Below are 72,089 nucleotides of genomic sequence, written 5' to 3' on the forward strand. Positions count from 1 at the left end.
AAGATACAACAAAAAGTAGGAAAGAAATGGGATAAACATAAAAAAAAATTCAAGATGGAAGAGGTCAATTGAATCATATTGATAATTACTTTAACTGTAAGTTGATTAAAATATCAATTAAAAGACATACATTTTTAGACTAAATTAAAGAAAAAAAGGACCCAACTATATTTTTTAAAAATATAAGCAAACATATAATTTGAAATTAAAAGTGTTAAAAAAGTATACTATGGTGTGCTTAGAAAAATATTACACTAAGTAGACTTTGAAAAATAGTACTAAATTTGTTTTTCATAATGTTAAAAGGATCAAGTTCATCAAGAACTATAACAATGCTAAATGTGTATGCACCTTTGAAACTTTTATATACATGAGGGAAAATGCGGCAGAAATAAAGAGGGAAATAAGTGAAAAGCATAGTTTGAGATTTTAACAAACTTTTCTCACTATCCGATAAAACAGGCAAACCAAAAAACAAACAAGCAAACAGTAAAAATATAGATGATTGGAAAAGCATTATCACCCAATGTGATCTAGTTGATGCTTATTGAATATTATCTAACAAATATACATGGAGCATTTATTAAAATAGAATATAGACTGGATACTAAAACGTGTGTAATAAATACTGGAAACTTGAAATCATTCATTTTGTGTCACCTGACCACACTGCTTCTTAATTATAAATTAATAGTGATAAGATATAAGATAGCACTATTAAGTATTTCTTAAAAATTCTTAAGCATTTGGAAATTTATCAGCAAACCTCTATATAAAGCATGGATCTAAAAATAAATCACAAGCAAAATTACGAAATATTTTGGGTTAAATAATAATAAAAACACAACGTGCTTACAGAAACATTTATAACTCTAAATGTTTACAGCACAAATTAAAGAAGATGTAAAATCAATAATTTAAACTTCCTCACTAAGAAAATGAAAAGACAAAAGAGAATTAAACCCAAAGTAAGTAAAGGAAAAAAATAATCAAAATGAGATAAGAAGTCAACTTTAGAATGAAAACATAATTTCTTACACAGACACACAAAGCACTAACCAGGAAATTAACAAATATGAAAAATTTCAAAATTAATCATTTTGGCTCCTCAACAGGCACAATTATAGACTGGAAATATATGATACACCACATACTTAACAAAAATTTGTATCCAGAACTTTTACAGAACTCCTACAAATGAACTGTAAAAAGATAAAGAAGCCAGTGGAAAATGGGCAAAGAATTTTAACAGACACTTTACCAAAGAAGATATGAAAATGACTAATAAATGCATGAGAAAGTGCTCAGTATACTTAATCATCAGGCAAACATAAACTTAAAACACAGTGAGGTGTCATTTATACTCACTAGAATAGATAAAGTAAAATGCTTGAATTTATATATATGTTTTAATATATATAATATATATATAAAGTATATATATATATGTTTAATTTATTTACAGAGAGAAATGACCATGTCTGAATCATTGAGAGATATACCAAATAGCTTATTAGGAATATTACTGTGAGCTGTACCTTGTGCAATTTGGGCTGATAAAGTAAATTAAGCTTTCCAATGCCAAGTACTTAGGAAGTACTTGAACACACAAGAGCCCCAAACCATCCTGCCTAAGATCCAGTAAGGGAGACAGTAATAGGTGACATATTTATGCAATATCAAGAATTTTGGTCTAACTATATGCAACACACACATATAGCTAGCCAGCTAGCTAGCTAGCTAGCTAGCTAGCTAGACACATGCAACTATTATATATAATGGCGTTTGTGTATATTTATATCTGCATACATGTATATGCTATGTATGTGTGTATGTTTGCATGTATGTAGGGCAAGATCAGTCATTAATTGTTGGCTATGGTGGGTGAGACAGGACAAATATTTGTTGAATAATTTAATTTAATTTAATTTAATTTAATTCTCCCAATAGGCTTTTGAAGTTAGTAATACTGTCTAATTTTACAGATCAGAAAACAGAGTTGTACATGGTTAACTAGTTGTATAAAATATGTAAAGTGTCATTTTTCCTTTATTTTAATTACTACTTTTATTATTCACTTTTATAGAAATTAAAATGGCTATCAAATGATGGATCTGGGGTTTTAATTCAGGTCTAAATCTAAAGTGTGTTACTTGACCACTGTACTTTTCTGTCCTTTGTTAGATGGTTTAAAAATGGATCAGAGTCAGAATTGAAGCCCAGAAGAAAAGCTCATATTTAGGGGTTGGTCTCAGGACCCCACTGGGACTCAAGTTAGAAGCCAATAAATCTGAGTCATAAATTCAAAAAAGGAATTGAACATGATATTTGAGTTGTTTTTGTTTTAAAGTACATTTTGGTACACATTTTTTTTTTTTTAAATCTCCAAGTGTCTCAGTGAAACAGAAGCTGGAGGAAGATCCTGAAAATTTACAGCAAGTAAAGGATGGCAAATGGAAGTTAAAATATACAGCACTCATTATCACTAATTTAAAAATGTATAAAATGTCATTGATATTTTCCTTATTTCATGTGCTGCTTTTATGATTCTCTTCTACAAGACATAAAAATATTTTAAAGGCTTTCAGTTATAGGTTCATTTGAAACTTCTGTCCCTTAAATCTCTTGTTTCCTGTGAGTTATTAATTTCTCCATTAGGACAGATCCCCCCATGGTCACTGGGATTCCTTGTGTGGTGGCCATCTGGAGTGGCCGTACTGATCCCCACTCCTGGAAGCCCCCTGCTGCAGGGGCTGCCGTCAGCGGGAGCCAGTGACACCACTGCCCTGCTGCTCACACCGTAGGCCTCCTTGGCCTCTGCCCCTCCAGTCCATCAGTCCTGAATCACACGGGATGGAAAAGAGGAGAGAAGGCAGACAGAAGGCTGGCCTCCTTTGGGAGAACTACAGAACCAAAACATCCTACAATGTTTTACAAAAAAAAAACAAACAAAAAAAAAACAACAAAAAACAAATGGAAGAAACATTGAGAAATTTTTAGTTCATCTTTATCCTCTATAATATGCAGCCAGATTTGTCCTCTCCCATTAGGAAAGCTGCTGATCGTGGGCTCTAAATTTAGGGGTGGAACTCAGGCTACCAGGACGGCACTAAACAGTAGATGAGTCTCTCTACTGAGGTGTGGCCCAGGGAACAAAAATTCCATTTACTCGTATTCACGTATGTGGAGGTGCCATTTTAGCAACATTACTATGGGCCCAAAATAATTCCCAGGAGTCAAGACTGAGCAGCCTCTAAATGGTCCATTATCTCATTGGCCTCCTGCACCACTATTACTATGATTATACGTCTGCAGATGGTGATTTTGGCTTGAGCCGACATGATCAATAAATATAGATGATTCACATACACCGGATTTTAATCTGACTTACACCAGAAAGGTGAGAAAATCACTCCCGAAAAGCCAGCGTTTGGAAGGTCCCTGGTAAAAATATTTCAACCCAAAGATTTGAGCGTGGCTCAGGTTTGTCAGAAGGGAGCCACTGATAAAACATTTCTTTGTTATTCAGTAAGCCTTAAAAGTTTGGCTTACACCTTGGTTGTATGTGGTAAAAGCAGATATGTAAAAATTCCACTACAAAACAATCTTACCATATGAGAGACCCTCCCAATGGCTTAGGATAAATTATAGAGTCACATTCTAAATAACTCTGGGATCCTGAGTCTGGTGAAGAAAGCAGGAGAATGTGGGGTAATTAGAAACTCTGACTCCAAAATGAAAGAGGTGATTCTTACGTAAGCAACATTTTGATGTTTGCTGTGTGTGGTAGGAAGGATGCAGATGTAGTGAAAAACTAAATGCTAGAAATAACATTGGGTGGAGCTCCAGTTAGTTAGAGGTAGTGGGGACAATAGAATTACTGAGTTTGCAATTCCATTGTACCTTTGGATCTGTATAAGCTGGAGAGACACCTGTTACATTAATTATAAGGGCTGGAATTTTCTTCTACCAGAACTAAAAATATAATGATCAGACGGGAACTGTTTTTATTTAGGAAAGGGATGTGTGTGCCTCTGAGCGCGTGTGTGTGTATTTTATATGCTAGGAAGAAAGACATGGGGTGGGGCAGAGTTTTAATTTTGGGGTGATGTAGAGGTCAAAGATATTTGTGTAATATATACAGTAGAATAGATGGCCTACATCTGTTTATAAACTGGTAGAGATATTTTCTAGCTGCTTCTGACCAGTGGCTACTGATTTGTTGGTGATATAAAATTAAGAAATAGCCTTATTGTTTAAAAACCTAATAAAAGAGAAATATCATTCATTGTAAAGATGAGAGGCAGAGATGAAATAACTACTCTGTAATGCAGATTTATTAATAGTCATTCACTGATTTTCAGTAAAATACTCTTCGCGTAACCTTGACTTTATTAAGGAGTCCTTAAGGTGCATTTGGAAGACAGATAATGAGTTTGGGGAATAGTCTTATCTACATCAAGCTAATCTTTAACAGCTTGGAAAGGAACTAGCATAAAGTTTTCCAATTTGAGTGACAGAAGCATGTTAAGATGAAACCATTTAAAACGTCCTTTTAATATTAAGACTTTACGGTACTTGACAATGTTTTTAGAAGCATGCTTTGTGGAGCAGTGGGAGCATAAAATAAATAAGAAATATAAAACACGATGAAGCTTTAAGACTATTCTTGAGGGTCAAACGAATTGCTAGTTAAGGGAATAAAGAATTCGACTGTCCGAGGCCTCTGAGTGGCACTTTGTATCTGGGTTAATAAAAGCAAGTCAGACGTCCCCGGTGAGGGGGGAAAGTGTTTCATTCAGGTTGGCTGTCTCCTTTAAAGGGAGGGACAATCTGAAGGGAGGGATTTTGAGTGGCATGTCATTGTCGACACTGCACATGCCACATTGTCAGGACTTCTATGGAGAGAAATCGGCAGGAACCTTTCTGACCCTTGGCTAGTGCAGGACTCTGTGTGTGTGTGTGTGTGTGTGTGTGTGTGTGTGTGTGGGTGGGTTGTGCACAAGAGGGCTGAGAGCCAAAAGCAAGAGGGATGAAAAGAAAACTAATTGAGAAGTATCTTTCTAATGAGACAGCTCATATTTACCCATGCGCAGATTTCCAAATCCAGATCTCTCTCCTTTAGTGAAAATGTGAGTTCCTTTCTTTAGCGTAAGACTAGCCATGTCAGGAGAGGCTTATTTCTCTCCAGCTTCAGTGCACCAGTTACATCACACGCCAAGCTGAAACAGGCTACAGTTTTCAAAGCTTTAAATCTGTTCATTAGCTAAGCTTTTCATTCCTGTGGGTTCTGATCACCGTATTTGAAATCTTTTTGTTTGTTTGTTTGTTTGTTGATCGGTTTTCTTTTGTTTTTCCTCCACTTACCTCCTCATCCTGGGATCCTTCCTTTCTTCTGGCTTCAGTCCTTATAAATTTAGAATGTCACCCAGAATATCTGCAGCCCGAAGGCCATGACCCAGCTTCAAACCAGGAAATCTCAGCAGTTTTTTGAGAATTCCCTTTCCCTGGCTATAAGGCAGTCCCAAGACTTGCTCAAGAGATTTCAATACTTTCTTGCTATTTATTTCATTTGCTTCTAACTCCAGCATAAAATCATTTCTTCATCTCAATAAGACTCAAATGGATAATTTATAGGCATTGCTGCAGGCTAAAAAGTGTCACTGCAGATTTCTCTGCAGTTGGTAAGGTGTGAATGTAACAGGGAGAAAAACAAGAAGCAGTTCTTTCTACTCTCAGAAAATTTAGTCCTGGGGTAAGAAAGCTGGGATTTAGTGATTTAGTTGAGCTTTCTTTTTCTTTTTTTCCTTTAAGAGGCAAGTGATAATTCATCTGCAAACACACCTTTCTTTGCTCTGTTGTCAATAGAAAAGTTGTTTTGCTAATGGTTATCTGTCTACAAGTCCTTGACCTGCTTGTAAACACATTTCTGCAGGAAAACCCTGGGCCATGGCCTCGGGACTTTGCGTCAACAACAAGAGATAAAGTGACCACAACTTAACCTGATGTGGCCTGGAGTGCCCTCTGCTGCCCCTCGACGAAGAGCTTCCCTAATCTCTCTGCTGAAGGAACAGACTGCTCGGAGGCTGGCCTTTCACAGGGCTTGACCTGAACTACTACGTGGTTCCTGTCTCTATTCTATTTTTAATAATTTTATATATCCCTGTCAGGAGTCATTTTAAGCCATCTCTCCATTAACCGGGGCAGAGGTGAGTTCTCTTAGCTGAGAAAATTTGGTCAATCTGCATCTTTATGATTCTGAAAAAATTGGTATAAAAACAAAAAAAGAGGGTCTTATTGAAGGATGAGGGTCATATTTGTGCCACATCTGCTCATCTCCTCTCCAAGACATTTGACTGAATTGAAGACAACTTTTAAAAACACCAAACATTAGTCCTGAGTGAAGTCAGTCAGACAAAGACAAAAATCGTATGATATTGCTTATAGATGGAATCTAAAAATAATGGTACAAATGAACTTATTTACAAAACAGAAATAGAGTCACAGATGTAGAAAACAGACTTATGGTTACCAGTGGGGAAAGGGGAGGGGGATAAATTGGGAGACTGGGACTGAGACATATACACACTACTGTATATAAAATAGATAACTAGTAAGGACCTACTGTATAGCACAGGGAACTCTTCTCAGTACTCTGTAATGACCTATATGGGTAAAGAATCTAAAAAAGAGTGGGGAAAAAAAATGCCCAACATTAAAATTACTATGTATGTGTGTGGAATGAGTTATGTTTGGCTCTGGGCACAATAATTTACTATCTCCATATCTATTCCTCTGTGTACCTGCCTTCTGCAGTGAATCTCATGAAAACTGTGTCCCTTTCCAGAGCCTCCCCAATGTTCTCCTTTCATGCTCTTTTCCTGTCAGTTTTACTTTTTCTTCTTTCAAACCACATCCACCTCAACTTTCCTAGAGTTAACTCTACACAGGAAAGCATGGCTTATGTGTTTCTGAAATGTTTGGTTTCTGGTGGAATTCTATGTTGGTCCCATATACCAGCAGAGTCTGTTTGTTTAGTGCCTCTCCTGAACCACCATTTTTTTCCCCTTCAAATTTCGAGTTTTCTTAGGATGGGACCTGCCTTCCACACTAACCTTTGCGACTGTGACTTTCATATCTCTTGCCATCCTTGCCTAGGTATTCTTTCTTATCTCAGATTTTCCCTCAGATTTGGTTTGTTCGAAATTAAGTGAAACCGTTAACAAGAACCTATTGATGAGTGCTTTTAGAAGTAATAAAAGAAAAATAATACCCAGGTTCTTTTCTTAAATAGCATTTTAGTTTTGATAGATCTAAAATGACAATCTAATGAATGGAGTGCTTGCTAAAGTATTTGCACAACAAAGTAGATTAAAAGTGTGCATTGAGTGCAGTTTTCATGTTGTTTTAAAAATTATGTGGGTAAACTCATTTATTCATCGCAGTAATTTATAAATTATCTGCTATGATTTTATGCTTCACGTTTCAAGCACAATTCTCAAAATTATAGCATGAACAAAATCTTTTGGTGGATTTTCAGTGACTAAGTTCATTTTTCTCTCAATTGTGAAGCATTCAGAATACCAAAATGATATTAAATAAGACTTTCCCTTTATATGGGGTACAGCTTTTGCTTTTTTGTATGTCCTTACACTGATTCTGTCCTTCCCTGAGGGATGAGTAAGAAGGAAGATCAGATAAGGGATGTTTTGTATTTGTTAACATGAGTCATTAGAATAATGATTCTTTAGACATCAGTTTTTCACATTTGTGATCAAGACCTCTGATACTATAATCGACATTGCTTTTTTGCGAGTAGGATACGGTTGGTAAAGACTTTTTTATGACACACAGCCAAAAATTGCTCAGAAAACTGTACCAGACAAAGCTAAGCGGATCAATGATTTGTCACAAAATTAACCTCCATATAATCCCCACCCAGGTCAAGAAACAGAACACGATCCACATCTCAGAAGCTGTTCCCTCTCAATGACACCTCTTATAGCTCTTACCAAAAGAAATCATTATTCGGACACTTAAATACTCACCTTCTCCTCTCTTTATACCACCTGCGCCTGCAGCCTAAACACCAGTTTAACGTTCTTTTTTTCACTTTATATAAATGGAATCAAACAACATTTATTATTCTGTGTCTGGTTTCCTTTGATCAGCATTGTCTTTGTGCAACTTGTCCTGTTGGATATGTAGCTCTCGTTTGTGCATTTCTCTTGCAGAATTGTATTCTGTTGTGTTAATATACCACCACGCACTTACCATTGATACATATTTAAGTGGTTTCTGGATGTTCCCTATGCATCCATTGAAATGTCCATCAAAACTTTCTCTTCCATTTGATGAATATTGTGAATCTAGTGATAACTTTAAATATTAAACCTTCTTTGAACCAACATAAATTAGTTATCATGGATTATTAATGTTTCTATTTTGCTGTCTTTTATTTTTCTAAAATGTTAGCGTTTAGGTACTGTAATTTTACTTTTTTGTGATCAGATTTTGAGGACAGCATAACCTCATTACCAAAATGAGGTTATGCTGTCCTCAAGAAAAGATTTGGGGAGTAAGTTTCTCTTTTACTCCTGTATGATGGGATTGGCATTTCTTCCCTGAAATTTTGGTGGAATTCAACAGTGAACTCATTTGGACATTGGCCTGCTTTTCTTGCTTCCTTTCCTCCTCCCTCCCTCCCTTCCTTCATTTTTCTTTCCCTTCCCCTTCCTTTCATTTCATTTTTTTTTGGTGTGCAATGACATGTAATTATAGATTCACTTTTTTCTATTTCTTCTGGTGTCAGTTTTGCTATTTTAAGGAATGTATTCACTTTATTTAAATTTTGAAAATTACTAAACATGTTTATAATATTTCTTGTGTTCTGTTTAATATGTATGGCCTCTACAGTGATATTTTTCTTTCTAACATTAATTATTTTTGCACTTTCTCATTTTAATTGGTCTTATAGGGCTTTTTTTTTTAGTGTATCAAGATGACAGACTCTGACTTTGCTGGTCATTATATATTAGTTCTACATTATTTAATAATATTGTAAATTATTTCCATCCTTTTCTTTCTTTTGCCTTAATTTGCCATTTTTTTCCTAAAATTAATAGATGAATGGTTAAATGATTGACTTCTAGCTTTTTTTTTTTTCTAATATATGTGCCCAAGCTTATAAATATCCCATTTGGCAAAACCTTTACTTACATGTTCAGATATGCAGGCTTTTTTTTCAGTTGAAAATATTTAAGAATTTCTATTGTTAGTTCTTCTTTGACCTATGGGTTAGTTACAAGAAATTATTTTTAAATTTTCATACATAAGAATATTTTCTAGCTTTTTGTTACTTTTCTTTTTAAAATAATTGTATTACAATCAGAGCATATTCTCTGTATAATTTTGATCCTTTGTAATTTGTAATGATTATCTTTATGGCTCATTATTCAGTGAATTATTTTTAAATATTCCATGTGTGCTTTAAAAATATATATATAATCTGCAGCTATTGGGTATAGTGTTCTATGTATTTCTACAAGGTCAGTTTTGTGAGTATTGTTATTGAAAATTTTCACATCCTTACTAACTTTTCAGTTTGCTTGTTTTGTGTTTTTTTGATTTTTGTTGATGAGTGAGAGTTATATTTCAAAATATCTCACTAGGATTGTGGATTTGTCTTTTTCTCCTTTAATTGTGTCCACATTTTTCTATATATTTTGAGGTTATGGTCTTAGGTGCATTCTAATTTGAATTCTTAGTGAATTAAAATGTTACTTTTATGACACGAACTTTTCTTGCCTTCAAGTCTACAATGTCTTCTATTAATATAGCTAAACAAAATTGTTTTTCTCTTTTTGATCAATATTTACATGTTATATCCTTCTCCATCCATTATTTTCAATATTTCCAAATGTATTGTAATATTATATTGTATTTTAGATATCACATTACAGAATATAGTTGAATAATTTTAATACAGTCAGAATTATTTTCTTTTATTTAGAGCACTTACTACATTTATATATTACATACTAGCTGATATATTTGAGTGTAAAATATCATTTTATTAAATGCTTTATTTTTTTCTGATGATCTGTTTCTTTTTTCTGTATATACATGCAGTGTTTTGAAAAATATTTTTAAAATTTTATCATTTTCTCTTCTATTCACTTGAAAGTCATATATTCTTTCACTATCTTGTTAGTGGCTAGCCTAGAGATCAGAAAATGCATTTCTCAGGTTATCAAGGACGTATTGATAGGTACTCTTATTTTCAAACAATGAGAGACATTTAGGGCACTGTAAATCCAATCCATTTCCCTCTCCTTATTCGTATGCCATTGCTAAAATTTAATTCTAAATATATAAACACAAGACTATTTTTTACAGTTGATATTAATTTTCATCTATTTATGCTTTTCATTTCTTCCTGGATCTCTGATCTTCCATCTGGTGTTAGCTTCCTTCTCTCTGAAATCTCTTTTAGCACTTCATTTATACAGGAATGCTGGTGATAAATCTCTTAATGTTTGTCTTAAAATTGCTATAATTCTCTTTTAATTTGATAGGACAATTTTTACTGGATAATAAATTCTCAGGTGATTGTTATTTCAATGTAATATTTAATAATTTTTTAACAACAACAAAAAATATCCCATTACCCTCTGCCTTCTACTCTTTCTATTGAGAAGTTAGGAAATCTGTGTTTTCTTTCTTTGGAATTAATGCTTTTAAAGATTTTTCTCTTTAATCTCTTGTTTTCACCAGTTGTAATATGATATCTCTAGGTGCGAGTTTATTTGTATTTATTCTGATTATAATTAGAGAGTTTCTTGGATTTTTTTGAAATCTTTCATCATCGCGGCAGTTTTTAGCCATTATCTCCTCAAAACATTCGCTCTGTTCCATTCTCTCCCTCTTTCGCTCTTCCTCCCTCCTCTGCTCCCTTCTTCCTCATTTCTTCTCGAAATCTAATTTTACATGGATTAGCCTTTGTTGCTCTGTTCTATTTCAATTTTTCTATTTCTCTGGCACTATTCTGAAAGTTTTTGTCTAAAGTATTTTTCAATTCACTAATTACCTCTTCCATTTTGTCTTTTTTTGCCATTAATCTCATCCAATAATAGTCTAATTTTATTTATTGTCCAACTCTAGACATCCAATTTGATTCTTTTTTTCTCATTTCCTTTCTCTTTCTTATCCTGCTCCTTCTCTTCCTCCTTCCTCTCCTCCTCTTCCTTTTTCTTTCTTCTGTCCTTCTCTTTCTTCCCTTCTTCCTCTTCCTCTCACTCTTTTTCTTCTATATTTCCATCTTTGTGTTATAGGTCTCTTCCAAAATTCTCAAATATTTAAAATTTTTATTTTGTGGAACAAAGTAAGCACAGCTGCTGGTTTCAAATCTGTTTCTGATGATTCCATATTCTAAAATCCTTATTAACCTATTTCTCCTGGGTTTGTTCATACAGTCTTGAATTCTTCATGGGCCTTACCATGTTTTTGCTTGATATTTTATTTGAAAATTATTTGTAGAAATACTTTGAGGCATGCATGATTTTATCTTCCTCCAAAATCGTGTACATTTTTCTTTGACACATACTGGGGCTTTCTTGTACTCTGGTATAATCTTAATGATATTTCTAAAATTAAGATGATTTGAAGTTGATATGAAGAATCTTCAAGTAGATAGATTTTTATATTTTACCTAGCTTTTCTAGTTATCCTCAGAAGCAAATTTTAACCAAATAAATGAGTGCACTGAAACCAGAAGCCTGCATAATAATATTTCTCCCACGTTAACACCTAATGATTATGAGATAACTTTATTACCCTTAGTCCTTCCCTTTGAAAAGAGGAAACTTACCGTCTTTACTCCAGTTAAAAATTTATACTTACTGCTCTTTCCCAGCTGGAACCATGGAGGGTGCAGAAGAGAAGAAAAAGGAGGTTCCTGCTGTGCCAGAAACCCTTAAGAAAAAGCGAAAGAATTTTGCAGAGCTTAAGATCAAGCACCTCAGAAAGAAGTTTGCCCAAAAGATGCTTCGAAAGGCAAGGAGGAAGTTTATCTATGAAAAAGCTAAGCACTATCACAGAGAATACAGTCAGATCTACAGAACTGAAATCCGAATGGCTAGGATGGCAAAAAAAGCTGGCAACTTCTATGTACCTGCGGAACCCAAATTGGCTTTTGTCATCAGGATCAGAGGTATCAATGGTGTGAGCCCAAAGTTTCGAAAGGTGTTGCAGCTTTTTTGTCTCCGTCAGATCTTCAATGGCACCTTTGTGAAGCTCAACAAGGCTTCAATTAACATGTTGAGAATCGTGGAACCATACATTGCATGGGGGTACCCAAACCTGAAGTCAGTAAATGAATTAATCTACAAGCATGGTTATGGCAAAGTTAACAAGAAGCGAATTGCCCTGACAGATAACACGTTGATTGCTCGATCTCTTGGCAAATATGGCATCATCTGCATGGAGGATCTTATTCATGAGATCTATATTGTTGGAAAACGTTTCAAAGAAGCAAACAACTTCCTGTGGACCTTCAAATTGTCTTCTCCACGAGGGGGAATGAAGAAAAAGACCACTCATTTTGTAGAAGGTGGAGTTGCTGCCAACAGGCAAGACCAGATCAACAGGCTTATTAGAATAATGAATTAAGGTGTCTGTCATGATTATTTTTGTAATCTGGTCAGTTAATAAACAGCGACTGCTTTCACACTGAAAAAAAAAAGAATTTATACTTACTTACACCCTCTGTATTGTGATGGACTTTAATTAACTGCTTTAACAATTTTTATATCTCTCTATTCAGTCAAATGTGAATTATTTCAAATTCTGTGGGTGTCAGTTAAAAGAGTTTTCCATTTCCCCATGGATCTGAGCTACCCATTAGGGAAGTTAGTGCATTTCTCTAAAGGCAGCAAATATATAATTGGAAATTGGTGTACTTATGATTCTCTCTTTCCTGAAATTTATTTAGAAAATTTAGTCATAGTTAATTAATTGTCAGGAAAATGTTTATGCCTAAGAGAGAAAATAGCGTTTTTGTTTTGTTTTGTTTTAATCCCCTTTTAGAAATGGTTTTAATTCTTTTTAGCTGTGTTGGGTCTTCGTTGTGGTGCATGGGCTTTTCATTGTGGTGGCTTCTCTTGTTGCAGAGCACAAGCTCTAGGCATGCAGGCTTCAGTAGTTGCAGCACACGGGCTCAGTAGTTGTGGCTCGTGGGCTCTAAAGTGCAGACTCAGTAGTTGTGGTGCATGGGCTTAGTTGCTCCGTGGCATGTGGGATCTTCCCAGACCAGAGATCGAACCCATGACCCTTATATTGGCAGGCAGATTCTTAACCAGTGTACCACCAGGAAAGTCCTTAAAATATTTTAAGAATAGCTTTCAATATTCTTCATGATTTGCCTCCTACATTTCTTATAGTGTGAGCTGATGGTGAGCAAATCTCAAGAAAAACCTGTTTAACCCCAAAACAAGTTTAGAATATTGTGTACAGAAATAGAATATTGCATACTGAAATATTGTGTAAAGAATAAATGTATGCTGAAACTTTAAACACCCTCTTATTTTTATATTTTGGGAACTGTTTGCTTATAGGGAAGAGAAGCCATTCAAAATCATATATACAGAGGAAAAAGGTTATTAAAAGGGGTCGTAAAATCAAAAGTTAGATATGAAACCATATTGGAACAAGGATGGATAGTCAAGAACCAAGATAAACTTAGGGTTTCCGTGGGATCCATGACATTTCATCATTATTTCATTTTTCTCTTTCTCTTTTATAGAATAACAACTCCCTTAGTTTAGGTAGACAAATGGGAAATCTGTACCACCACCACATCTCTGTATTACATCACTTCCCAGTTCAATCAGTTAACAGTCGCTTACTAGCATTTCACTGTATTATTTTCATATTTCTAAGAGAAAAAATGCTGTTGAATTAGATTCAGCCAGCTGGTCATCCATGCTTCAATGATGTATGGCCAGAGCACCATCATGGTGATCTACACGTGCACCTGGACCTTGGGATAAAGAAAAGCTCAGAGAATAAATTGTGAGATCTAAAATTGTACATTAGTTTTCCATGTCACTGTTGCTAATTCTACAGAAATCCTTTAAAAAATAATAATAGTATTTTTAAAGAAATCAACTTTGTCCTGAATTAGTTCCTAAGACTATGCTTTTATCTTTTTATTCCATTAGTCTTCTTTCTTTTTGTCTGCCTGGGGCAGCCATTGGTCTGTATTTGACTACTTTTTTCTCTACAAATAATGCATCCTCTCCTGGACCCTCTATTCAAAGTGACCAACATCTCCATTCTTTTCAGTGGTGCCATCCAAGCTGCATTCATTTCAAGGCCACTTCAGGGCCCAAGTATATTTCACTTCATCTTTAGGATTCTCTTAAAGAAGAACATTTTTTCCCCGCTTAACTCTTTCCTCTGGTTAGTTCCTCCATGGGCCAAAAGTAGCTAAAGGTGGATTCTCCAGGGTAATGAATGAGCCACAGTTGGGGGGGGGGGGGGGCAGAGGGGGAAGAGAGATTAGAGATTGCATAACAACTTGACCATCCTGATGACCCCATTTGAAATGAGGAGTTGTCTTTTTCACCACTCTTCATTAATCAGTTTAAGAAACATTCTAGGGAATCTAAGAAGTAGATGGAGGCCAGCCAAGGCACAAACTTGGCAGGATAGGGTGATCACAGCAGAGATTTTTAGATTTTGGTTGTGGTGATTGTTGGGGGACATGGTGCTTCTGTGGTGACATTACTGTGTTTCATTGAGGTCTATGCTGGGAGCAAAAAAAAACACAACCAGTTTATCAGCTTAAGATACAGCTTCTCCACAAAATTCTCCCAGGATTATTCCTTGCCGGAAACTTGACAAAAATGGCATCATGATGAGTTAACACTTTCATTAAACCTTGGCAGCTCCTTCACAATGTCTGATGTTGACCACCTTCTCATATATTTCACAGAGGCAGAGTTATGGTCTCAAGTGGGATTTATCCTCAAATTATGAATAGGTATTCTTAAGTGAGTATTCATAACTCAGGCACTGCCACGTATACGTGGAATCTGCATATAGGGATATTCAGAGCATCTGCTATGTATATATTTAAGCAATCTGTACCTTTATTTTGGCTTACAAATCAATTCATAAGCTAATTTACATTTAGGCAGCAAACAAATAAGTTAACAAATATTCAGTTATAATATGCATATGTTAAGTTAGAAAATCTTATCAGGATTTTTGTTTCTTTAATTTTTATTATCGTTTGTCATTCTTAACAAAATAAGATTTTACACAGTGTTGGTTGTTGGTATATCATTTTTTTTTTTTTGGTATTGTTTTCTCTCCTTGACTGAACATCCTCAGAATATTTATTAACAACCTCATTAATTGATTCCTGAATCTATTTCTTATTTCCACATCTGTAACCCAGAGACTGTCATGACTTGAATGGTGATTAAAAAAAAAAACTTCCAGCTTTGATATTTCTTACCAGATTCTATACTCAATTTTAGATATTTAGTTTCTTTGAACGCTGAGTTTCTGGGTTATTTGGAGAAAGTTGTGGAGTGAAAAATACATTTTTTCCATGTTGGCCAAGCTTGTAATTCCTGAGCTGGCTGCACCAGCTTATCGAACTCTGTCTTTTTACAGTAAACACTCCTCTGGACTTCCAAATGGTATCATTCTCTCTATTTTCAGTGCTTGAAAACTTAGATTTGGGAAGCTTCTGGCTCAGATGAATGTCTTAACACTCAATGAAGCAGGGTTTTTGTGTTTGCTTTTTAATGCATGTGAGTCCTCTGTAAAGCCTAGAGTGCACGGTTTGAAGGGGCAAAAGAACTGAAGAGCTGCCAAACTGCTCTAAACACAGAGTGAATGGAAAATGCACCAGTAGGAAGGAGAGAGAAGAGAGCAGAGCCAAGTAAATATCTTGGTGGGTAAGAATCTGAAAAGGTACAACACTTGCCCCAGAGTAGCCCTTCCTAGAGTACTTGGTCCAGTTTTATTCAAATCTCAAAGGAAAGCATGGTCTTTCGTCTAACTTCATTCCCTAGCAGTTAGTACCATAAACTATGACTTACAAAGTTAGGAAGTGTATTATTTGAAATTATACCAGAACCCAAATTTAGATCTGTATATCTAAAATCAAAGCCAGAATATTTAATTTTACAAAAGTGGACATAGTAGTTTTTAGAGACACTGGCCAACTTCTTCTAGGGTAGATTGCCTTAAAATTATGTGACACATACATAGACTATAATTATACAATTAACAAGGTGTGTAAGTAAACCTGGAGTGCTGGTTTGGCACTTCTAGGAAGGGATGAACTCTACTTGTATGCCATTGACTAAAGAATCGTTTTTTTCTCTCTTTGGGAGGGGCATCCAACTGAAATGCAAGATATAGGGTAGGATATGAAGAAGAGAAGGTACCTTATTTATCATCTAGAAAAACAAAATCCACCATCAATCTTGGGGGTCAGTCTGATCCTGAACCTAGGAAGCCTTCACATATAGAAGATTTACACAGAACCAAACCATTTACAAATATTTCCAAGTATTTGTTTTCAGAATATATATCCTATTTTAAGCCACCACTATTTTAAGCAATCCCAACATTGCTATATAATTATTGATAAGATGACCCCTTCTTCTTTCCTTAAATCCTCTGTTTATTAGTCTCTTTCTCCCATAGCAAAAAATAGGAAATCCGCATACGTTGTGAGTGCTTCACAGACTTAAGTGCAACATTCAAGAAAATAAAGATTAACTTAGCTTTCTACTCTTGGCAATTAATAGAAGAAGCAATGTTTTTTTGTTTGTTTGTTTGTTTGTTTTTCCATCTACCAGCTATAATCAAGTAGTCTCTCCAGTGGAAGACACTGAAAATTGTTTTGTGAACATTGTTTCCCACCATTCAACCATTAATAACACTCAATGACAACAGTCACTTGTAACATCACAATTAGGTGGCACTTTCTAGAAAGTGGAATTGTTGATAAATACACATTGCATTTGATACAAATCCTTCAGAGGTTTCTAAGTGCCCTCTCTCTAAAAGACCTCTTTAGGTTCTTTCCATACACTTTACACCGTGAGAAGATAGTACAATTGCCTAGTTCTTAAGGGTGAGTCTTTCTTGTGTTCTTGTTTCAAATTTTCAAAGCTCTGACAAGAGCCAAGCCCTTTTAGATTATGACTTATGGTACTTAAATTAGACATCATTGGGCCTCCAGAGTCACACATATGAAGATTTTGATGAGCAGTAGTGTTGGTTGGTGTGATGTGTTAATCTGACTGGGCCAATGGGCTGCTTAGACTTTTGGTCAAATGTTATTCTGGGTGTTTTTGTGAGGATGTTTTTGGATGAGATTAACATTTAAATCAAGAAACTAAGTAAAGTAGATTGTGCTCTCTAATGTAGGTGGGCCTTATCCAATCAGCTGAGGTCCTGAATAGAATAAAAATCTGACCCTCCTGAAGGTAAGAAAGAACTCTTTCTGGGCTTCCCTGGTGGTGCAGTGGTTAAGAATCCTCCTGCCAATGCAGGGGGACATGGGCTCGATCCCTGATCTGGGAAGACCCCCCTTGTCAGGGACCAACTAAGCTGTGCACCACAACTACTGAGTCTGTGCTCTAGAGCCCGTGAGCCACAACTACTGAGCCCATGTGTCACAACTACTGAAGACTGCACACCTAGAGCCCATGCTCCACAAGAGAAGCCACTGCAATGAGAAGCCTGTCCACTGCAAGGAAGGGTAGCCCCCACCCACCGCAACTAGAGAAAGCCCACATGCAGCAATGAAAACCCAAAGCAGCCAATAAATAAATTAATTTAAAAAAAAGAAAGAACTCTTTCTGTCTGATAGGCTTCAAGCTGAGACACTGGTTTGTTTTTGTTTTGTTTTGCTTTTTCCCCCTGTCTTCAGACTTGAACTGAAACATCAACTTTATTAGCCTAGTGGCCTTTGGACTGGAACTACATCATTGGTTCTCCTGGGTCTCCAACTTGCCAACTGTAAATCTTGAAACTGTTAGCCTCCGTAATTACATAAGCCAGTTCCTCAATCAGGAAGGATCCATCTCTTCCTTTCTCTCTCTCTCTCTGCCAGATTAATAAAGTTGGAAAAGTGAAGCCATTTTAAACAATAGATCTATTTATCATCTTATGGAAAAACCAAATGAATTTTTTGGCCAACCCAATACATGACCAGGGTGCCAATAGTTCTCTGAAACACATCAAAAAAGACTACCCATTGCAGGTTAATATCCAAGCCAAGCTCTCAATAAATACACTCAACTCTTGCTGTTATTTTGCAAGAAAAAAATACTGTTATGGATCCAATTAGACACAGAAACATAGTTTTTAGATGAAAGAGCATGATCTTATTTATGGATTAAATAGCGTCTTCTGTTTTTGACATGTACACATATGCATATTTACGCATTTATGTTTAAGCTACAGATAAGCCATAGGCATTTAAGTGCAGTTATATTTGTAAGTTAAACTGAGAAGAGCAAACATATCATTAGCTCTTCAACTATGTGATTATATGGTCTTAGCATGACTCATGGTGAAACATGACAGCTTCTGTGAACACTAGATATTCACAGAGAGTAATGTGTAAAAGACACTTTTCTGTAATTGGTCCCAGGGCAAAGGGCTGAGCGCTTGTATAAAAGCCTCCAGATATGCATTTGGTCTGGCTTCTAATTAGTGAAGCAAAAAAGAGCTGAACTTTGGAAATTGTGATGAGTCCGTGATCTTTTTTTTTTCCTTTAAGGAAATAATCACTTTGCCCTTGAACTCCAAAAGGCCCTGAAATCAAGTGATTCTCCTCTTAAGCTTCTTAACAAGCATGGGGATTAGAGACAAGCAGTGTAGAATGGTTCATATTAGATATAAATGATAATGGACAATAGAAATTCACCTAGGAATAAAGTACAGGCACTCTGAGCAAGTTCCTTTCACGGAGTTTATTATTTTTTACAAGATATTGTGATTCTCCTGTTGCAAAACCATGCATAATGCAGATAAATGATAAGACCACTAGAGAGAGTAAAGTTGAATGCAGAGTTCTGCTTAAGAGCAGTTCTTTATAAAATGTCATACCGTAAACAGTAATAGTATTAAATTAATTAAATCAAGTACGTCATGAAAGTAAAATATAATTAAAATTACAGCTCTTTATATTTATTTCTTTTTCATTAAAATAAATCAGTGCAACTCCATCACTTCTTTACTGTCGTAAAGACATAACAGTTGTAAATGAAAAAACATCACCAGAGCCTTCAAGTCCAGAATCACGTGCACGTCTGAATGTCTGTTCTTAAGTTTATCAAAAAGTAAATAAATACTATAGCCAAGTGATTCTTTGTACTTTATCCGTTTGGATTGAGATTCTGCTGATCTGTGTGTATAATTCTTTTGCTGACTGTGGATCCCATGCTCACCTTTTAAATGAAGAGTTTGACTTACTGTCGTTCACCTTGAAGGGAGACGACGTTCTGCACGCAGTCTGAAGATGCTGCGTGAATTACCTCTCCCCCTGCCACCCACCCCCCAAGAAGAGAATAAAGTGTAATGGTGCAAAGAAGAGGGTGGGGAGAGGGAAGGACGGAGAAGTGAAATACAGCAGGTTTGGGAAAAGGATATAGCCTTTGTGACTAATATTAAAGTTCTGGGCTCACAGACATCAAATTATATTCTCTCTTCCTGAGATCTGGATGAACTTTACCGCACCTGGCTTGGAGCAACAGTCTCATATTAAGCGATACTAAATATCAGGAATGAACATGTTCTTATATTTTCTGCTTTTTTAAAAAAGTTCAGCTGGATTTTGGACAACATCCTGTAGACTTCAGAACTTACCAATATTGCATATTCCTTTGACCTCTCCAGCCTCTGTTCTTTTTCTCCTACCTTGCATACAGACTCTCTTTAATACTTGCTTGGATTTAATTATATTTAGATGGATTGATATGCTCATTGCTTCAAAGCCTAGTTGATTGTTAAATTTTTAACTCTGCGGAAGCTTCTAGTACAGAAGTTCAACTGCAGCTGTGTGTTCAGCCAACATGTACTGAGCACATGCTATATTCCAAGCACTGTGCCCAGAGCCAAGGATGCAAAGATAAGGAAGGCACAGTCACTGGTATCAGGAATCTCACTGACTAAGGGTATAGATGGGGCATCAGGCAGGTACAAAGCCTGAAATGGTGGATGGAAACACAGGCTTAGGGGAAGCTGGTGAAGGGCATTTGTATTTGTTACATGAGAGGAAAGGGCTGTGGCAAACTGGAGAGGGGGCAGCAGAAATCTGCTCCAGTCCATCATTGCTATGTATGAATGCTAGATGACCACTTCAGATCTTCTGAGATTTTAGAAAGTTGGCATATTTTATTAGAAACTATTAAATAATTTTATGTTGATTTAATTTTTTAAATGCATTTTCACAAAATGTGTTTTTTGCCCTTTGTTATGTAGCTCGTCCATCAATTCAGTTTAACTTCATTGAGCTATTGCTGAGTACAATTAGCATCCTTTTCACATCGATGTAGAATATAGTTATTCCTTATTAACAGTGGCTTTTCCAACAATGGTGTTCTATGTTTGGGTGAGAGGTGTCCAGTTTACTCGTCATGATAGCCTAGGATATGATGCGGTAACAATTGACCTCATGATTTCAATGGCTTAAAATAACAACAACAAAAAAAATGTATGTATTCATTGTAGGCTACAACTCTGCTCCAGGCTGTCTTCTCTTTGAGTCCAGGCTCATAAACCAATTTCTATCTAGAACATTAGGGGCCATTGTGTCTAAGAGAAAAGAAGCACAACCTGGCTCTGAAAATTTCTGCTTGCAATTGACAGCCAACACTTCAAAACCCATTTCACTGGCCAAAGCAAGTCATTTGACCACGGAATGGGGGAGTATCATCTTCAACCACTGAAATGAGAGGAAGTGGGCATTCATGAACAATTCTGTTACTGCACAAGTATTTTCAATCAGTTCAGCATAACTGAGGAGCTGTCATTTGAGGGTAGCTGCTAGCTTAGGTTCCTGGAAGCAAAATCCTCTGTGCTCTCAATGTTACTTCCTTTGTTTTAGTCAACCAAGTATGGCCATTGAGTGAGGTGAGTAAAGGCAAACGTGTAGCCTTTGTTCTAGGAGAAAACTGTGAGATTCTCTGAAACCAGCATATGGTTGTAAAGATGGACATGTGAAATGTACTATTTAGTAATGTAAATTGGAGAAATCGTTAACCCTTGTCAAAGGTTGAAAAGTGATCAAAAAGAAAGATGTAATGCCGTTTACATGGAGTTCTTTAAAACCTGGCACCCTAGATCAGGGGTCAGCAAAGTAAGCCAAAACCAGCCCGCAGACTGATTTTGTTGATAAAATTTTATTGGGACACAGCCATGCCCATTGGTACATGGTTGCTTTTATGCTACAAAGGTAGAATGAATTGTTGCCACAGATACTGCAGGGTTGCAAAGCCTAAAATATTTATTATCTGGCCTTTTCAGAAAAAGTTTGTTGACCCTTGACCAAATGTAAAGGTTGTTATGGGACTTCCCTGGTGGCGCTGTGGTTGAGATTCTGCCTGCCAGTGCAGGGGATACAGGTTTGATCCCTGCCCCAGGAGGATACTACATGCCATGGAGCAACTAAGCCCATGCGCCACAACTATCCAGCCTGCACTCTAGAGCCCATGAGCCACAACTATTGAGCCCATGTGCCACAACTATGAAGCTCGTGCGCCTAGAGCCTGTGCTCCACAACAAGAGAAGCCCCCCGCTTGTTGTAACTAGAGAAAGCCTGTGTGCAGCAATGAAGACCCAATGCAGCCTAAATAAATAAATAGGTTTATTAAAAAAAATAAAGGTTATTATGATTTTCTGGGTCACAAATTTACTTATTCATTAAATAATATATGCCTACATTTATCATTACGTGTCCAATTCTATGCAAGATGCTGGGTGAAATAATGAGCAAAACAGAGTTCTGCCTTCGTGCAAATTACAGCCTAGTGGATAACACAGATATTAAATAAATGATCTCTGAAATGAATCAAAAATTTCACCATAAGTTATGTGAGGCAAAGAACACATATAATGAAGGGAACTAATTCCCTAAAGATGTGATTCTAGAGCTGAGGTTTGAATTACGAGTTAATCAAGTAATGAGAGTCTCGTGCAAAGATCCGGGGAAGAAGGAAGCATGTCACATAGAAAGAAATCAAGACATTCAGTCGTCCTAGTGAGAGACAACATGGGCTGTCGAGTTAGCGGTGAAGATGAAAGTGAAGGATTTCAAGAGAGATTTAGGAGGCAAAATCAAGAGGACTTGGTAATAGATAAGAGACAGATGTAAGTGAGAGAGGGGAATTAAGGACACTTAAGTTCTTGACTTGCCCAGCTAGATGGATGGTTGGCGAACTAGGTACATGAAAATAATCAGGTTTAGACAAAAGGATCATAGAGAACCTAAGTTCATTCAAAGACATGGTGAACATCTCAGTGAAGATTAGAGTCTAAATCTCGGAGGGAGGTTTGAGCCGAAGTATAATTTGAGTAATCACCATAGATAAGAGTATGCACAAAGAAAATACACAGAGAGAAGAGTCTTGGGACTGAGTCTTGAGGACTTCTACTATGTAATAGCTGGGATGGAGAAGATGAGAGGGCTAATGCAAACTAGAGGAACGTTATTTCACGGAAACCAATGGAAGAGAGTGTTGGAAGAAGAAAGAAGTTCTCCAATGTGCTTTAAAGGCATTAAACAAGAGACCAATCACAATGATTAAACATCTCCAGGCCCATGGGCCTCAGAAACTACTGTGGGAAATGGCAACAATGGTCTCAAGTGGATTATTGGTGGTAACATCATGAGTCAAGTTACAGCAGAGGAGAAAAGGAGAGTAGATTCTTTGTGGAGATTGACTATGTTTCCTGCAAAGGTCTCCAGTGCCTTCCTTTCTGAACTAGCAAATATTTCTGGAGTGAGTCTTTGAGAATATTTGGAGAAGAATTGATTTCCATGTATGGGAAGAGGCTCAGAGTTAAAAAAATTTAAATATTATATCAATATTATTTTATTTTGTTGTCCAAACACATTACATACCCTAACCATCTCTTCTCTTACTAAAAACTAACAAATCAACCCACAATAGAAAACTTCAGCAAAGTTTTTTACACTCATAGGCACCAAGGGGCTTGTGGATTGTACACAGAAAAGTGATATGAACTCTAAACAAAACTAATTCATCTAAGACAGGAAGTCGAAGCCAAAGGGAACCAGGAAAGTGTCCTCTCTCCAGAATGTGTAGCAATCTTGTAGAAGATGGCAAACTTTCCACAGAAAGTGTAATAAGTTTTAAAATAATTTTATCTATATTTTGAGAACAAGGGTAACTTAACATTTGGAATAGAAAAACGTCTCTTTTTTTTCTTTCTTTGGAGACATATATAAATAAAATGAGAGAGGAGGCAAATGTAAAAGACTTTAACTTTCATGTCAGTAAAAGGGAGCTTAGATACTTTAAGAAAGAGAGGAGTTTGCATAGTTAAAACTCTCAGGAGAATCAATGACAGAATGACTGAGATGAAGGACAACCTACCAGGGCAAGAGGTGTTTTTTGTTGTTGTGTTTGTTTGTTTGTTTAAGACAACACTGCTAATTCTTATTTATTTTAGTGTTTCTTCAAGAATTGACTTTGCTTTAAAATATATCATTAATGCTATTTTAGCACTTTATTTTAGTTCCCTAGATTATATATATCCCTGTCTTGCTAACCATGATTTTTAAAAACCTATTTCTGTTCAGAGACTCCACCCTAGTTGCAGTGGCTTGTGGTCTAACAGGCTTGAGATAGGATGGAGTGTGAAGGGGCTGCTTCTCTTTAGGGCATCAGACTCCATCTCGCATTTTGATTCTCTGAACGTATCCTGGTATCTGATGCCCTGTCTTTCTCTTGGTATATACTGTGCATAGTTTTCCTTCTTCCTTCTTCCTCTCTTCATGCTGCATGACAATCAGTGCTCCACTCTGGGGTCACCACCATCTTTAAAAATGCAAGTCAGGTAACCAGAAATCTCATAGTGTTCTATGATCTAACTGAACTATGTTAAAAAAAAAAAAAAAAAAAATATATATATATATATATATATATATATATATATATATATATGAATTGCAAATTGAACCCTGGCTCCTCACTGTGTTTAGAATACCCAGCAAAGTCCTTGACATGGTCTTCCAGGCTTTTCCTGTGCAACTGTTGTTCTTTGTTCCTCTTTAGCTATTTCATGCCACTCTTTTCCCAATTTTCTCCATTTGATGTCCCTCAATTGTTCAAATGCACCATGCCCCAGACTGCCTCAGTGCCTTTGCACAGGCTGTTCCCCCTACTCAGAATGTGCCCATCCACACCCTAATCTCTGAGAATTGTGAATATGTTTCCTTACAAGGTAAAAGGCATTTTGCAGATGTGATTAAGTGAAGAATTTTAAGATAAGTAAGGAAGTCATCCTGGATTTTCCAAGTGGACCCAATGCAATCCTAAGGGTCCTTATGAGAGGGAAGCAGGGGAATCAGAGTGAAAGACAGAAGTAAAAATGAATGCAGAAGTCAGAGAGAAGATGCTATACTGTTGGCTGGAGCCATGAGCCAAGGAGTCCAAGTAGCCTCTAGAAGGTAGAAAAGGCAAGGAAACAGAACATCCCCTACAGCCTCAAGAAGAAATCAGCCCTGCTGACATCTTGATTTTTACCCCAGTGAAATTCATTTCAGGCTTCTGACCTCCAGAACTGTAACAAATATGTGTTGTCATGAAGTTTGTAGTTACTCGTTCAGCAGCAAATAACACACGGCCCCATCCCACATCCTTACCTAACCAGTCTCAATGTTCTTATGCCATTTCCTTGGGAAATCCTGTTATGCCATTTCTGATCAGGTCAGATCCTGCCTCCCATCTTACCTTCTCAGACTACCCAAGACCCTTTCTTCAGAGCACCTGTCACCTTTACAAATTATGAGTTTCTGTGATTATTTGATGGACTGTATGCTCCCATTGTTGCCTGTTTAGCTCTCCTGGGGCAAGGTCATGGTTCACCCAAGACAATGAATGAGTGAATGAATGAATGCATGGGTTTTGTAGAGGGAGCATTGTTGATTATTTTTGTATTAAAAAAGGTGAGAATTGAGAAAAAATTGAGAATTGTGTTATCCAGCTTCATTTTTGTTTTAACCCTCTGCCTTGAGAAATATCCCAGGAAAGAACTAACAAGGATGACAGTGCAAGCCTCCCTCCCTCCCTCCTGACAGAGGGTGTGCAGGCTCAGATGCGGTGAGCTTAGAGTACCAGCCTTTATCTGTGCGTGTGCCGAGCTGGATTGACGGTAGTGAGGTACAGTCTGGAAATGATAAAAGTTTAAATGTCACTCTCCAAAGACATAACGTGAAATTCACCTTGTGCTGCAAAATATAACAAGCTCAATTATTTTACTGAATGCTTAAACACCTGAAAACACCAACTTATGATCAAGTGTTTAGCAGAGATCTCAGTTGCCAGCAACAACCAACTCTGACGAGTTTAAAGGGGAAACATACTTTTGAAGCCACCAGAGAAGTGGGAAGAAAGGAGAAGCAGGCTCAGAAAAAAGAAGCTGAAAGTAGTCAGCAACAGCCAGGGCCTGGCCCGTAATTGTATAGCCTTGTCCCGATGAGCAAGGATGTGACAGCACATATCGCCAGGCCCCACTTGGCACTGGCCTCTGTGCCCAGACACCATGGCTGGCACCACAGTTCCCTCCATTCAGGGAAATTAGGTGTTGCTGCCACTGAACCTGCTGTAGCCAAAATGAATGACACCCCATCCCTCTCCCCCTTCTGAGCATCACTAGCTCCCAATTCAAGTCTTAGGATGCTACTAGTGGCCCTGGGACACGTGGCTGTACCCTTGCTACAGGAGAAGTTGGGCCAATGACTAGCCAGTCTCTTTAGCTTCTACAGTAAGAGGGGGATTCTGTCTCCCAGCAAGGTTTAATGTTGGAAGGAAGGTCAGCCAAGAATATATATATTTTTAATTTAAAAATCATAAAAGGCAAATGTCCATGCAGGCAGCATCTTTCTTTGCTTAAACTGAGAAAGGTAAAAATTGGGGATTTAAGTGCTCATGTTGTGAAACAAAACTCCCTTCATTTGAATTCTTGCTCTGTGATCTTGGACAACTTATTTAACCTTTATATGCAAAGAAAGTGCTGAACCCATGCCTGACTTTCAAGGCATATAACTATTATTGTAGAATATAAGATGTCTCCATCTCTTTTGTCAAAGTCAGTATGAAGCGGGAATATCTTGTGTTTGTGGAGAGTCAGTTTTTCTTGGAGGAAGGGATTACGTTTCTCTCATTCTATTGGCCTCATAGGGAAGTGAGCACTGTTAGCATACAGTGTCCCCATTTACTTTTAATTCTACCTGGATTTTCTTTTTTATAAGCAGCACATAAAAGAGATCTATCGAATTGCCCATCAATGTAAGTTTATTATTGCTTACCCAAGTGTTTAATAAACCCAGCCCTGTCCTGGGCATAGCTCTAAATACTTCATTGACTGTAACAAAGCTGCTCTTTTCTTCTTGGCCAAAGTGGCCACATAAACTATAATTAAGCACTAATTATGGGCTCTGCTGGTCAGATATGAGAAAGCAGAGTTCATTATACAACCTCCAGAACAAAACTTGGAAGGAGATATCTGTTGTTGGAAAATATTATAAAATAAAACGAAACATAGGAATGAGGAGAGGTGGAAGTTTGAGTTTCTTTTTTCTCTACCCCTCTTCCCCCAATTTCTAGGATACGGCCATTTACCTCATATATTATATTACTTTTCTATTTTGTGAAAAAATAATGATAATAGAAAAATACTTCTCAGCAATGACTCATTTTTTTCAGAGTCATTAAAATTATGAAACCCTGTGGATCGTGATCTACTTTATGGATAATGATAAGATAGAATGATTTTTTTTTAAGTTCTTACTATTTGAGAAAACTCAATGTTAAGTTAGTCCAATGAATGAAAGGTTAGTTTGAAAATCACTCTTTGGTTTGTAGATATCATTGAAAAATACCAGGTGATTTCTATGAGAAGTTTTCATTGGAGGGAAGTATATGATTTGAGAAGCAGAGAAGTATGGATTGCGCTCACACGCACATACACACACACACACACACACACACACACTTAATGGGGCCACCTGCATGGCCTTGCAGGCGGCTTGCAAACATCTCTGTGATCTCACCCTGCTACTTGTCAGGAAGAGTGTCCCGGCCACGGCCATGTGCATACTTTACAGGAGCTTAGCATAGAAAGGACATATTTAACAGTTTATAACTGTCTTGGTGACAGCAAGTTCTAATTTAAAACTCCTGTGTAATACTTGTTAGGAAGTTTTAATATCAAAAGGCCAGCCAAGGTCTTCCATGAAAAATTTCTAGACAGTGAAAGAAACTAATCCTTTTTAGTGATGTTTGGCTTCTCCTAGGCAGTAGACGATCTTGATTTCATATTTTACATCCATGGTTTGTTAATGAAATTTTCTCCTTTAGAGAACAACCAGGAAAAGGAAAAATAGCAGTACTCTATAATAAATATTTGAGAGAAATGTTTATGTACAATGCAAAAACTACCACTAAAACTTTAGAGTGCTTTAAAAAAAATTGTATTGTGCTTTCTTGGGAGACTTCTGCTGGTTGTGTTGTCTTATACAAGGAGTGAGCTGTCTGGTTGGCATTGGAATGCTTTGTGGATTTACATCCCTTGTAAACGGATTGGCATGGTCCCCAGGTTCCTGCCTCCTCTTCCCAGTTGACCCCTCACCTTTATACCTTTACGTATAAAGAATCCCAGTGCTTGTCACAATTACCTTGGAGGTGGGGTCACAGGTGAGGACAAGTATCTCCCTCCCAGTGATCAAATCCTGCTTGGCAAACAGCCATTCATCTAGTTGTCTTGGGGCAGCACTGGCTTACACACCACAAGAACTAAGAAATGTGATAGCCTCCTTCTGCAGTTGCCTTCTGGGAATATCTTTGCCTCTCTCTACAAAGCAAGTATACATATATCTACATGCACTGAAACAGAAGCATATGTATAAGTGTGAATAAATGTGAAGATGTGTGAATAAAACTGGGTTGACATGCACAGACAATATTCTAGTGAGGTTTTCTTGCTAAAGAATTATTATTATAATTCTTCCATGAACTTGTGAAAATGGTCTAAAAGATGGAAAACAGGTTTCCAGAATATTTACTGTTTCTACAGTAATCTCAAATTACTTGTTATCTTCTTGAATATTAATCTTTTCTAAAATGAATTACCTGAGTAAATATAACAGGACTATTCATAGGTTGTTATCTATAGATTCCTTATAGATTATAGGATGAAAGGCAACCACTATTAAAGAACATGATATATTCATTGTTCCTTTTATCACTTATATGACGTACTACTTTTAATAGTAATATATGGCTCGCTCATTTCTTTATTTCTGTCTTAGTGAACTGTATACATTTTTGGTAAGCTGTCTCAAATATTCTTTGGAAGGAATTTTCTGTGTCAGCAGGGGTGAAAGGATTGGTGGGACGAAGGGTAGTAAATAAATAAATAATATCTGATCTGTTTGGGACATTTCAATTTTTTAGACAATGCATTTGACATCGTGTTAGTTCAATAGAAGACATTTATATGATTATCATTTTCCTTCTTTCTCAATATGATGAAAAATGGGAATAATCTTTAATACTAATGAGTTTGTGTTTAAAAGCATTATTGATTTCTTCGAGCTAAGACTTCGCATTTCTTTATAATTCATGCTTTACTAAGATTTATTAACAAATATAGTAGAAAATGGATTTTCCAGACACCTATTAGGAGGTAGATGTCACTCCAGAGCACATAGTCTCTTGAAGTTTGTGTTAAGAGAAACCAAGATGATATTTTTGGCCTAGTGATGGGTAATTTGCATCTGAGAAATTAAACCTGGGCTCTCTGGCTATTCTCTTCACCATGGACATTTCATAAATGGTAACCATTTCCTTTGTTGCAATCTACCATGTGTCCTCCTGACTGTGCTTTCCCCATCGTGGTAGATTATATAGGGGGTTCCGGGGCAAGGCAGTGCCTTCTCCTCCTTTATTTACATGTCCTTCTACCTCTCCCTTCTCTCCCTAGACTTTCCTGGCCATACAACTCCCTGTGTGTGACTGCTCTGTGTGTAACTAAAAGACCTCAGGATCAGACATGTTTCTTCAAATAAAGATATCACTAGCGCTAGAATTTCCTCACATTATGGCACTTGATGGCAATGGTTACACTTTCTCAGGTGGGCAAAATACAGATTTCTCCACATGTGGACAAAAGTTCACCCTTAGCTGCTCTTTCCTCCACAACTGCTCTGATGTTTGCTAGTTTTCTGAAGTCATCCCTAACGACTGCAGCTTGGTTACTCTCCTCCATTGAATTTCTCCAGGGTTCACTGCAGCCATCATTTAACAGTTAACAATTACTGTGGTTCTGTCCTCTTACTTTTCTGTGTTATTCATCCTCCTTCCCAGAATGGGAGTGAGAGTCCCTGCCGTCCATGATGACTGTAGCATCTGGCCTGTGGTAAAAGCTAACTAGGCTCAACTAACTGAATAAGTGAGGCGAGGCACAAGGCAGGTTATCATTTTTGAGCGCCTATTATTTTCCAGCCACATCATTAAACGTTTCACATATGCCCTTTATTACATTCTCAGAACAGTCCGGTTGGGTGAGTGGTTCTTTCCAATTTACGGAGGAGAGCGTTGAGGCTCAAAGTTTGGTAACATAGTTGAAAAGATACAAGTACCCCAATGTTCATTGTAACACTATTTTCAATAGCCAGGACATGGAAGCAACTTCAATGTCCATCGAGGGATGAATGGATAAAGATGTGGTATATATATACAATGGAATATTACTCAGCCATAAAAAAGAACAAAATCATGCCACTTGCAGCAACATGGATGGACCTAGCAGTTGTCATATCGAGTGAAGTAAGTCAGACAGAGAAAGACAAATATCATGTGATATCACTTATATGTGGAATCTTAAAAAAATGGTACAAATGAACTTATTTACAAAATAGAAATAGAATCACAGATGTAGAAAACAACTTATGGTTACCAAGAGGGAAAAGTGGGAGGGATAAATTGGAGAATGGGATTGACATATACACACTTCTATATATAAAATACATAACTAATAAGGACCTACTGTAGAGCACAGGAAACTCTACTCAATACTCTGTAATGACCTATATGGGAAAAGAATCTAAAAAAGAGTGGATATATGTATATGTATACCTGATTCACTCTGCCGTACACCTGAAACTAACACAACATTGTAAATCAACTATTATCCAATAAAAACTAATTTAAAAAAAGTTTGGTAACTTGTCTAGAGTCGACCTGCTTGAAAGGAGTGGGCTGCCCAATCCACTCTGTGTCACTGTCATGCTGACCATGGAATCACGTTGCCTTGATTAAACAATGCTTAACATAATAATTTACCCATCATTACCTACTCAACCGTACCTGGAGCAGCCAGAATAATTTTGGCAACATATAAAATAGGTAACAGTATTCTCAGGTTCAAATCCCATCGATGGCTTCATATGCACACTCAGAAAAAAATCCAAACTCCTTAATCTCCCCTATGAGACTGGGCTTCCTCTGACTCCTGACTTGCTCTCTGGCCCATATCCTGCCTGTCTGATCTCCCCTGTCTAACACAGTTATCTCCAGCCCCAGCCGCAGTGGCCTATTTGCTTTTCGTCTAACAAGTCAGCTTGGCTTCTTTCTTCCTCTAAATCATTGCCTTGGATTTTTCCTTCACTTCATGAACACCTCTGCTCAGGAATATAACTTCTTCAGAGAGGATTTCTGTGAGCTTTGCTGTCTATATTAGGCCCCTCCATCTTTTAGTCTCTATCCTATTACCCTGCCTTGATTTGCTTCTGAGAATTTTATCACTACCAGCTACCACTGTATGTGTATGTTGGATAATTTTCTTTCTTTCCATCACTGACATACGAGCTCTGAAGTTCAGGGGCTTTGTACATCTTATTTCCTACTCTACCCAGCATCTATAACAGTGCCTGGCACTTAGCAGTTTCTCAATGAATCATTAAATGAATATTCAATAAACTAACGTTCGATTAGGGCCTTGTGGTCAGTTGAGGGCTAACTTTGGTCTTGATGCTACATTGGGTTGCTTGTTGTTCTATACACAATGAAGAGAGTCAGGTGGCATTCACAGAACAACTATATAGTTGAACGTCTCATCAGGACACATGGTCTAAGAAAGTGCAGTTCAATTTAGTAGGAGAGAAGGTTTGAAATGGATTAAGGTCTAAGGTGGTTCTTAAATTGCTCAACCCTTTTGCGTGAGGAATAGATATCACAGGTGCAGGTCTCAGCATATACGTAAGGTACGAAGCCACATGATAAAAGGAAACATGTGTTGAATGATAAATAGTCATTGCTCCACATACTTTACACATATTTCCTCATTTGTCTTCCCTGAGATATACATTCGGCTTTCCCCTCTACAGATAAAACTTGCCCAAAGACAGACCTGCTGAGCTGGGTCTGGAAAATGGGACATTTTGCCCAAGACTGTCAGCCGGGGCACAGAAGTCAGGATCTGATCCAGACCCACACACCTCTTTATCAGATGTCCCCATTCCATTTACTTTCCCTCTTCCTAGGCCTCCCCCCACCCCCAACATCGACACACAAATGTACACACACAACAAAGCAACCTCAAATCTGTGGAGGACAGCCAAGGATTTGAGGCTTCGGTTTCCTGTGCCAAGAGCTCCCCCACTAAGCTGGGAACATAACACCTCCTTTTGGCTTCCGTAAAGCTTCAAGACAAATCTTAAACCAGATACACTTCTTTTAATCCTATTGTTACCGTCTTGCATGGTGCCAAAGCAAAGAAAGGACATGCTTTTAAAACGGGGACTCTAAGAAGATATAAGTAGGATACACAAAACACACACTTAGAGCAATTCCCAGCAGGGTTAAGGCAGGATCTCTCCTAACCACACTTCCTCCTTCCCGTCACCCCCTTCCTGTGCAGTAGTACATAAATAAATGAACCAACAAGCAACGCTCTACTCTGTCTTCTTTTAACAGCATAATATAACCCCAAACTTAATTGCTTCTTTTTTTTTTCCCCCAAGGGAAGCAAGTGTACCTACTGTGAGCCAGACCCAGAGGCAGCCTCTTTACATATATCATTTCATGTATCTTTACCACAGTCCCTTAAAGGCAAGCATTAATGGCAAATGGACTGCAGCTCAGAGAGCTGAGTTTATTTAATATCAAACAGCTAGTAAATAGCTCAGTTGGGATTTGGGTTCAAATTGAATGATTCCAACACCCCAACTTTTTTTTTTCACTTTCTTCTGTATGCAATACAGAATAAATAAAGATAATGTGTGGGTTGGGCAGAGAAAGGTGATTATTATTGTTATTATTATTATTATTATTATTATTATTATTATTATAACAAGAGCTCAGACTGAAGGTCTGTTTTAAATGCAGGGAGTAATAAAGATGGCTGTGCTGAGCACACATGGCATTAACATGACACGTGTTGAGATGTGCTTGTTGGAAGGTGGATATCTTTGTGTTTTACCTGCTTCCTGACCCACTCATGCAGGTCAGCAGGAGTTGACACAATCAAGCAATAAAGTGCCTGACAGGAAGTGGCTTGTGTGCAGTTCTGTGCTCTCTGGCTGGGAGAGGGGACTTCCTGGTGAGCAAAGCTAACAGCAGATGAATTAATGCTTTTTACCAGCAGGCGTTCCAGACCCCTTCGTTTCTGAGGTGAAACCAGCAAATACCAACTCAATCACGTCCATGTTATGACAGCCCTTTGTCTACACAGTGACATGGGGTTTCTGGAGAGAAAGCTGGAAAGAAGCGGATATCAAATAAATGTTTATCAAAGCACATAGGAGAATAAAATAGTTAATTCTTTTTAAGATTACCTGAGGTAAGCAACTGGAACCTCAACTGTGCAGAAAGCTGTGCAGAAAACTTTATTGCAGAATTTCTCAAACCTATATGCCTCCCAGAACCAAGCAGCCATCAACAATGCAATTCTCCTTCCAAACAGCCGCTGTGGAATATCAAGTATCTTGATGACATGGACAGTCAGGACCCAATGTCCACCCCTGAATGCACCTACGTTCAGAATGACAACTTGAGGACATAACTTACAGATTCACTTCTACTTTGATTTTTCAATGAGGGCTATTTGAGGCATTAAAAAAAAAAAAACCACTCATTTTACATTCCCATATTTCTTATGAAATGAATGCACTTAGGTATGAGTTTGATTCTCATTCTGGTGTAGGGAACCCAGGGCAAATGTCTCGCAGGGTAAACTTGAGAGTGTAGTCTTTTTTTTTTTTTCCCCCTCAACTTCTTGTAATAAGCTCCACTAGGCTAGAACTTTAAAATGTGATTTGATACTATCATTTGCCATAACTACTGAATCTGAGTGATTTCTTGGATTGAAGTCTGCACACTTCTTAATACCAAGTGTAGAATGCTAAAATGACAACCCTGGGGTCAGATATTAAAATGTACAACCTCTTCTCCTCTTGTAATGCTTGGTTGATAAGCAGTTATTGTCCTGAAAGTCAGTCATTGGAGTTGAAAGATAAATATTATTCCATATCTTATTGAATAAAATATATTATATCACAGGTGATGGAGACAGATTGACTCAATAAATTCTAATAGTGTATGCTGAGAAATAGTGGCAATAAAAATGCTGATGACTTGACACAGGGAGAATATTGAATGTCATTAACATGCTATTTCCTCTGTTCTGATCTCCCTGTCATGTTCTTTACACTGTTATAATCTCTCTCAGTGAGTTTTTCTTTGCTTTATCGGTGTGAGGAAAATATGGCATTTTTAGTACTTTAAATTATCCACTACTCTGCTGATTGCAGAAATGAGGCAGTAGCCTAAATACAGAAAATTAATATAAGATTTTATATTTAGCAATATCATCAGCTGTATTTGCATATGCTGCAGAAATGTGAGACGCCACTGAGCACAGCCATGTGGTCTTTCCACAGAGTTTTGTCCAAACTCTCATTTGTGCTAATTTTCATTAACCGAATCGGTTTAGAATAACGAGTCAGAATTTACTTTTTGGATTTTATTTTGAAAGAGTTTAGTGACATGGATCTTATTTCATGAGATGCAGTAAGGCACAGGTCATGGAAATTTTAAAGCTTGTTTTAATCCCAATTGTTTTTGTACATTGTTTGGGATAGGTAATAAGCATACATACCATATGTTAACAGAATTTAACTTTTGAGTCACAACCCCTAAACTGATATAAACAATGAGTATTGTGTTAGAAGAGTGGTGACAACATTAATGGGAGCGTCCCCTCTATGGGGACACTTCCCAGGGTTCTACCCTAAGATTTCCTACTCCAATTAATCCCAGTTTTCTCTCCAGCATTCTGGATGAAGTGCCTTTAGGTGGAATCATTCCTTAAACTGTTCACAAATACCCCAAACTCAAAATATCTTGAGCTGAAATCATTTTTTTCCCACAAAAGTCTTTTCTTCTCCCTATCCTATTTCAATGAGTGACACCACTCCCTAATCTGCATCCCAAACCATACTTTGACATCCTCTTTGTCCTCTTCTTTGCCCATGTCCTCCATAAGCAATGAATCACCAGTGATGTAGGTGTTCCCTTCTGACTGTGTTTAGAATCTATCCAGTTCTCCAAATCCTGTTTCTATCCTCCTTCAGGTCAATAGCATCTTGTCCTCAGATTGCGGGCAATAACTCTCTTAACTCTTCTTCCATCTTCTACACTGCTCCCAACCCCAACCCCCCACCTCTCATTCATTCTCCATATTGTGGCAAATCTGATCATGCCTTATCTTAGTGCAAATCCCTTCAATGGTTCCTCTCCATCAGCCGTAGCTTATCCCCAGGGACTCCAATACATCTTGCCTTTTAAGACAGTAATGGGGTCTATGTTAATTACTACTGTAAGTCAATAACTAAACTACCAAAATATTCCCTCTTCAAAACTGACATACTTTGAGAGCCCCCAGTGGTGACTTTAATGTCAAGCATGTCTGGTATTGGTGGGTTTCCAAAAACCCCGCTCATGCTGTCACTCACACCTCCATCACTTAGAAAGAGAATACCTTGGGATACTTCGGTAGTTGTAATGGGCAGGTGAATTGCTTTTTATTCTTAAACTTATCTATGTTAATAGTAGACTATTGGTTAACAAAGGAAGCCTAGAGAAATGATGCTAGAATGTGAGTTAATAAGCAGTATGAAAATTGTGCAATGAATGTCAATGGATCTATAATGCTGGATTCATTCAATTACAACACATATAAACTACAGCAAGATACCTGCAGTAATCAAAAGATGTCTTCAGCAATCTTGATGTCGCCTGTAATCTAGTAATCAAAACCAAAGGTTAGAAAAAAAATACAATAACATTTTTTCATGTATCTTTTTAAAATTCTGTCTTTTAGTTTATTGGTAATAAAATAGTCTATCTGCATCCATGATGGAACAGCACCTACCAGTAGCATCCTGAAGTTTAGAAGCAAATTATAATATTCATAAAACAAACTAACCAGTTGTGTGAGTGTGTGTGTGGGGGGAGGGGGTGTGTGTATAAGAAGGACAGAGAGACAGAGATTTCAAAACCCTAAATGCCAGTTAGTCCAAGAAAGCAGTTTTATCTACTCCTTATGTTGTAACAAATATTTCACTTTCAATCTACATTGTATTTCACATTCAGCACAAAAAATTAAGTGATGTATATCATCTTGAAAATTATTTGTTCACAATTTTTCACATAGTTAATTTTCCGGTAAATAGTAAGAGTGGCATTTGTTCTGAGTAATAATAAACACTAGTCTTTGCATTTAATTACTATTAATAATAATTATAACAGAAAGAGAGAGGCTTTTGTCATATTCTTTTTGGCCAAAGCCCTAATGGTTGAGAAAAAATATAATGTTCTAAGTAATGTCCCAGCCTAAAGAGAAGAGCTGATCTACCTTGGCAGGATGTACCAGAAGTTGTTCTGCCAGAATTATTGATAACCCATCTCCAGGTCATAACAATAGAAGCTGGTGAGGCAAAGAAGGAGTGCATCTTCCAGGAGTGCAGAGAGGTGTTTTTCTTATCTTTGGATGAGTGAGATGAAAAACCTTCAAGCGGCCTGCTTCTTAGAATTTGTTGGTGTGCTGCCATCACCTAGGGACATCTGAAGGCAAATTCAGGGACATTCTGAACCTCTACAAATAACTATGATGGGGTGGATTTCCCAAATGCCAAATATGGACACTTTAAGAGAGAGTTTGCTCAAACCTTCCAAAAGAAACCCCGCTTGGAAAAAAAAAGGGGGGGGCGGAATTCCCTGGCTGTCCAGTGGTTAGGGCTCTGCACTTCCACTGCAGGAGGCACGGGTTCAATCTTTGGTCAAAAAAGAAAAAAAAGAAAAAAAAGAAATACCACTTGGGAAGGCCACCTGGACATGTGAAGAGACACAGAGAAGGAGGGATATTTTACTTCCTGAAATAAGATTGCTCTTATGACTAAAGCAGAGTAGAAATCTTCAAGACCTGTCAGATGTTGCTTAGGGCTGGGGAGTGACTGGTCTTCAGAGCAAGTGGGGAGAGAGCATAAAATGATTTTCTGCTTGGTCCTAATCAAGTCCAGTTTGATTGATTGTGTAATGATAACTATTAAGAAATTTTTGCTTATTCAAGTTTGATATCACAAGTTAGGTTCCCCAGGCAGCAATGAACCAGAGGTTTGTGAACTGGAAGTTTCCTGGGACATTCTCTCAGGATCCATACTTGTGGGCGGGAGGTAAAGGAATCAGGATTTGACAGAAGGAGAAATTAGACTGTGGTGCACGCATAGAATCAGCCTTAGTTGGTCTGGGATCATCCTGCAGAGTTGTCCCAAATTAAAGCAACGGATTGAGTTTCTTATATAGCCCCTGCATTGCATGTGGTTTGCTCCAGGGAGGGCTGTGACCTTTGATGATGCAATACTCTTCAGTCTAGGAAACTCACGCTGTCAAGATGGGGGTAGTGTCTCAGCTGCAAGTAAGTCTTTGACAGTGCCAATGGCTGGGGAGAAATGTGATTCAATCCTGAAGGGTGTGGTTGGCACCTCACAACATACGTTATGGTCTACGCTTTGTACTACTAAAATCTACCAGCTTCATACAAATTTAGGGATCACCTTTTCCAGAATTATGGTGGGCTCTTTTCCTGAAGAAACTGATGGGAGGACACACACAGCACCCACACTGACACTGTTCATGAGGCTATATGACCAATGTTCATTATTCCATTTCTGTACTATCCATTCTAGGTTTCCTTTATCTTAGGATGGCCTGTTTGTTGGTTTAGGTAGCTTACCTGGGGAGTAGGGTAAAATATTCTTATTTATGAAGAGTGTGAGTGTCTGGGCACCATGCTCTTCTCAGGCTGCACTTGCCCATTTGCTATCAAAATTAGGCACAAGAATAGTAAGACATCCCCAAGTGGTGATTAAACTTATTCTTCTCTGCCTGCATTGTGTAAATGCATGTCAGTTACACCAGCCAGGATGGCGTGTCTTCCAACCACTGGAACCATATCATCTGTCAGGCCTCATGGCCCAAGTGTCAGGGCTGCTTGCACCACAGCCTGGGTCTGCTGCAAAGCTCTTTCCTTCTCTGGGCTCTTCACAAAGCTGACAGCCTTTTTATCATCTGGTTGGTGATATGGGACTTCCTTTATCACCTGTTTCCCACATATAACTATACTAATAGAGGGGTTCATGATGATGAATTCTGAATTTTTTGAATTCTGAATATCAATGTCATTCTGCTCATATACTGTCTCCAAAAGCTCTCATAATATTTAGATATTTTCGGGACTTATCTGGTGGTGCAGTGGTTAAGAATCCGCCTGCCAATGCAGGGGACACAGGTTCGAGCCCTGGGCCAAAAAGATCCCACATGCGGTGGAGAAACTAAGACTGTGCATCACAACTACTGAGCCTGTGCTCTAGAGCCCGTGAGCCATAGCTACTGAGCCCATGTGCCACAATTACTGAAGCCTGTGCACCTAGAGCCTGTGCTCTGCAACAAGAGAAGCCACCACAATAAGAAGCCTTCACACCACAATGAAGAGTAGCCCCAACTTGCCGCAACTAAAGAAAGCCCAAGCACAGCAACGAAGACACAACACAGCCAATAAAAAAAAATAAAAATAAAATAAAATAATATAAATTAAAAAAAAATTTAGATATTTTGTTTTTTAACCCAAGTAAGTGGCTCAGTTTGTAAAGAGACCAAGAAAACCCCTAATACAATACACTTACTATGGTGTTACTATAGTCTTTCCCCCTGGAAATCTGATTCTTTCTTCAGTCAGTGGATTCTGAACTATAAACTGGGTCAGGCTCAGTATCTGAACAAGGAATTGTGATTTTTGATTGGGGTGGTTGCCCTGAACCATTTACAGTTTTTAATTTCTCTTGACCATATAGATTATATTCTTATTAACTGCTCCTCAATCTTTCACCTAGGAAGATGAGGATCCCTCATCTATCTTCAGAATTCTGTGCAGGTCAGTTAACCCCAGCTGTCATTTAAAACTTCTTACTTATTATGATCTTTGCGTAGAACTTGCTCTGGTGGTAAAGTGCCGCTACCTATCCTCTCATATTTCTGATTTCCATGACCACATTTTAACACTGGGCGCATTTCTATAAGAGCATCTTCCAATGTCAACGCTGGTCCACATCACTCAGCCACCACTGACCTTCTCAGTGATGCTGGTGTCCCTCTCATCAGTTTGCTTGCCAGGTTGATAAGCAGTGTGACTCCTGATCCCTTCTGCAGAACATAGTTAATTGGTGGGTTTTGCAGTCTTATATGCAACACCAACTCTAGCATGTCCATTCTCTGAGTCTTTTGAGTCCTTTGTACATAATCTGCGATGGCAGTTCTGTCATTTCTACTTAACTCACTGAGGGTAATTGATTCCCCCAAGCTTCTAAGGGACATCTTAACAATGTGATAAAACCAACATCTGAGGTCTTTGCCAGATTTTTGTATTCAATTTTTCTAGGAGTAATCCCATTTTGGTAAACTCTCTCTGTCCAAAATTATATTCTGTCCCACTTATTTCAGTACCCTTTGAATCCAGTCCTCTACATAGTCACCTGGCTTCTAACAGTACATGTTGACTACATCCTATAGCAAATTCCTTTCCTCCCTTGGCAGGCTCAGCAATTCCCTGGTGAGGTATCATCATGGCTTATTCCTAGTTATTGGCCTAATGGTCAGGAGTGAATAGGGAGCAGATCCTGAATGGGACACACTTTGTTTTACAAGGCAGAGGACTCTGCAAAGTCTTCATGAAAAAAGGAGATCTCTAGCTTTTAACAGGGAGGAATAGGCCATTTCCATTGGCCTAGATGCTTCAGTGGATTTGGAGATTCAAGGTTTTTGGTGCAAAACATCAGATGTCCCTATCCTAATTCTTAATAAATGTACAATAACATTATGCCTTAAAATTTTACATATCTTAATTAAAACAAACTTTATTAATAAAAGAATTCTAACCATCATCTGAGCCTTCAGTGAGTCATAATCTTTTTGCTGGTGGTGGGTGTTGCCTCAGTATTGATGGCTGCTGTCTGATCAGGGTGGTGGTTGCTTAAGATTGGAGTGGCTGTAGCAATTTCTTAAAAGAAGACAACAGTGAAGTTTGCCACAGCAATTGACTCTTCCTTTCATGAGCTGTTTTTCTGTAGCATGCAATGCTGTTTGATAACACTTAACCCACAGAACTACTCTGTTCAAAATTGGAGCCAATTCTCTCAAATCCTTCTACTGCTTTTTGAACTAAGTTGATGCAATATTCTAAATCCTTTGTTGTCATTTCCACAATCTTCACAGCATCTTCACCAGAAGTAGATGCCATCTCAAGAAATCACTTTCTTTGCTTGTGCATGACAAGTAACTCCCATGCACCCAAGTTTTACCATGAGAGTGCAGCAATTCATTTCCATCCATGAGGGTTGGCATTAACTTCTTCCTAACTCCTGTTAATGTTGATATTTTGACCTCTTCCCATGAATCACAAATGTTTTTAAAGGCATCTAAAATGGTGAATCCTTTTCAGAAGTTTTCAATTTACTTTGCCCAGATCTATCAGTGGGACACTATTTATGGCAGCTATAGCCTTACAAAATGTATTTCTTAAATAATAAGACTTGGGAGTTGAAATTACTCCTTGATCCATGGGCTGCAGAATGGATATTGTGTTAACAGGCATAAAAACAACATTAATCTCATTACACGTCTTCATCAGAGCTCTTGAGTAACCCTGTGCATTGTCAACGAGCAGTAATGTTTCAAGAGAAATCTTTTTTTCTGAGCAGTAGGTCTCAACAATGGGCTTAAAATATTTAGTAAAGCATGTTATAAACAGTTGTGCTGTCATCCAGGCTTTGTTGTTGCCTTTGTAGAGCACAGGCAGAGTAGATTTAGGGTCCATAATTCTTAAAAGTCCTGGATTTTCAGAATGGTAAATGAGAACTGGCTTTAACTGAAAGTCACCAGCTGCAGTAGCCCGTAACCAGAGAGTCAGCCTGTCTTTTCAAGCTTTAAAGCCAGGCATTGACTTCTCCTCTTTAGCTATGAAAGACCTAAATGACATCTTCCAATGTAAGGCTGCTTCTTCTACACTGAAAATCTGTTTCTTAGTGTAGCCACCTTCATTAATGGTCTTAGCTAGACCTTCTGGATAACCTCCTGCAATTTCTACATCAGCACTTGTTACTTCACCTTGAACTTTTGTGTTGTAGAGACAGTCTATTTCCTGACACCTTATGAACCAACCTCTGTGAGTGTCATACTTTTCTTCTGTAGCTTTCTCACCTATCTCAGCCTCCATAGAATTGAGGAGAGTTAGGGCCTTGCTGTGGATTAGCTTTTAACTTAAGGGACTCTCGTGGCTGGTTTGATCTTCTATCCAGAGCATTCAAACTTTCTCCCTATCAGCAATAAAGCTTTTTGCTGTCTTATCACTGTGTGTTCACTGGAGCAGCACTTCTAATTCCTTCAAGAATGTTTCCTTTGCATTCATTCACATCTCAACTAACTCTTTCGCTTTTGTACTATCTCAGTTCAACATGCCTTCCTCACTAGGCTTAATTATTTCTAGCTTTGATTTAAAGTGAGAGATGTGCAACTCTTCCTTTCATTTGAAAACTTAGAGGCCATGGTAGGGTTGGCCTAATTTCAATACTGTTGTGTCTTAGGGAATAGGGAGCCCCGAGGAGAGGGAAAGGGATGGGAACGGCTGGTTGGTAGAGTAGTTGGAACTCACACAACATTTGTGTATTAAGTTCACTGTCTTACAAGGGCACATTCATGGTGCCACAAAACAATCACAATCATAACGTCAAAGGTCACTGATCACAGATCACCATACCAAATATAATAATAGTGAAAAAGCTTGAAATATTGTGAGAATTATCAACATGTGACACAGAGACACAAAGTGAGCAAATGCTGCTAGAAAATGGTGCCCACAGTCTTGCCCCATGCAGGGTTGCCACAAACCTTCAATGTGTAAAAAAATGCAATAATTTTCAAAGCACAATAAAGTGAAGAGCAGTAACAGAGCTATGCTTGTATTCACCCTTTAGAACAGAGGCACTCATTTCCACCTTCTAGAAATATTACTCTGTTGACTTCCTCTTCAGGAATTGCTCTCAGCTGAGAAGAACTACCGAGCCTGAATTTGCACTTTTTTCCCTAGAGTATTGGCACAGACCCAACAGCTGGTAATATAGAGGCTAAAGGTGCAGGCTTCTTGCTTCAAGGCAGGCACTTTTGAAGTGATGATCCATCTCCAAAACTCTCCAGGGGATTTTGCGATCAGGTTGGTACCCTCTAAATTGCATTTCTTCCTCTGCCACTGTCCTCCCTTCCTTCCTCCACAGGAGTTTATCCTGCAGGCACTTCTCAATAAACTTTCTGCATAAAATCTCTGAGTTTCTTCCCAAGAACTTCATCTAAGATATCAGAATTTATATTATGACTATCATTACAGATTATTTCAGACAAATTTTACCATAAATTTCAAAAAATCCTTATACAAAGTGAAGTATTTATTTTACTTGGAAATATTATAATATACCACTCAAAATGACAAAAAAAAAAGATTGGAAAAATTTTCCTGAGAGTTTGTGAGATTGTGCTACTATAAAATGAGTTTGTAAATCTAAGGTTAGTTAATGATAGACTATAGGATCATTTCCTATCGCTTGTCCCTCACATTCTATCTTTCTCACATCCCAAGGTATTTAGTTTCCTCTAAGTGTTCCACACACGATTCCTCTTTGGGGGCCTTTCACTGTACTACAATATTTGCTGTTCTCTTTTCCTTCACACAGCTAAGTGACACCAGAAGGACAGCTTTGTTAATAGTTATGTTGCAGTATTTTGCTGTGAGGGGACCATCTCCATAACTATTAATTAATATGATAATATGCTGGTATAACTCTTATTATCATAGGCTCATCCTCTTCAGTGACAAGAGCAGGGGCTCAGGTTAGCCAGATCCAGAGCTTCAACTTTGATAGAAAATAAGACAATGGTGTGAGAAAGTATAGAGTAATGTCCAGAACACTCTCCTGTTGGTTTATAAATTTTCTGATAAGTATGAGTTCAAAGCCAGGCTTCAGATGTCAACCCAACTCAACCTCAGCTGTTCAGGGTTTATTAGGGAGGCTCCATCAGCCATAGGCTTCAGAACATCCTTAGTGGTTGAATAACTAGCTCAAGATTGTGAGACACAGGGATAACAACATAAATAGAAATTTCTTTCCTCTTTCTTTTATCAAGAATACATGTCTATACATGTTTAAATTAATAGCATTGCAGGATCCTGCAATTGGTTCAGGATTATAGCTGGTGCAGCAGAATTTAGAAAAGGACTGGAAGTGCCCTGAGCCACCCTAAGCAGTAGGAGTCTTCCCTTGAAATGGTTCTGTAATAACAAATGGCTTGTTTTTTATATGAATTTATTTATTTATTTTTTTATTGGCTGTGTTGGGTCTTTGTTGTTGCACATGGGCTTTCCCTAGTTGCAGCAAGCGGGGGCTACTCTTCGTTGCAGTGCACAGGCTCCTCATTGTGGTGGCTTCTCGTGTTGTGGAGCATTGGCTCCAGGCATGTGGGCTTCAGTAGTTGCAACACATGTGCTCAATAGTTGTGGCTCGTGGGCTTAGTTGCTCTGTGGCATGTGGTATCTTCCCGGGGCAGGAATCGAATCCGTGTCCCCTGCATTGGCAGGCGGATTCTTAACCACTGTGCCACCTAGGAAGTCCCACAAATGGCTTTTTGAGGAAAGGTAAATGTGGGATTTCTATTAAAAACAATCAGAAGCTCTAATGGAATGTCTATAGCTTTGTTTGTACTATGCCTATGTACAGATTTTTCACTATCAGACAGATTCAGTTCCGGAGAATAAGGTACAGTTTCCATCCAGTGATTTAAGGGAACAAATTCCAGAGGTGCTATATGTAGTGTTGTCAAGACAATTTGACAGATGTCTTCTGGAAGAACAATATAATCTCTCCACAACAGGTATTCTTTATCAGAAGACTATTGGTGGACATGTTATTTCTATATTGTCAATATCCCTTCTTTAGGTATATCACTTCTCTCTACCCAATATGGTCCTGGTTGGCCCTCACTCGTCATGTCCCACAACCTCTGACCACTTTCTCTGACACAGGTGTTTGTTTATGACACAGACTGAGCCAATAATAAAACTCTATCTCCTTAGATCTAAGCATTTGCTCAGAAATGTGTATATTACCTTAGCCAGTGAAAGCAGAATATTCCCTGAGACTGCTTCATGATTATTGGAAGAGACAATACCTGTTTATGTCAGTGTTTTATAGCTAAAAAGAGGTAAGCCAGAGATGGCTAGAGGTGGCCAGTGGTTATCTTACTTATGCAGTGAAAGAAACCTTCATTTCAATGAAATGAGAGTTTAGAGGTAGACGCATAGAAAGATCCCTCACAGTATTCCTTGGGTCCATGGGTCTGATTGAACATTTATCTGGTTGTTCTCCTGGACATCTGCTAGTGAGCCAATGAAATTCTCTTCCTGTGTGAGATCGTCTGAATTATGTTTTGCCACCTTAAAAACATTCAGTCTGTTTTAACGAATTATTTGGATGAACTGAGCCTGAGTGAATCTACTACTGCTTAATTCCTCCAGTCCACATTCTCCACACCTAATTCGAGTCAGGCTAATCTAGGATTGCTGCATATAATTGCATTTTTTTCTATCTAATTGGAGACATACCTCAAGAATTTTTTCCTACATCGACGTCTTTAAGTGAAGAATCTGCTGTGGCCAATAGCTCAGAAAATGCCCATTGAATCCAGATAGACCAGGTTAATGAAAATGTGAAAGTACTAAGTGTCAATAAATAATTCCAATGTCACATAAGTGGTGACAAAACTAAGAATATAGGTTTCCACTCAGTAAAAAAAAATTCCCAAAGAGGGATGTGATGAGCACAGAATATAAGCATATGACTGTAGAGGTAGCTGTGGAACTTCACTCTCATGAAAATAGAAAGGATCCCCTTATTCATTAATGCTCCATCTTTCTTTCTAGGTAACACGCAATTGTTGCCTCTCTGCCACTGGGAATAGCTAAACATTGATGCAATCACAGAAGATGGAGTATCAGTGATTAGGAGGCAACACTTTATATTTATTATACTATACTTCTCCAGAGTTAGTAATCAGTAATACCCTGGAGTTTCAGAATTTCTCTTTTCACTTGAGAGCATAAAAGCATGAAAATACATGGAGGGGGAGGGGCTTGGGGGAGGGCTGGAGTGGGAGATTCGGGTTAGCCCATGCAAGCTATTGTATATAGAAGGGATAAACAACAAGGTCCTATTGTATAGCACAGGGAACTATATTCAATATCTTGTGATAAACCATAATGGAAAAGAATATTAAAAATGTATATGTTATGTACAACTGAATCATTTTGCTGTACAGCAGAAATTAACACAACATTGTAAAACAACTATACTTCAATAAAAAAAGAAAATGAATGAAGTTAACTGTAAGAGATTTCTTGTATTTTAGCTTATTTTCATCTAAGAAGTATTCATTTCAGGTGATTCAACATAATAATATTCTAATTACTTAAATTCTAATATTATTACCAATGTAACACTAGAGTTACTAATAAAAGAACACTTACCAAAAAGCAGGCACTGGGATAAGTATTTTATTTACTTAAAAACGTATGATCTTCACAACATTTACAGTTGTAAAGTAACAATACTTGTAATTATTTTCTTACTATGTATATGAGGAAAAATGAGTCACAGAAAGGCTAATTACGTTGTCAGTGTCCCAGAGATTGTATATATGGGAGCCAGGACTTGAATCCAATGGATCCAGTTCCTGAGTCTACACCATTAGCCACTGTGCTATATTATCCCACAAGGTAACAGTCCAGATTCCAGGCTTAAATTTCTCCCTTGCCAGTCATAAGGCAGGTACAATAAAACAAGGTGGGACTTCTTGAAGTTTTTCATTCCTCTTCCTCTGATTTCTTATTCAGGACATCAATGAACTAAGAGACCAATTTTGGTATCAGAAGCTTCAGTGCTTCTCTGAAACTCTAGATGGCTCCTGGGCCAATGGAATTACAAATAAAAATCCTTACTTAATAAAACTAATTCCTTGATGATGCTGTTGTTTCCGTCACCTCCTATGTACCTCACTAATGAGGAAGGGATTCCCACTCTAGGCTTAGTAGAATGCCCAACAAAAGTCACCCGACACTGGGCAGATGAGATTGACAGCAGTTTATAAGTCACATATACTCACAGCCTGGGGGAGAAAGACAATGCATGCCCCACAGGGCCACATGGAAGTTGCATTCAGGAACAGAGTGAAAAAGTAAGTCTGTGGGAGTCAGTCTTTGCAGTATCAACAGGGTGAGGTGACCCATGGTTCCCACAGGAGGATGTGATTGGCTTATTTGAATAATTCCACAGACTGGCAGAGAACTAAAAGCTGTTACTCAGAGATAGGTAAGAACTGTGCCTGGTCCTCTTGATAGGGAGGGTTGTTCAGCTAAGGGAATTTATTCATGGGAGCACAGTGGAGAGGAAAACCTGCAGTTAGTTCATTCAAGGCTCTCTCAGTTTCCCAGATGTCAAGGCAGCACAGAATGTTGGGCCTTAATTTTAGGCTTTAAATGCAGTTGTCTGGCTTGATGTTTTTGGTAGAATCAAAATCTAAATCAAACGAAACAAAATAGTCCTTGATATGTTTGGACAAAAGTGAGTGTGAGAAAACTTTTCCTCTTGCCAAGAGAGCTATAAGGCTGACTGATCAGTGGTTAGAGGCATTGCTTCAATCCTTTGTAATCTTAAGGTCCTAACTTGTCCTTAGATTTCTTTGAAAGCACAGATGAAATACTAAATGGCTTGAAAATTTCCAAATCATTTATGTAGATGTTCACATTTTTAAGCTAACATACATAGGACAAATATTTTTAAATATCTCTTTTGGCGGTCCTGTGGCATAAGTTTGAGTTTAGACTCTGCTGATTACTGGCTATATGATCTTGGGCAAGTGGTTCCATTTTCTTAGTCTCAATTGCTTGACTTTTGAATTAAATATAATAATATTGATTTCAAGGGATTATAGGAAGCTTGAGTATAATAACAGATATGCATGAGCCACTGCAAAAGACTCAATAAATATTAGTTCTTTCTTTCTGCCTCTTCCATTTACCAAATTATTTTTTGCCTCTCTGTATTATTGACAATTATTAGATGCTACCTTACTTTCTGTGGTGTGCAAATGCAGTTTTACTTGCTAGATCATTTTATCAGACCATTGTAAATGTTATATTTGAGTCAATCAAAAGGCATCATCTTAGTATTTAGTACACATCTACAAGTACATAGTACTTCTATATCATGTCATCCATGAAATCCCCAAAGTCTCAACATTGTGGATAAGAAGCCAGCAGAGTGGAACAAAAATAGCCCTGCCCTCACTAATCTGTGGATTCTATTTGTAATGTTTAAATCCTAAACAATGACTGATGGTGCTGATGGGAAGTGAAATGTCAATACCTCCAGTAGTTAATCAAATGTTTCATTGCTAGGTAAAGCAGAGGAAAGATGAAACATGATAATGGCCAGCATTTAGAATCCAAGATAGTCCCATAGCACCTCTCTGTTAAAGGTAAATTTTAATTTAATTTGTTCATCATATGTATGGGGCACCTGTCGTATGCTAGTGATTCTATCAACTTCCTACTACACCTCTCCAATATAATGGTGCATGGACACCCCAAGCTTAACATGTCCACATTGAGATTTCCATCTTTTACCCATCCCTGAAATTCTTTCTCTTCTCCCCATTTTAGTGAAGGGAACTGCCAATGTATGTCAAACTGAATCAGAACCAGGTCTTCATCCCTGATCCCTCCTCTCTCCCATCCTTCATATCCAATCATTCCTATTGTCCTGTCAATTCTTACTCTTAATCCACTTTTGTTTCCTATCCCATCCTCACCTTTAGATTTTATCTAGATTTAAACATTCAACAACAGCTCTGTGGTCATGTATATGTTTCACATAGCAACCAACTACCTTTTCTTATTTAAAAGCCTTCTATAGGGTAGGAGATAGGAAGATATCAGCATGGTGGTGAAGATCCACTGTAGCCTATTCTTTCCACTAATTACAATTGAAATCTCTGGGCAAAATACAAAAATGACTACTTGGGAACTCTGAAAAGTAAACAAAGCAGGTGAAGTAGGGCCAAAACTTGGAGAAGGAACTGTATAGAGATGAGTTTCCTGGCTTTTTTATTTATTTATTTTTCTCTATCTTATCGTACATTATCTCTCAGCATGGCAACAGTGGTGGAGACTTCAGTTAAAACTTTGAATGAAACCCTGTGTTTCTGGCCAAAAGAACCAGGAAAAGAGGGCTCTCAGGGTAAGATATTATTGAGAAATGGATGCTGAAAGGAAGATAAGAGATGCCTCTCATTCTGTGTATAAGAACACGCAAGTGTTAGTCTACACCTTGAGCTACATCTAAGCCTATATTAGCTTAGCTAAGGCTTAGCTAAATGAAGAGAATTGAATGACACACACAGGTCTTTCAGTGCAGTCCCTGAGGAGTATACATATGGAATAAACACAAAGCAAAAATGGTGAATGTTAGTAGAACTCAACTGAACTCTCTGCACAAGAATCTGTCTAACTTCTAAGCTGCTCATGCATAGGGAAGATTCAAATCCACATAGCAAAGACTTAGAGAATTTAATTTAATAATTGAACCATTTCCCACAAAAGAGAAGACAGGACTTATAATTGAAAACTAGTTAGATTGATTGCTTACTGGAAGCAAAACAATGTTCTGCAAAGGATTTTAACAAAGTACAGTGTCCAACAACTTAACATGCACAATGTCCAGGGTATAATCCAAAATTAATTGATATAAAAACAAAACAAGTAACAACAATAACAAAACATAATAAAATGTGACAAAATCTCAAAGGTAAAAATAAACACATGCCAAATCTGAGGTTAGCCCAAATGCTGGAAATATCAGGCACATACTTTAAAACAACTTTTATTAATATGTATGTAAAGAAAAACACACTTGAAATGAAGAATAAAAATGAGAAATTGTCATTGGAAATACGAATTATACAGAAAACTAAATGTGAATTTCAGAACTGAAAAATATAATATGAGAAATTTAAAAATTACCAGTTGGACCCAATCATAGAATAGTGACCACAGAAGAAAGAGTAAATAAGCTTGAAGTTACGTCAGTAGAAATTATCCTAAGAATAGAGAGAGAAAAGATTGAAAACAAAATGAACACAGCTTCAGTTAGTTTGAACAGTATCAGAGGTCTATCATGTGCGTAATTGAAGTTCAGAAGGAGAGAGGAAGGATATTGGGGCTGAAAAAAATATGTAAAGCAATAATAGTTTAATAATTTAAGAAGGAAACTTCTTAAATTCTGTGAAAAAAATGTGCATTTACAGATTGAATATTGGCAAAGTTCAACCTGGATAAAACCAAAGATCAGGGGTAGATATAATCAGCTCACAATCAAAGATAAAGAAAAATCTAGAAAAATGACATTACATATAGTGGAGGAACAAATTGAATGATAATGGATTTCTCTCTTAATATCCTTAAAGCACTGAAAGAAAGAGCTGTCAACTCAGAATTATATCTCCAATAAAAATATTCTTCAGAAACAAAGGTGAAATAAAGAAATTTAAAAATAAATGAAAACTAAAAAAAAAATATAAACTCAGCAAACCTGCTTTACATGAAACACTAAAGGAATTTCTTCAAGGTGAAGAAATAATAAAGAGATTCGAATTTTTAGGGATAAAGGAAAAGTAAGAGAAATAATGAATAGCAGGAAAAATATAAAAGATTACCTTTACTCACTAAAACAAAAAACGTATACTTGATTACTAAAGCAAAAAATATGATACTGTTGAAATATTTGATGTATGTAGAAGTAATATGTATGACAATTATAAGATGAAGATGAGTGTGGGGGAGAAAGGAACTAATATAGTTGCAAAGATTTTCATTTTACATAAAGTGATACAATATTGGGGTAAAAGATTAAGTATGTATACTGAAATCTTTAGAGTAATCACTAAAAGTAACACAAGGAGATATAGACAAATATTCAATCAATAACTAAATATTTTTAAATCTTCAAATAATTCAAAAGAAGACAGAAAATGAGAAAATGAAAAAATAGATGAAATAAAAAGAATGTAATAAAATCATGGATATAAATCCAACCCAATCAATGATTGTATTAAATGTTAATGGTTTAAACACTCAGATTTTAAAAAAAGGCAGAAAAAATTGCCAGAGTAGCTTAAACCGCAAGACTCCACTATGTGTTGCCTACAAGAAACACATTTTAAACATTAAAGTAACATGCTGAAAGTAAGTGAGTAGAAAAAATTGTCAAGGAAACTGTAACCATTACTGCTTATATAATAAAGCCAAAGAGGAAGAGTACTACCAGAGATAAAAAGAAATATTTCAATAAAATTTAAAAAATTCAATATGATAAAAGGGACAATTCAGAAGGAAGACAGAAAAATTATCAATATACATGTACTCAGTAATATAGTTTCAAATTACAGGAAGTGAAAAATGTCAGAGGGACATAGATAATTTCACAACTATTGTAGTAGATTTTAACAACTGTTGGTTCTCATGAATTAATAAAACAAGTAGACAAAAGCAGTAAGAAAATAGAAGACCTAAAAATCCCCATCAAGCACATTGATCTAATTAATATTTCTGATCATCATGTCCAACAATTGCACCTTACATTTTCTTTTCAAGTACACATGGTACAGTCACTAAAACAGATCATATATTAGGATATAAAACAATTCTCATTAAATTTAAAAGAATCAAAATCATATACAGCGTGTTATCCAATCACAAAAGAATTACATTTGAAATCAATAAAAAATATGTAGGAAAACCCAAATATCTGAAAATTAGACAGCACATGTCTAAATAATTCATGGGTCAAGGACAGAATTATGAGGAAAATTAGAAAGTATTTTTAATAAAAATACAACATACCAAAACGTGTGTGGTGTAACTAAAAGATATTAGTTATTCCTAATTATATTAGCAAAAAGATCCACCTTAATAAGCTAAAATAAGTCAGGTAAACAAAGACCTATTTTACAAGAAATACAAAAGAAACTTCTTCAGGCTAAAAGTAATGACCTCAGACATTAACTCAAATCTACAGAAAAATATTAAGAGAATTCAAAACAATAAATATGTGAATAAATATACAAGAATATAATTTTTTCTTCCTTCTTTCATTTCCTTCTTTCAAAGGCACAAGATTGCATAAAGCAATGATTATAATCCAGTATGGTTGAATTTATAAGATATATCAATACAATACATGTGACAGTAACAGTAAAAATAAAGGTGGAAGAAATTAAGCTATATTGTAACAAGGTTTCTATATTTTACAAGAATTAATCTAATTTGTGATAATGATTATGTGATCCACAGAAAATAACTACTAGTATGTATGTAATCACTAGAGAAGCTAAAAATAGCGATAGATAGATATAGGTACATATCTGTCATAATGCTATTTGCTACATTGCTATTTATAATTTTTGTTACTTTATCCATTTCTCCTTTGCTCTGATCTCAGCTTTTGGAAATATATGTATATTATATATACACACACATACATACATATATACCAAATGTATATAATATTATATATAATACTAAATATGCATATATATAACAGCACATATATATAAATCAAATATACCAAGTTTTAAATAATATATTAAATATATATCAAAATTATATATACATAAAATAACAAGGGAGGAAAGGACAGTCAGAGTAACAAAAAAGTAAATGAGTAACAAAGAGAGACGTGAGACATATTAAACCAAATAGCAACATGGCAGATATAAATTCAGTCACATCAATAATTATATTACATATAAATGGACTAATCCTCCAATAAAAAAATCAGTAATTGTCAGGCAGTAAAAAAGTAAGGTTCAACCACATGCTGTCTACAAGAAACATGTTAGATTCAATGACACAGATAGGTAAAAATTAAAGGATGGAAAAGACAATACCATGGAAACACTAACCATGAAAGATGTGAAGTAGCTATATATAAATATTAGACAGCATGGACTTTATAAAAAGAAATACTGTTAGAGGTCACTATATCTGGACGATATAATAAATATAATATATATGCATCCAACAACACGATAGCCCCAGAAAACATGAACGGAAACCTAATAGAAGTGAAAAGAAAAATAGACAATTCAAGGATAATATTTCATTACCCTGCTTTCAAAAAAAGAGAGAAATCTCCAATGACATAAAAGACTTGAATCACACTATCAACCATTTTGACCTCACTGACAGTTATGTTATGCTTCATCTCATGACAGCACAATATACTTTCATTTCAAGGTCACATGAAACATTCTTAAGGATAGACCATATGCTAGACAGTAAAAGTCTCAGTAAATTTAAAAGGACTGAAATAATACAAGGTGTGCTCTTTGATCACAAAGAAATTAAATTAGAAATTAATAACAGAAAGATATTTTGGAAAACCTTAAATATCTAGGGAATAAATAATGCACTTCTACTGAATAATCCATGGGTTAAAAAGGAAATCACAGGGGTAATTATAAAATATTTTTACATGAATGAAAAAGAAAATAAACTTTACTAAATGAAGCTAAAGCAATGCTTAGAGAGATATTTATAGTTTTAAAACACTTATATTTATTTAAATATATATATAATAACTCAATAAGTCAAACAGCCCAATTAAAAAGGGCAAAATACTTGAATATACTTCACCAAATAAGATATGAGTGCCCAATAAGCATATGAAAAGACGCTGAATACCATTAGTCACCAGGGAAATACAAATTCATACTACAATGAAATATAATTACAAAACTATTTACTTTACTGCAATCCAAAAGATTGACTGTATCAAGTATTGGTAAGGATGTGTGGAACTGATGTTTCCATATGCTGATGCTGGGAATGTAATGTGGTACAACTACTTTGGAAAACAGTTTAACATACTCTTAAAAAGTTAACCAACACCTACCATACAACCCAGCAATTTACCTAAATATTTACCTAATAGATACAAAAGCTTTGTCCAGGCAAAAACTTATGCTTGAGTGTATGAGTGCTCATGACAGCTTTATTTGTAACAGCCAATAATTGGGGGAAAGGAAACCCTCAATACCATCAACATGTGAATGAATAAACACATTATCATATAACCATACAATAAAATACTTTTAAGCAAAAAAATAAAAAATAAAAGGAAAATAAAAAAGAAATGAAATACACAAGAACATGAGACCAAGGATAAATCTCAATCATTATGCTGTGTGAATAAAGCCAGGCCAAAAATTGCATAACGTCTATGATTTATTAAAAAAAAACTAGAACGTACACACAGGGAGAAGTTTTATGGCTGTCTGGGATGGGAGTGACAAGGATGACAGATTACAAAGGGTGATGAGAACATTTTCAGTGGTGATGGATATATTAATTATCTGTTGTGATGGTTTCCACAGGAGTGTACTTCTAGCAAAATTGATCAAATTTTACTCCTTAAATATTTGTAATTATACCTCAATAAAACCTATCAAAATAAATAAATAAAACTTTTATGGTACTCTTGTCATCTGGAAAATTTTTCAATTTTTTTAGCATGGCATGTATCAAAGGCCTCTATATTAGCTTGAATTGGTTCTAGCTTTGAGTGACAGAAAATCTAAATGAGTGGTGATCTAAGCCAGGGTCAGCAAACGTTTTCTGTAAAGGGTCAGATAGTGAATTTTAGGCTTGCAGGCCACATGATGTCAATTACACAACTCTGCCTTTGTGACATCAAGTCAGTCATAGATGCTATCTACATAAATGGCATTAGTGAGATCCAATGAAACTTTATTTACAAAAACAGATGGTGAACTGGATTTGGACATGTGAGCTGTAACTTGCCTATCCCTGGTTTAAAAAATAGCTTTTGTAAACACAGGCAATCCAGGAATAGGATGATGACTCCATCTATCTCCTGGCTTCTTTGTCATCCTTAATATGTGGACTTTACCTCACAGCACAAGGTGCTGCTCCAGCATCAATTACGTCCATATTTCAGCCAATAGGAAGAAGGAAAGGAACAAGAAGCATGCCCTTCTCTTTGGATACTCCATGAAATTTGTACACACTTTTATTTATATTTGTCTGGAAATTAATCAAATGGCCACACTTATATACAAGGGAAGCTGAGAGATGTAGTCTTCATTCAGGATGACCAAGTGTCCAGATAACTGTCAGGGTTCTACTAACAGGAAGGAAGGATTAGGTAAAAGTTCTCTTCTGCATTCTTCTAAAGATAATATATACAAAACCCATTATGATATGAAGGAAGCAAAAAGGAAAATACATTTTCAGATAGAAATTATAAGCTAGGTTTTATTTGGTGTTGCTTTTAAATAAAAGAAACGTGCTTAGTCTTAAAGGATATTTGTTTGTGTAAAGAAATGTAGGATTTCCCTAATGACATAGAGATGATCTCAGACAAGCTTCTGTGTTGGATTCAGATGAGGCTGGATTAGAATTCTGGCTTTCATGTATTATTTATATAAAAGTTAATAAGCATCCTCTGAATCCTAGTCTACTAATCTATATGACAGGCAGATATATTTTATTTAACATATTCACATCTATGTATTGGGACAGGGAGAGTGTTGTTTATCCTTTTAACACTGCAGATATATTACATAATTTTATTTTGCTCTGCTCCTCGAAGGCTGTATCAAGTTAAGATGATTTCTAATATCCACCTTTTATTAAATCTTTATATGCAAAGCACAGAAGAATTTGAGGGGATGAGGAATTTAGGTGTGCCATAGACATTTTCACAGTTCACGTCGGGTGTGCATCAATCTAAGTAACTGATAATCTCACGTGCATATAAACTAAGCCACTCATCACAAAGCCATTCCTGAAACCGACATGCCAACGAATCTCCAGAAAAATACAGAGGCTGGGGTCTGAATTTTCAGCCATTCTTACATCTGCAGCCATATATATTTAAATGAGATTATTACCAGCTTGTGTTTTGAAAATAATTGGCAACTATCATTGCATCTTATTTTAAGCCAGCTTAGTTTGGTAATTCCCTGTTTGACAGGTGAGAAAGCCAAGACGTAGAACAGGTACCTGCCTCACGATTTATTGCTGAAGCATATTGCCACCAAGGGAGTATAAGGTATGTAAGAAATAACAGGCTGATTTGCCTTCAAGAAATTTATAATCACGATGCTACTCCCTTGATACTGGCTAGTCCACCCTTACCTCTGGGAGGCAGCGGTCCTGGATGCTGGGTATCTCAGTGGCTTCAACACTGGATGTAGCACTGAAATACATTTGCCTTCAAATCGTAGATACCCCGTGTCCCCTCACACATTTAGTAGCTAAAGGACCTATAGGAACTATCTGCCTCGTGTAATTTTGAGGAGTAAAGATACTAATGGGTGAAATCTGAATGAGCAGCCTGTCGTTCCTGTAACCACACCTTCCCACAAGCTGGAGGATGTAGGTTGCAGACCAGGAACAAAGTAAAAACTGGGGCTGGTTGCCCAGCACCTCCGGCCTGACCACGAGCTCCATGGAGATATGGGAGCCTTCTCTGCAGTCATCCCAACCACCTGCTAACTCTCACCCAGTAACAGGCTGGCCCCAATTTAAATTTAGGAACTTTAAAAAAATATCAGTTCCTGGCCTCAGACCTCCAGAGTTTCTGATTTAATTGGACCGGGATGGTGCTTCAGTTTGGTAGGTTTTAAGAGCTCCCCAGGTGTTTTTAATATGCAGCCAAGGTTAAGAGCTGCAGCTCAGGGGACAGCCTGACTGGGGCCATGGGCTGCCTCAACTTGCTCATCTGTCACCTGATAACGCAAACTTGGCCTTCACTGTTGCTGTCTGGCCTGCTCTGCCTGATCTTCAGTTCAGAACTCCTGCCTGGTTCCAAGCACCGCGGTATTTGGGCTTCTTCATTCTCAGGTACCTACCCAGCTTCAGGCTAAATGCCTGCCTTCACCTCACAGGCGTGTCTGACTCCGATCCAGGCTTTGCCCCAGCCTCTCCTAATGGCTGGTTCTGGAGTCTGCTCTTGACAACCATGGTCCAAAGTTTAGCACAGCCTCCAAATTTTTTTTTTCCTTAGGGATGCTTCCCTGAGGTTCCTCCCAGCCAGGGGCACCCTCAGCACAGAATCAGCTTCTCCGACCAGCAGGAGAATAAGGGCGGAAGAATTAGTCTCCCAGACCTTCTTTGAAGTCCTCTTCCTTTTCTTCTTCTACTCTCCCCAAGACTTTTAGCAATGCATAGTGAGATTGCATAATCTTCTCTGATGCTTCTTCCTGCCCCCCCTCCCCCCCCAGCCCCTGCCGAGAGAGAGAGAGAGAGAGAGAGAGAGAGAGAGAGAGAGAGAGAGACAGAGAGAGAGAGAGAAAGAGAGAGAGAGAGAGTGAGAGAGAGAGAGGTGGAAAGGGGAGCAAAATTCCAGGACATATTTCCCCTGTGATTTCCCTATTAGTATTAGACACAAATATTTAAAGTTGATAGATTTGACATTAAACCTAATACAGTTTTCACATGCTATAAAATCTAATGTATTTTTAGCATTCTATTAAAATATTTAATATTTATTAATAAAGGTATAATGTAAACCATTTAATATAATTTAACTAACTTCAGTACCTATATTGTTGATGAAATTTAAAGGAAAAACTATTAGCTATACAAAACTCCAAACTTTGACCTCATGTTGATTAAAATTTGGGTCTCTGCAACTCACATCACTGTTTGAAAGAAACACGTATATTTGACCTACAGCATAAATAAGAAAAAGGAGAAAAGAAGTCACTTTTCACAGCTACAAAAAACTGAAGATCACATGTCTTTTGTCAATGTTTTCATACTATTCACAGTTAGTTGAGAAGGAAAGTTGGGGTCAAATTTTCATTTATTTATATGAAGCTACAAATTAATAGTGACCACTTGCTTGACATCCTCTTCCACTCATTCAATATTTCTCACATGGAGTTAACTGGGAACAAGAAACTGGAGGTATGGGAAGGAGTTGCTCATTGATTCAGATTACTTGTCATCTATTTTATCATTTTATGAGAGCTAGTAAATGGATAGATTCATATTTAATATTTTATCTCAATATGCAATATCATGAATATACACCATGAGTCTCAATATGCCAATGACTGACATTTACTCAAAATTTCTGAAACAATATGCCATTTACATAATTCCAAAGGAAATAGTCCTAAAATAGTATCTTGCCCTGTTTCCTGTCAAAAATTGATCAGAATATGAAAATATCAATTGATTGCTTCCAGTTGATGAATCGTTCATCTGTCTGCGGTTTAACATTGAACTCATCTTTTTTTCATTCTATTTGTTTTCTTTTCTATGCTGATATCAGTAACATTGTAGTGAATAACTTTGTGCTTGTTATTTCATATTTTGAATTTGTTCTTTGGTATAGATTTAAACATGGGTCAAATATCATTAAACTTTTTAGTCTAATTGAGAAGTCTACCCAATACATCTAATTCTCTAAGCTTCCTAAGTGGGATTGGAGCTATTTTAAGACAGGCCCATGTGCTGGTAAAGAGTGCTCAGACTGAGGTGGTAGAGCATGTGTGTCCCTACTCCATGGTAGTTTGGTCTGTTTTCAGAGAACAGTGTTGTTAAATCCAACCATTATTGCTGTTTCTATGGTGTCGACAACTTGAGGTAAAGCTGCATGAGAGTTCTTTACTATATACAGTAATAAGTGTGACCTTTAAAGGTGACTCATAAGTTGGGAGGGGGAAATATCTGATATGACCACCTCTATGGTTTGGGGACATCTGCTCTTTGGCCTCTTCCAACTGGTCACTGTGCCCTGTGGTGGTTGGGCTAGGTTGGGTGGCCAAGGAAAGAGCTTCCCAAAGTTGTGCTTTTATAGGTGTTGGTTTGGCCTCTTGAGGACTTTCTTTTTTCACAGTTGGGTGTCCACCAGATTTTCTGATCCATATTCTTCACTGGTCAGTCTCACAGCTGTGATCATCAGGTTCTGATACCGTGTGGAACTTCCCAGGTGGTACCATGGAGCTCCCAACAGCTTTTTCATGTGTCTGTGCTACGAAAAGATCGCAAATGCTTTCCTGGCAATTATTTTTTTTTGGATCTGAAAGAAGATTTGATCTTGGTTCTGGTAACCAACTGGGATTTATCCCTCTTCAAATTTTACATTGTTTAATTCATAACTAATCATGATTGCTCTTCTATTGTGAGCCTATTCCATGTTTTAGCAGCCATGATGAACTTCGTTTGTCCTGTTCACTGATTTCTTCTTCTTTTCCTGTTTTCTTGATTTTTGTTTTTTGTTTTTTATTTTTATTTTTTTGGTCTCATCACATTTACTTCTTTTGTTGACACCATTTGCAAAGGTTGTCCCTTTGTTACTTTCGTCAGGAGAGCTTCCAGGTAGGTGATTTTAGGTATGAGGCTCTACATCAGAATTGAGTTCCTGAGTTTGGCCAGAGTAGCCAAAGCTTGTTATGTTGCTGTTGTTGTTGTTTCTGCAAATCCTATCCCCCTTTTTTCAAAATAAAAGATACAGTCACTTAAACTTCTCCAGCCAGGCTCCTCATCTCCACAATGACATTCTTCATGCCTGGGGTGGGGGGTAGAGTGCTCTTTATTTTCGCTCTCCACAGCGCATGGTCCCAGCTGTGTGGCTCCCTTCATGAATATGCATGAGATCAGATATGACATTGCCCCACTCCCATTAATAATCTTGTCATCTGACTTGTGCTCCAGAAAGCTCCAGTCCATGGCTTCTCAGAGCAAATGTAGCCTGAAGAAAAACAAGACAAAACAAAACAAAAAGACCCTATCTTTTTGTTTATCTTTTTTTATTTGATTGGAATTAAGTATTCCAACATTTGGGCCAGGACTTGTGAGAGGAGCAGTAGAGGCGTGGAAGGGAGAGGGAGTGAGCGGGCTCAGAAGACAAGTCAGGCCCTGTGTGAATGGCGTGGCTTGTTGGGAGCCCAAAGCAGTGGGTGTAATGGTATGCGAAGTGACCTTGAATATAGGCACTGTGGGTAGCCCCAGCTTTTTTGTAAAAGAAGCATTTGCAGTGGAGGTTTGGGTTTCAGGCCTCCCAGTCATCAATCATCTCAGCCCATTCTTCTCTTTGACAGCTCAGTACAAGGCCTGACATTTGACACCCAAGACCCCAGGACTTACACACAGACACAAGCTGAGGCCCTAAGGGAGGGGAGGAGGGAAAGAGGGGAAAAAAAAAAAAAAAAAAAAAGGCTGCTTTTTTTTTTTTTTAAGCAGCAAACAGGAATATAGCAAACAAATTCTGTCACGGGAACTAACTCTGCAGAAGAGCATTACACTGAGTTTTGCTGCTGCTTTGTGATTTTTCATGCTGTTTGGAATTCTTAAAATAGCTCTGTGTGGACAGTTTGGGGTAAATATCTCAGCCTGGCTGGCCACTTTCCATTTGGCCAGATTGAATCCAACCTCAGCATTCAAGGATGAACTGGTGGACAAGGGGGTTATCACTTTCTGGACAATGGCTCATGACATTGTGACCTGAGTGTCATTACATCATACTGTCACCTCGGGGGGGGGGGGGCGAGGGGAAGGCCACCCTCAGGGTACTTTCCCTTTGGAACACTGGAAAAATAAAAAAGAAAGGATAATAACTCAGGTTCAGATATGAGCTCACTGAAGTCCGGGGTCAACAAATGCAAGTGTTTCAGGGATCAAATAATGGTAATTGGTGTTAAGAATTAGGTAATTTATGGTTCTAACATTGAAAGAGTCTAAAAGGTTTATAACATGCAAATCCCGGGATTTCATGGGTGAAGGTCCAGGTGGCTCTGCCTCAAATCCCTGTTTATCTATGGCCAGTTAAACTGAGTACCAAGCCCTGAGTGTGTGAAGCCAAGGGTGTGTGATTCTTACCCAAGTCTGAGACCTGACAGGTCAATCTGCCCAGTATTTTTGACAATGAATGTGAGGCCTAGCCCCATACTCATATCATAGAAAATGCAAATACCCTAAGAGATGATCCCAGCCCACACAAACACTAGTGCCTATTTGGAGAGATAAAGCGTATGCTGATAAGATAGTGCATTACAGGGAGGTAAAAACAAATGTATTCTGATATATCAACTAGGTTGTCTCTGGGATTACTCGGCACATCTTTCATCCTGGAAGCACTGGCATCCCACACACAGATGTGAGAAACCCAATGGTTCTTCTCAGTGTCAATGTAGGAAAATATGTTGGGGGTTGCTTAGGAAATATAAAAAGCTTCTTAAGAATAGTTGCCAGTATAGGTTTAGAAATGCAAAGGTCAATGTTAGGTATGGTTCAGAAAAACTGAGCAGAGACTATAAAATATCAGCAGTGAATGGGGTCACTGAATTAGAAGTGGGGTTTTTTAAAATTTATTTCCGAATAATTTATAATGAACAAGTATAACTTTTTATTAATAAATACATGTTATAAATATTGAAAAAAATAGGGCTATTCAGTGACTGCCTGGGATCATATAGCAGTTTCATTTTATTATATGATTTTTCTCTCAATGTGAAAAGTCTGTTAAGATCCTCTTTTCACTACCCTCCTGGAAATAGTTAATCATGTTCATGCTTCTACAGGAGCAAAGATGAATCAATCTTTGAGCCTGAGTGAAGCTCTTTATAGTAGATGGGGGCTCCTCTTCTGTGTTCCCACAATGCCTTATTCTCTACAATAGCAGTAACAGGTTGTATTAATTTTCAATCTTGCTCATTCAACTGTGAGCTTCTTGAGGGCCAGGCCCTGTCTTTATCAGGCAGCTTATACATTTTTATACCTCCAGAGGGTAGGTCCTCCCCTTGCCAAAGGAGGCACTCAGTATCCTAGTGAAGGCTTAATATGTATATGAATAAAAATCTGCTTCAATTTCTCCTTAGATAAGCTTTATAACTATAGTTTTAGGGCACTAATTTGTGCACCTCTAGGCAGGTTCACATTTCTTGGTCTTTGAGCTTTTCTTTGTTATCACTCTTAGCAGTAGATAAATTTATTTCTCTGACTTTTCATAAAATTCTTGTCAAGAATGGACAGATAAAAGCTTACCAGACTCTCATCTTCTTGCATTGAAAATTGCCTGTATCTTGGTTCCTCCATAAATCTTTCTCCTCCTTTACCTTTCTCTTTATCTTTCTTAATTTTCTTTAATATGCTTTTCTTTTATTTTTTAAAGCCTTTAAGTTCTCTAAGGATATTGTATTTTTTACTCTTTTAATTCTTCAAAATTAAGTGCCATTTATAATAATTACATGTAAGTTTCAGGCAGTTAATTTCCACCCAAAATAGCTTTTTTTTTTCAAGTTATTTATTTACTTTTTTGAGTATTTTGCCATTCTGTCAGGGTACTCGTCTACGTTTGGAGAAATCTGTGGTACTTTTACTTGGCGTGTTTCTTTTTCCCCTGGAAAACTTCACCCACTGCTGTCAAGAATTCGAAGCCCAAATCATGACTTTTCCCCCCACTATGTTAAAGTGCAGAATCTGCAATATTGCAAAATAAAAATCAATCTTAAGGGAAATTCTTTGATCCATAAAATAAGAGTTATGCTTAGTTGTGAGCTTTTTGAAACAGAGTATTCTTCGTTTTGTGCAAAAGATCCACAGTTAGAAGTCTGAAAATGTCACACAGTGGAGATGATTAGTTCTAATACAAACAGAATGTTACCACTGAAGGCAAACTCAGGACAAGTGCTTGGTTTCGTTTTAAAAGATATTTCCTAGTGTGGGCCAAAAAAAAAAAAAAGTGAAATTAAACATATGTAATTAACAATATCGAACACCCTCATTTTTACGCTGTCAAACTATGGTAGCAGCTAACTTTTAGCGCAATCAGGATGAAGACTGCTTTGTTGGGTGGAGGAATTCTGTGGCTGTTTTTCTCCTCTAGGTTCACTGTGTGTCACCCCAGAATTGGAATTCAAGAGATGAGCCTGTATTTCTAATCATTTGATATTTCCCATGTAGCTTCTTAGTCAGCTCCTTGGATTCTTCACACAAAACCATAAAAAGGTCATCAATTATAGGGACCTTATGTAAATACTGGGCAGTTTTGTGATTCTATTCTGAGCAACGTTTATATACATCTGCTCAAATAAATTAATTTTCTTGTCCCAAATGACTCATTTAGTGGAAATAGAAGCTCTCATGCCAATGCAAATAGAGAAGGGGAAAGAGGGCACAGGGAAATTAGGAGGATGGGAATTCACTTTGTAATCTACCAATTTATGAGTGTTGGCGCATACTTTTTAAATGGAAAGGCATTAAGCAAATATTTATATGGGGAAGGAAAAGAGAGAGATAGGATTAGGAATCTGATCTTCTCACATAGAATATAACCATCTTGAGGGTTTGGTATGCATTCGGACATGCCTGCATTCTAATCCAATATGTACTGTTTTCCTGGCTTGAGGGTCTGATTCACTTCAGTTAACTTCTCAGAGCCTTATTTCTATACATGCACAATCATAATGTAGTTTTTCAAACTGTGATGACTGGCAGCTAAATTACACAATGTTTTTATCTTCTCTAAATGCCAGTGCCATCTCCACACGTACTGGGCATCCCATAGAGGATGAAGAAAGACGTGCAGACTTTGCTCATTCATGTTACAGGCTAAGGTGAGCCTGGCAAATCCTTGAAACTCCATCTGAGGCCTGGAGTCATGGCCATATGGATTTGAATAGCAGTTTCTTTCTTGACAAGAAAGGAAGTTTCTTTACAGAGCTTCCACCATATTTCCATCAACCCATTGCAATGTGTCATATAGATTGCTCCAGAATCGATATTTTCTTCCTATCATTGTTTGGTCCCAAAGAACTCCCTCTCTTGGCATTTACACCCATCATCTAGCATCGATTATCCTATTTTTGTGGTACTCACTGATACTGTCATTTTATGAATCCACCATTTCAAACCTTATTGCCAGACCCTTGACATCACTTGGGCTTTCTCCCCCTTATACAGGACCTTTTTAGAGCATTGACAGTGTTCCTTTTCCTCCAGCTTGTGCCCATGATTTTTTTCAAAATTCATTTCATCTTTCTTCATCCAAGAGTTCTTCCTGAATGAAACTCATCTTCTTTGAATTGCTGCTTTATTTTGTGTTCCTTAACTTTTCTGCAGAACGAATGCATTCCTGTTTTTGACACTTCTTTTCCTTAGATATTTCTTACAGTTTTTCTTTCTTTTCTATTGAGAATGCAAACTCTTCAAGAGATGGCATTAAATTTTTTTTAAAGTTTTGTATTCATTATATTGCCTAGCAGAGTGCCTTATATAAGCTAAAAATTCCGATAATTGCTTCTTGAATAAAATTAAAATTAATTAAATGCTGCTACAGATTCCCATTAGTTATTACTATTATTTTTGCATACATTCTGCTTTCTCTATCTCTCTTCCCTAAATAGGTAGAAAGATTGATTTATTGATTTGGATATGAGTATTGATATTCATCTATCTGTATTTTTTAATTGTATCACAGCAATTCCCCTTGAAATAAAGGTTCATTTTTAATTGTGGCATTTCTTGGTCCTAGAATGGGTCCTTGTACATATAGACCCAAAGCAACACATTTCTAATGGAAATTAATTTGAGCAATTTACTAGCAGAACTTCAAGTTTCACACCTTTGTCATTTGCCAACTCCAGTGCTGTGAACCTGGCTCTATCATATGCTTCTCTGTACTTGCCCAATGAGACCTCAATCTGGGTTCAAGAAATAAAGTGAAGATGCATCATTTTAGCTGAATTCTTAAAATTCTTAAAAATGCATTGTTATTATATAGATAAGTGAGTGACTTGATTTCCATCTCACTAAATAAAATGGAGCATTTGCTAATTCACTCAGGATCACATATTCTTTGAGTCCCGCTACACAGTTTTATGCCCTCAAGTATAAGGACAGCAAAATCTGAATTATAATGAAGAAATAGTGTACTATATGCTTAAAAAAGAAGAAGGGAGATAAATAGTGGAGTAGAGGATTAGAAACATTGGCTCTGGAGCTATAATGTTTGGTTTGAATACCAACCCAACACCCCCCAAGTTGTATAGACTCTCTATGCCTCAATTACCTCATATGTAAAATGGAAATAAAATGCAGCTTCTCAGGGTTATTGGGAGGAACCAATGGCATATGGAAGTAATGTACTTATACAGCATCTGGGAGTCTGTGGCTTTTACTCCATCCATGTAGCTATTATTTTTATGATTGTAACAGTGAATTAATCAGGTGGACAGTCTGTCTGCTTTGGCTGTGGGTCAGTCCACTTGGGTCAAGCCACAGTCAAGTGCGTGCTTATTTGGCCAGCACAACTGCTCAGCTTCCAGTCACCATGTTTCTTCGGTCCATTTGTGTGGGCTGAGTGTGAAGGAGGATGGCAAAGCTGAAGGGGAAAAAAAACAAGGCCCCTGAGCATTAAACAGAGTATATTCCCCACGCCTACTCCAAGAGATTAAAGAGATGGATTCTCAAGCATTTCTTTAGACTGACTAATTTATATGTATATCGAGGATTCAGCGGGAGAATTTTTTTTGAAAGGAGCTGGGGGAAAATATGATGCTCTCGCAGTCCCAGTGGTGTTGCCGCATTCATTTTACTAGCGCGTTCATCCTTTAGTACTTTCATGGATTGACATGAGGGAGGAATTCGCATGTCATGGAAGATAACATCTCACTGTTGCCAAAGGAGTCTATTCAGACATGCATGTTAGTGGGTTGATAACTTATTCGGTATTGCAGAGGACTCAAAGATAGACATTTTGCCTTTTATCTCCATCTCTGTGCTCCCTGCATACTAAAGATAGTGCAAAACAGCCAGATACATCTTAACTAACCCACGCAGAAAAGAGGGACTTTTGCTAGCCTGCTTCCAGGGCTGCGAAGTTAAAGGAACAAGGTGTCACGAGGCCTCATGACAAATGAATTAAACATGTTTACGCCCCAACTTGAGTGGTCTGTGAATGTATTTTTAAAGCTCAAACCTAGTGATAATTTAGCAAGAAGAGGTGTAAAATAAATGGGATGTAGATATTTTGCAGCAGTCTGTGGTGGAGGAGTGGATGATAAAAAAGCAAATAGTGAGGTTGTGATAAAAAAAAAGCAGGTTAACTCATACGAATATTTGTATGAGTTGACAAGTATTTTGAGGAGAAGGAAGGAAAAATGAAAACTACTTTAAACAATGGCTCTAAATATGTATTAAAACAGAGAGCAGTCTAATTCTCTCTGAATTCTCAGAAAGGTAAAGATGCAGGATTCTCTGTTAGACACTGTACCAAAGGAAGATCTATCTTTTGGTCAGCACCAATCACTGAGTATTTATCCTTTACTCAAATACTATATTTCCTCTCTCAGTTACCTATGGGTGGAAGTGACGTGGGATCATTTAAGATTATGTTCAGAATACATTTCAAATATGCAAAGTGAAGTTGACCGTGAAGATAGTGATTCAGTTATTTTAGATCAGGAAAATGATAGTAACTCTGATGAGATCAGAAAATTGAAGCCCAAAAGTAATGTTTTGGTCAAAATTTCTATCTCACGTTTTATATTTAGCTAGAATTTGTAGCTATGTTAATAATATAAAATATAATTATCTAAACAAAAAATGAATATTTTGGAAAAAAGTGAAACTTTTTTTTTAAAGATTTATTTATTATTTTATTTATTTATTTAGCTTTGGCTGCGTTGGATCTTCGTTGCTGCGCACGGGCTTTCTCTAGTTGTGAGGAGAGGAGGCTACTCTTTGTTGCAGTGCATGGGCTTCTCAGTGTAGTGGCCTCTCTTGCTGCAGAGCATGGGCTCAGCAGTTGTGGCTCGAGGGCTCTAGAGTGCAGGCTCAGTAGTTGTGGTGCACAGGCTTAGTTGTGGGATCTTCCAAGATCAGGGATCGAACTCCTGTCCCTGCATTGGCAGGTGGATTCTTAACCACTGCGCCACTAGGGAAGTCCCAAGAGAAAAGTGGAACTCTTAATGGTCACTGTTGCTCTGTTTAAAGGGCTTGAAAAGTGATTAAGAGTATGAATAAAGATGGTAAAAAGTGCTTCATTCAATTGGAAGATTTCAAGTGATTTTTATCTTGTACTTTCTAGCTTTTTCCTAGATTTTTAAAATATTCTAAACAGTATGTATTTTTATAACCAAGAGAAAATAATGTGTAAGTGCTTCTCAAAAAATATTTTCTGTTTAAACCCAATTGCTTGTATGACCCATATGGTTCCCAATTCTGTATATATTAAAAAATTTTTATTTTATTGACGTACAGTTGATTTACAATGCTGTGTTAATTTCTAATCCAACATTCTACTTAACATCCTTACATGTTCCTTTTAAACATATTTGAAACAAAGAAATACTGTATTTGAAAAATTTGCCTCATGCAGACACCATTCAGGAAAATATATCATATTTTTCATGGCAAAGCAGATGAAAAGACTATTTATTTTGAGACCTTTCCAGGTCCTCAACAGAGTAAACAGAACACTCAGAAATGGGTTTAAATTTTTTCAAATGAAATTTATGAATCAGTAGTTGTAAGTAGAGTACTAGGTATTACTAATACTTGTAGCTTAAAATATCATATACCTAATAGCATGCAATCTGTTCACACTCTTTATAGTGTGCTGGTATTAGGAAATATATGAGCCATGCCTCCCCTGCCTAACTCCCTTTTCTTCTTTCAGTTGAGTTTTATAAATATGTTTGTACCTGTCTACAAGTGAAGTGGAAAACAAGTGTTTTGTTTATTGGATCAATATAGGGAACTAAACTTAAAATTTCAGGTACCTATAAAATTGTGTAATCTCATTTAGCTGCACATGCTAAGATAGAAATGTTCCCTCTTTAGCTTTGTATTGTGTAGGACTAGCTGTCCTTTAGTGGAAAGTTCCTTTGTCTCAGCTCTAGTACCTTCTATCATTTTCCAGATGGGCATATGATTTCTTTCTTTCATTTTCTGGTCTAACAGTGAGAGGGTTCTGACTGATCAGGAGCTTCATTGAAATCCTTGAGTGCACAAGGCACTTCACTAATTCAAGAACCATTTAAAAATAAATTATAACTGTAAATGCAATTTTATAGTAAGACCATTGGCTTTGAAAATGTAAATCTGTAATATTTATATATGGGCTGCAATTGTACAGAAGTCATAACCTCCCATGAGAATGTGTAAAGGGCTAAGCCTTTGCATCCCACCTCGAATGATGGGGGATGCAACTTTTAACTTTTCTTAAAGAGCACCCAGATTAGCGTCTGTGACTTATGGCTTCATCAATTCATATAGAAATGTGTCCTACCACTGCAAGGGAAGTAATTCATCTACATGACCACACCTGCACATCTCCAATACCTGAAAGGACTCTGGACATGCAAAATCAAAATAGCTTTAGAAAGAATCCAGAGTCTAATTATAAACCTGATAAGCGGGACTTTATAGAAATAGAACAGAGCCGTGCTGGGTGATGTGTCTTTGCTGATTTGTCTATTTATAAACTGACATCGGATCAACATTCTGGGTACTTTGACCCACTCCAATACATGAGCGCACAATGATATTAATTCAGAAGTCTACTGATTTGAAAAGAGTTGATTAATAATCATTAGTCCACCAATCTTTTTCTTTGATTTTTCAAATTAATTAGTGGATTTGAACAGAATAGCATCATTGTATTCAATATTTTAGTTTTTTATTTAGAACTGAGCATATAACATTAGAAATTATTTCTCTATATATTTATGCATCTCTTAATCACTATTTTTGGAGTTTGTTTATAGTTATAAACACATAGAATTGGAATGTACCAAAATATACTAATTCAAAAGAAACCCCCTTTCCTGGATAAAGTATTTATGAATATCAATCATATGGGAATTTCTTTGATGTTTCTAGTAAGATCCAAGTGCATTTCAGTTCTATCGTTAGTAGTGTCAGGATGAAAATAGCCATGTGTTATGGTCAACTTCACGTCCAATGAATTGTGTCCATAAATTTACACTTCCTTAATACCTCTGGCTACAGATTTGAGCCTGATAAATGTGACACCATTGGAGGTCCATTAAAAATGTGGCCCACATTAGAAAACATCCATTAGATAATACTTTATTCGTTGACAGCTAATTGTGTCTTGGTTTAAATCGCTTTTGCTTATGATTGAGCAAGAAAGAGAGCAAACAATACTTGCACAAACTCTAATTTTCAGCCGATGATTAGTAAATATTGTTCAATGAAATATTTTTAAATGTCATTTTCCACTGAGGCATTAAGCCACGTGACTTCAACTGGAGTCTTTATGTAGCTAACTCCCACATATAAATCTCCAGCTGCCGTATTTTTAATGAGTTGTTTGGATTTAACTGCATGATGAGCTTTCTAAACGGGTGTTTCCCTAGCCTGGCGATAGCATAATGTTTCTTTCAAGCTTCTGCCTTCGCTTCCATGCCTTGTATCTGTGAAAGTCACCATGACTGCCTTCAAGTCTTTAAGCAGCATGTTGCTTTCCCTCTTTTTTCTCTCTCCACATATCATGAGTTACAAACTAAGCTTGTTTGTCTGCCCACTTTTTCTTTTCTATTTCCACTCTTGCTAATGTGCTCAAACTCTCAGCCTTTACTGCACAGACTCAATAGCTTTCCAGTTGGTCTTCCCTCCCACCATCTCCTTTGACCTTAGCCCACTTTAGCACAACTGCAAATTAATGTTTCTTTAGCACATACTTGGGATGTTAAGAACTCTTTTTTTCAAATCTTTGGTGGTTCTCAAATCCAAACTTCCAGAATAAACCCTTCCAAGTTTGGCTCGAAACTTCTTTTCTAAGGAATTCTGCTTTTAGCTTTGACATGAAAAGAGCTTGGAAATAGTCACTCCATCCTTCCAACAAGAAGCCGAAAATCAACAACTTTTCTTAGAGCCATCAGAGAACTGATGTGACGAGGAAAATCGCTATCCTGAAATCTGAAGACAATGAGACATCTTGAGAGTTATATCAATGTAGATCTGTTTACCGGGAGCAGAAGCTTCTGTACCTATAAGCTGATACGAACACTAAAATGGTAATGTTAAAGAATTACTGGAGTGTGAATGTGGATTAGTGTGAGAGGGAAAAAATCTCAGAGGGCACCCACACTTTTATTGGGCTTTCATTCCAGGAATTCTATGAAGATCCAAGAAACACCCCCTACCCCCCTCCAGTGGTTCTGGCAGGGAAAAGAGAGGAGAAAACCTTGTGAAACATGTCCAGAGCCTTTTCTATAACAAAGTTCTGTTCTTTAAGGAAAAGGACTTTGCCTGTGTACAGTTCTAAAACCATATCTCAGCTGGAAGAAGGGAATTCCTCTCTACTCCAGCCTCATATGGCCTTCCTGTTTGACCTAATGTGGAGGGGATTACAGTCAATTGGGGACTTAATCAGAAAATTATAGAGCACTTCTGCCCTCTGTACCCTACCACCACACCGGTAAGGATTCAGGATAATAGCAGTGGATTACAGCTGAAAGAGCTGTAAGACACAAACTCTCTCTAAGGAGCAGTACTTAGGAAAGTCCCAAAGTCAAGAGAAAAGACAAAAACAAGAAGTAGAGGAATTTGAAACCTCTGGTACCTACAGCTACAGCAAACATGAAACATAGCCCAACTGTTAGGCAGATTAATGTAAATCCTTACACTTAAAGGCCTATTTACCTCAGTTCCTATTCCCTGATACTACATCTATAGATTTAAAGCAAAAATAATAAGGCATGGCAGGAGGCAATGAAAAACAATCTGGAAAAAAAAATCATCAGAACACAGACTCAGTTATGCCACAGATGTTGGAATTTTCAGACAGGGAATTTAATATTACTGTTTCATATGTTAAGAGCTCTAATGAAAGATGTAGACAACAGGCAAAGAAAAAAATTTGAAAACAAAACCGAATAAAACAAAAACAGAGAGATAGACATTCTAAAAAGAATAAAAAAGAAATGCTAGAAATCAAAAACTGTGACAGAAATGAAGAATGCCTTCAACAGACTCATTAGTAGACTTGACATAGCCAAGGAAAGAATTAATGCAATTGAAGATATGCCAATAGGAACTTCCCCCCAAAAAAGTAAAAAACAAAATTATTAAAAAAAAAAAGAACAGAAGATTTAAGAACTGAAAGACAACATCAAAGTGTACATAAGTGGAATACTGGAAAGAATGAAGAGAGAATGAAACAGCAGTATTTTAAGTAACAATGGCTGAGGACTTCCCTGGTGGCGCAGTGGTTAAGAATCTGCCTGCCAATGCAGGGGACATGGATTCAAGCCCTGGGCAGGGAAGATCCCACATGCCACAGGGCAACTAAGCCTATGCGCCACAACTACTGAGCCTGTGTTCTCGAGCCCACGAGCCACAACTACTGAAGCCCATGTGCCTAGGGCCCATGTTCCACAACAAGAGAAGGCACCACAATGAGAAGCCTGTGCACCACGAACAAGAGTAGGCCCCGCTCACCACAACTAGAGAAAGGCCACACACAGCAACGAAGACCCAACACAGCCAATAAATAAATAAACAGATTTATACTAAAAAAAAAGTAACAATGGCTGAGAACATTCTAAAATTAATGACAGACACCAAATCACAGATCCAGATGCTCTATAAACACCAAGTGGGGTAAATACCAAACACACACACACACACTATATTCAAATATCAGATAATTAGATACACAGAGAATTGAAGGAAGCCAGAATGGGGAAAAACATCTTCACTGTAGAGGAATAAAGATAAGCATTACATCAGACTTCTTTTCAGGAAGCTTGAAATCAAGAAGAGAGTGAAGTGATATATTAAAATGTTGAAAGGAGAGCACTACCAACCTGGAATTACACATCAAGCCAAATTATCCTTCAAAAATGAAGAAGAAATGAAGACTTTCTCAACAAACAAAAACTGAAGGAGTTCACTGTGAGCATACCTCCTCCATCAGAAATGTTAAAAGGAATTTTTAAGCAAAGCAAAAAACTACATAGGTCAGAAATTTGGATCAACATAAAGAAAGGAAGAGGGTAGAAGGAAAAATTATTATTTTGATTGATCAAAATGATCAGTTAAATACTAAATACAAAGTACCTAGACTAGTCAAATTCATAGAACCAGAAAGTACATTGGTAGATACCAGGGCTGGGGGGTGGGGGTGGGGGGTGGCATGGGGGAAAGGGGAATTAGCATTTAAAGGGGATAGAGTTTCCATTTAGGAAGGTGAAAAATTCGGGAGATGGGTGATGGTGAGTGTTGGACAACAGTGTGAATGTACTTAGTGCCACTGAACTGTACAGTTAAATATGGTTAAAATAGTGCTTTTATATTACATGACTTTTACCCCAATTAAAAAAAGAACATGAGGATGGAAGATGCCTTAGAGGACTGGGACGGGGAGAGTGGGGGGGACTCGAGGGAGGGTGGGGGGTAGTTGAGGGAGGGAGGGAATATGGGGATATGTGTATAAAAACAGATGATTGAACGTGGTGTACCCCCCAAAAAATAATAAATTAATTAAAAAAAAGAGCCAATAAAAAAAAATAAATAATAAAAAAAGAACATATAAAAAATGCTAAAGCAATAAGAGTGTCACTGCATTGAGTGATTCTAGCATATATATATGTATATACACACACACATATATTTGAAATGAATAACATCACTAGCCCAAGTGATAGGAATTGGGAATATTCTGTTATAAGGTACCTAGGCAACATGTGAAGTACGCAATATGTTATTTGAAGGTGGACACAGATTATTCCAAAATTTATATTATAAACTCTAGGGTAATCACTAATTTTAAAAGAAAAGTGTAAGTGACATGATAAAAAAGAAGATAAAATGGAATCATATAAAATGCTCAATTAAGCCCAGAGAAGGCAGAGGGAGCGGGGGCCAAAAAACAAATTCAACAAGAAACAAGTAGAAAGATGGTAGATATTATTCCAACCATATCTCTACTTACTCTCAATGTGAATGGTCTAAACACATTTAGTTGTCAGAGTTGATTAAAAAAATCAAATAAATCCTTTTTTCCATCTTTTGGACTTATTCTATTC

The 72,089-nt window shown here is 37.2% G+C and overlaps 1 protein-coding gene across 1 annotated transcript; it reads left to right on the forward strand.

Moving 5' to 3' along the window:
* The first annotated feature begins 11,922 nt into the window (after positions 1 to 11,922).
* Positions 11,923 to 12,669, forward strand: LOC130845875 (60S ribosomal protein L7-like). Its single transcript, XM_057723685.1, has one exon. The coding sequence runs from the start codon at positions 11,923 to 11,925 to the stop codon at positions 12,667 to 12,669; it is 747 nt and encodes a 248-aa protein (XP_057579668.1).
* Positions 12,670 to 72,089: the final 59,420 nt, after the last annotated feature.

This window comes from Hippopotamus amphibius, chromosome 2, assembly GCF_030028045.1.
Source record: "Hippopotamus amphibius kiboko isolate mHipAmp2 chromosome 2, mHipAmp2.hap2, whole genome shotgun sequence".
Classification (NCBI taxonomy): domain Eukaryota; kingdom Metazoa; phylum Chordata; class Mammalia; order Artiodactyla; family Hippopotamidae; genus Hippopotamus; species Hippopotamus amphibius.

Bases quoted from the DNA above. Each gene is read 5' to 3' on its own strand.
- LOC130845875 (XM_057723685.1), top strand. From the start codon at position 11,923: ATGGAGGGTGCAGAAGAGAAGAAAAAGGAGGTTCCTGCTGTGCCAGAA.